Genomic DNA, 72,089 nt, shown 5'->3' on the forward strand with positions numbered 1-72,089 from the left:
TGATCGTGATTGTGACCGTGAGCGTGATTGTGACCGTGACCGTGAGCGTGATCGTGATCGTGAGCGTGACCGTGATCGTGATTGTGACCGTGACCGTGAGCGTGATCGTGACCGTGACCGTGATCGTGATCATGACCGTGACCGTGAGCGTGATTGTGACCGTGAGTGTGATTGTGACCGTGACCGTGAGCGTGAGCGTGATCGTGATCGTGACCGTGACCGTGACCGTGACCGTGAGCGTGATTGTGACCGTGACCGTGATCATGATCGTGACCGTGAGCGTGACCATGATCGTGACCGTGAGCGTGACCATGATCGTGACCGTGAGCGTGAGCGTGACCATGATCGTGATCGTGAGCGTGAGCGTGATCGTGACCATGATCGTGAGCGTGACCATGATCGTGATCGTGATCGTGACCGTGAGCGTGAGCGTGACCATGATCGTGATCGTGAGCGTGACCATGATCGTGACCGTGAGCGTGATCGTGATCGTGATCGTGAGCGTGACCGTGAGCGTGACCGTGACCGTGACCGTGAGCGTGAGCGTGACCATGAGCGTGAGCGTGAGTGTGATTGTGACCGTGAGCGTGATCGTGAGCGTGATCGTGATTGTGACCGTGAGCGTGATTGTGACCGTGAGCGTGATCGTGAGCGTGATCGTGATTGTGAGCGTGACCGTGAGCGTGAGCGTGATTGTGACCGTGAGCGTGATCGTGAGCGTGATCGTGATCGTGAGAGTGAGCGTGATCGTGATCGTGAGCGTGAGCGTGACCGTGAGCGTGAGCGTGACCATGATCGTGATCGTGAGCGTGAGCGTGAGCGTGATCGTGATCGTGATTGTGACCGTGAGCGTGATTGTGACCGTGACCGTGAGCATGACCATGATCGTGATCGTGATCGTGACCGTGAGCGTGACCATGATCGTGACCGTGAGCGTGACCATGATCGTGACCGTGAGCGTGAGCGTGACCATGATCGTGATCGTGAGCGTGAGCGTGATCGTGACCATGATCGTGAGCGTGACCATGATCGTGATCGTGATCGTGACCGTGAGCGTGAGCGTGACCATGATCGTGATCGTGAGCGTGACCATGATCGTGACCGTGATCGTGATCGTGAGCGTGACCATGATCGTGACCGTGAGCGTGATCGTGATCGTGATCGTGAGCGTGACCGTGAGCGTGACCGTGACCGTGACCGTGAGCGTGAGCGTGACCATGAGCGTGAGCGTGAGTGTGATTGTGACCGTGAGCGTGATCGTGAGCGTGATCGTGATTGTGACCGTGAGCGTGAGCGTGATTGTGACCGTGAGCGTGATCGTGAGCGTGATCGTGATTGTGAGCGTGACCGTGAGCGTGAGCGTGATTGTGACCGTGAGCGTGATCGTGAGCGTGATCGTGATCGTGAGAGTGAGCGTGATCGTGATCGTGAGCGTGAGCGTGACCGTGAGCGTGAGCGTGACCATGATCGTGATCGTGAGCGTGAGCGTGAGCGTGATCGTGATCGTGATTGTGACCGTGAGCGTGATTGTGACCGTGACCGTGAGCATGACCATGATCGTGATCGTGATCGTGACCGTGAGCGTGACCATGATCGTGACCGTGAGCGTGACCATGATCGTGACCGTGAGCGTGAGCGTGACCATGATCGTGATCGTGAGCGTGAGCGTGATCGTGACCATGATCGTGAGCGTGACCATGATCGTGATCGTGATCGTGACCGTGAGCGTGACCATGATCGTGATCGTGAGCGTGACCATGATCGTGACCGTGAGCGTGATCGTGATCGTGATCGTGAGCGTGACCGTGAGCGTGACCGTGACCGTGAGCGTGAGCGTGACCATGAGCGTGAGCGTGAGTGTGATTGTGACCGTGAGCGTGATCGTGAGCGTGATCGTGATTGTGACCGTGAGCGTGAGCGTGATTGTGACCGTGAGCGTGATCGTGAGCGTGAGCGTGATCGTGATTGTGAGCGTGACCGTGAGCGTGAGCGTGATTGTGACCGTGAGCGTGATCGTGAGCGTGATCGTGATCGTGATCGTGAGAGTGAGCGTGATCGTGATCGTGAGCGTGAGCGTGAGCGTGACCGTGAGCGTGAGCGTGACCATGATCGTGATCGTGAGCGTGAGCGTGACCGTGAGCGTGAGCGTGATTGTGACCGTGACCGTGAGCGTGACCATGATCGTGATCGTGATCGTGACCGTGACCGTGACCATGATCGTGACCGTGAGCGTGACCATGATCGTGAGCGTGAGTGTGATTGTGACCGAGAGCGTGATCGTGAGCGTGATCGTGATTGTGACCGTGAGCGTGATTGTGACCGAGAGCGTGATCGTGAGCGTGATCGTGATTGTGACCGTGAGCGTGATTGTGACCGTGAGCGTGATCGTGAGCGTGATCGTGACCGTGACCGTGAGTGTGATTGTGACCTTGAGCGTGATCGTGAGCGTGATCGTGATTGTGACCGTGAGCGTGATTGTGACCGTGAGCGTGATCGTGAGCGTGATCGTGATCGTGATCGTGAGCGTGATTGTGACCGTGAGCGTGAGCGTGATCGTGACCGTGAGTGTGATTGTGACCTTGAGCGTGAGCGTGATTGTGACCGTGAGCGTGATTGTGACCGTGAGCGTGAGCGTGATCGTGACCGTGACCGTGAGCGTGATTGTGACCTTGAGCGTGAGCGTGATTGTGACCGTGAGCGTGATTGTGACCGTGAGCGTGAGCGTGACCATGATCGTGATCGTGAGCGTGATCGTGAGCGTGAGCGTGACCGTGAGCGTGATCGTGAGCGTGACCATGATCGTGATCGTGATCGTGACCGTGACCATGATCGTGATCGTGAGCGTGAGCGTGATTGTGACCGTGAGCGTGATCGTGGTCGTGACCGTGACCGTGAGCATGATTGTGACCGTGATCGTGATCGTGATTGTGACCGTGAGCGTGAGCGTGACCATGATCGTGACCGTGAGCGTGAGTGTGACCATGACCGTGAGCGTGAGCGTGATTGTGACCATGATCGTGATCGTGAGCGTGAGCGTGATTGTGACCGTGAGCGTGATCGTGATCGTGATCGTGATTGTGACCGTGACCGTGAGCGTGATTGTGACCGTGAGCGTGAGCGTGATTGTGACCGTGAGCGTGAGCGTGATCGTGAGCTTGAGCGTGATTGTGACCGTGAGCGTGACCATGATCGTGACCGTGAGCGTGACCATGATCGTGACCGTGAGCATGAGCGTGACCATGATCGTGATCGTGATCGTGACCGTGACCATGATCGTGATCGTGAGCGTGACCGTGACCATGATCGTGATCGTGATCGTGACCGTGAGCGTGACCATGATCGTGACCGTGAGCGTGAGCGTGAGCGTGACCATGATCGTGATCGTGACCGTGAGCGTGATCGTGATCGTGACCGTGAGCGTGAGCGTGACCATGATCGTGATCGTGATCGTGACCGTGAGCATGAGCGTGATCGTGACCATGATCGTGACCGTGAGCGTGAGCGTGATCGTGATCGTGACCATGATCGTGATCGTGAGTGTGAGCGTGATCGTGACCATGATCGTGATCGTGACCGTGAGCGTGAGCGTGATCGTGACCATGATCGTGATCGTGACCGTGAGCGTGATCGTGATCGTGACCGTGAGCGTGAGCGTGACCATGATCGTGATCGTGATCGTGACCGTGAGCATGAGCGTGATCGTGACCATGATCGTGACCGTGATCGTGATCGTGACCGTGAGCATGAGCGTGATCGTGACCATGATCGTGACCGTGAGCGTGAGCGTGATCGTGATCGTGACCATGATCGTGATCGTGAGTGTGAGCGTGATCGTGACCATGATCGTGATCGTGACCGTGAGCGTGAGCGTGAGCGTGACCATGATCGTGATCGTGACCGTGAGCGTGATCGTGATCGTGACCGTGAGCGTGAGCGTGACCATGATCGTGATCGTGATCGTGACCGTGAGCATGAGCGTGATCGTGACCATGATCGTGACCGTGATCGTGATTGTGACCGTGACCGTGAGCGTGATTGTGACCGTGAGCGTGAGCGTGATTGTGACCGTGAGCGTGAGCGTGATCGTGAGCTTGAGCGTGATTGTGACCGTGAGCGTGACCATGATCGTGACCGTGAGCGTGACCATGATCGTGACCGTGAGCATGAGCGTGACCATGATCGTGATCGTGATCGTGACCGTGACCATGATCGTGATCGTGAGCGTGACCGTGACCATGATCGTGATCGTGATCGTGACCGTGAGCGTGACCATGATCGTGACCGTGAGCGTGAGCGTGAGCGTGACCATGATCGTGATCGTGACCGTGAGCGTGATCGTGATCGTGACCGTGAGCGTGAGCGTGACCATGATCGTGATCGTGATCGTGACCGTGAGCATGAGCGTGATCGTGACCATGATCGTGACCGTGAGCGTGAGCGTGATCGTGATCGTGACCATGATCGTGATCGTGAGTGTGAGCGTGATCGTGACCATGATCGTGATCGTGACCGTGAGCGTGAGCGTGATCGTGACCATGATCGTGATCGTGAGTGTGAGCGTGATCGTGACCATGATCGTGATCGTGACCGTGAGCGTGAGCGTGATCGTGACCATGATCGTGATCGTGAGTGTGAGCGTGACCGTGACCATGATCGTGATCGTGACCGTGAGCGTGAGCGTGATCGTGACCATGATCGTGATCGTGAGTGTGAGCGTGACCGTGAGTGTGAGCGTGAGCGAACGCTACTGTTGCAATTAAGTGAAAAGCATTTAAATTGCTAACTTGTCCAGTGTATCTCTTAATTGTAAGAGTTGTAGTCTGATAAAATATCAAACTCTTATTTTTATGCTACTGTATTATATTGTCAAATTTATACTAAACATATTACCAGACTGTAAACTTGTTTTAGTAATTAAAAATACAGTCACACCAGTCATTTTTATGCTTCACAGTCATTTACCGCAATTCAGTATATGCAGTGTACAGTATATTCAGTATATAAGGTTACTTGCTGAAAATCAGTTTATAAAGTGTGACCGTATATTGCATTTAAGTCATTTGTTGGAATTCAGTTTATGTGATCACATCAGTTATTTTGAAGGAAATTGACTGGCTACTCTGCTGCCAGTCATTTGGCCGTTAAATTTGTTTTTTTTTGTTTGTTTTTTTACATTGTATGTATGTCATGGAGCTGAAGAGGTTAAATCAATTTAGCTTTGAGTTCAAATGCACAGAACAATAAATGTTATTTATAGAGTAGCACAAGTTAGTAAAAATGACATATAGTCACAGATTCATACATTTATTTATTTATTTTATCTGCCATTATTGGCTAGGTCATTATTGAAAATGAGAATTTGTTCTCAATTGACTCATCTGGCTAAATAAAGGTAATACAGCAAGCAAAAGCACTCACAAGATAACATTCCAAAGCATCTCCTCTCTCTCTCTCTCTCTCTCTCTCTCTCTCTCTCTCTCTCTCTCTCTCTCTCTCTCTCATTATATTGACAATATTTCTTTTAATTTCAGTGGAGGGAGCCAGCTGAAAAATAATCCCATTGAAAATGGAGGCAGCAGTTCCAATAGTAACTGCGATCATCGCTGGAGCCTCGCTGGCAGGCACTACCATTGAGCAAATGTCCACAAATATAAACACTGAACGGAATGTTGCTATTCAAATTTCCAACTACAGCAAAAAATATATCTTAAAAAATCCAAGGTGAGTACAAGAATGAGAAATGATTATTTCCACCAGGGGTGTCTGGTCTCTTTGGTTTATGCTCCTCTCGCAGACAAAGGCTGCACATTTATGGATGCGCCAGCAAAGTGGTCGTAGCTGTTGTTCATACTTTAATTGCACCGCATTGCAAAGATGGACGTCAGTCCCCTCAATCGCCAGAGATTCCAAAGGGGCTAATTTCACACATTAATACCGGTGTCGTAGGGAAAAAGTAGATTGGGGAAAAAGTGGATCACGCAAGCGCAGTAAGGTAAAAGGAAGGCGCGGCAGCTGTTTGATTAAAGGGGAAGTTAACTACAATCAGCATTTTCTATCTGCTCATTTTATTTGCCAGATCGTATGGTACTGTGTTCACACACTACTTTCTTTATTTTATTTATTTGAACAGGAATTGTGTCATGTACCTAGGTTGGGAAATAAAATGTGTTTATTTATTTATTTTTTTAAACATAAGACATTTGCATAACAAGTCAGGTTTTGTAAATGTGATTGGTTTTGCCTTACAACTATAAAGCATAACACAAAAGAGAGATCATACAATGTGTATGTGTATGTATGTATATATACAGTGCCTATAGAAAGTCTACACCCCCTTTCAAAATGATCACCTTTTGTTGCCTTATAGCCTGAAAAAAATATTCTATAAATTTGTAGACAATTAATTAAAGGTAAATTCAGCAGTTCCTGTAGATTTCCTCTGCTGGGAAGTACATTTCAAAGCAAAGACTCAACCATGAGCACCAAGGCGCTTTCAAAAGAACTCTGGGACAAAGTTGTTGAAAGGCACAGATCAAGGGATGGGTATAAAAAAAATATCAAAAGGCCTTGAATATCCCTTGGAGCACGGTCAAGACAATTATTAAGAAGTGGAAGGTGTATGGCACCATGAAGACCCTGCCTAGATCAGGCCATCCCGCCAAACTGGATGACCGAACAAGAAGGAGACTGATCAGAGAGGCTACCAAGAGGCCAATGGCAACTTTGCAAGAGCTACAGGCTTTTATGGCCAAGACTGGGCAAAGTGTGCATGTGACAACAATATACCAAGCACTCCACAAAACTGACCAGTATGGTAGGTGGCAAGAAGGAAGCCATTACTCAAGAAAACTCACCTTGAATCCTGTTTGAAGTATGAAAAAAACACTCAGGAGATTCTGTAGCCATTTGGCAAACAGTTATGTGGTCTGAGGAAACTAAAATTGAACTTTTTGGCCTAAACACAAAGCGTTATGTTTGGCGCAAACCCAACACAGTGCGTCACACAAAGAACACCATCACTACTGTGAAGCATGGTGGTGGCAGCATCATGTTATGGGGATAATTTCTCATCGACAGGGACTGAGGCACTTCTCAGGATAGAAGGGAAAATGAATGGAGCAAAGTACAGAGTAGTCCTTGAGGAAAACCTGCTGCCCTCTGCAAGAAAGCTGAAACTGGGACGGAAGTTCACCTTTCAGCATTACAACGACCCAAAGCACACAGCCAAAGCTACACTGGAGTGGCTAAGGAACAAAAAGGTAAATGTCCTTGATTGGCCCAGTCAGAGCCCCGACCTAAATCCAATCAAAAATTTGTGGCATGAATTGAAGATTGCTCTCCATCAACGCTCCCCATGGAACTTGACAGAGCTTGAACACTATTATTAAGAAGAATGGTCAAATATTGCCAAATTTTGGTGTGCAAAGTTGGTAGAGACCTATCCCAACAGACTCACAGCTGTAATTGCTGCCAAAGGTGCTTCTGTCAACTTTTAACTCAGGGGGGTGGAGACTTATCCAATTATGATCTTTCAGTTTTGTATTTAATATATATTTATATATCTTTTTTCTCAATAAAAGCTTTTTCCCCTTAACAGTGTGGAGTATGGTGTGTAGATAAGTGAAAAAAATCCTCATTTAAATGCATGAAACTCTGAGGCACTGACACAACAACATGTGAAAAAAGTTCAAGGGGGTGTAGACTTTCTATAGGCACTGTGTATATATATATATATATATATATATATATATATATATATATATATATACAGACGTGCTCAAATTTGTTGGTACCCTTACAGCTCATTGAAATAATGCTTCATTCCTCCTGAAAAATGATGAAATTAAAAGCTATTTTATCATGTATACTTGCATGCCTTTGGTATGTCATAGAATAAAGCAAAGAAGCTGTGAAAAGAGATGAATTATTGCTTATTCTACAAAGATATTCTAAAATTTCCTGGACACATTTGTTGGTACCCCTTAGAAAAGATAATAAATAATTGGATTATAGTGATATTTCAAACTAATTAGTTTCTTTAATTAGTATCACACATGTCTCCAATCTTGTAATCAGTCATTCGGCCTATTTAAATGGAGAAAAGTAGTCACTGTGCTGTTTGGTATCATTGTGTGCACCACACTGAACATGGACCAGAGAAAGCAAAGGAGAGAGTTGTCTGAGGAGATCAGAAAGAAAATAATAGACAAGCATGGTAAAGGTAAAGGCTACAAGACCATCTCCAAGCAGCTTGATGTTCCTGTGACAACAGTTGCAAATATTATTAAGAAGTTTAAGGTCCATGGAACTGTAGCCAACCTCCCTGGGCACGGCCGCAAGAGGAAAATCGACCCCAGATTGAACAGAAGGATAGTGCGAATGGTAGAAAAAGAACCAAGGATAACTGCCAAAGAGATACAAGCTGAACTCCAAGGTGAAGGTACGTCAGTTTCTGATCGCACCATCTGTCGCTTTTTGAGCGAAAGTGGGCTCCATGGAAGAAGACCCAGGAGGACTCCACTTTTGAAAGAAAAACATAAAAAAGCCAGACTGGAATTTGCTAAAATGCATATTGATAAGCCACAATCCTTTTGGGAGAATGTCCTTTGGACAGATGAGTCAAAACTGGAGCTTTTTGGCAAGTCACATCAGCTCTATGTTCACAGACGAAAAAATGACGCTTTCAAAGAAAAGAACACCATACCTACAGTGAAACATGGAGGAGGCTCGGTTATGTTTTGGGGCTGCTTTGCTGCGCCTGGCACAGGGTGCCTTGAATCTGTGCAGGGCACAATGAAATCTCAAGACTATCAAGGCATTCTGGAGCGAAACGTACTGCCCAGTGTCAGAAAGCTCTGTCTCAGTCGCAGGTCATGGGTCCTCCAACAGGATAATGACCCAAAACACACAGCTAAAAGCACCCAAGAATGGATAAGAACAAAACATTGGACTATTCTGAAGTGGCCTTCTATGAGTCCTGATCTGAATCCTATCGAACATCTATGGAAAGAGCTGAAACTTGCAGTCTGGAGAAGGCACCCATCAAACCTGAGACAGCTGGAGCAGTTTGCTCAGGAAGAGTGGGCCAAACTACCTGTTAACAGGTGCAGAAGTCTCATTGAGAGCTACAGAAAACATTTGATTGCAGTGACTGCCTCTAAAGGTTGTGCAACAAAATATTAGGTTAGCGGTCCCATCATTTTTGTCCATGCCATTTTCATTTGTTTTATTATTTACAATTTTATGTTGAATAAAAAATCAAAAGCAAAGTCTGATTTCTATTAAATATGGAATAAACAATGGTGGATGCCAATTACTTTTGTCAGTTTCAAGTTATTTCAGAGAAAATTGTGCATTCTTCGTTTTTTGTGGAGGGGTACCAACAAATTTGAGCACGTCTGTGTGTGTATATATATATATCGGGAGGGCGGAGAAGAACACACGCTGTCCTCCGAAGCGTGTGCCGTCAAGCCGACCACTTTTTTTCACACTGCAGACTCACCATGCAGCCACCCAAGAGCTACAGTGTCGGAGGACAACGCGGCTCTCGGGCAGCTACAGGCAAGCCCTCAGGTGCCCGGCCAGACTACAGGGGTCGCTGGTGCGCGGTGAGCCGAGGACACCCTGACCGACCTAACCCTCCCTCCCCCCGGGTGACGCTCGGTCAATTGTGCACCGCCCCTTGGGAGCTCCCGTCCTTGATCGGCAAAGGAATAGCCTGGATTCGAACTCGCGACTTGCAGGCTATAGAGCGCATCCTGCACTCACGTGGCGCGCCTTTACTGGATGCGCCACTCGGGAGCCCCACTATATATAATGATTTTAAACAGGTAAATGCTTGTAGTTCAACAAATACTATATGATCATCTCACTATAAATGTCTATCTTGGTTGGTTTAAAATCGTGCTGATATACATACTGTGTATAATGCTGTATGATCTCTCTTTCTCACTAATGTGTACATTATATCTGTCTTGTTTGGTTTTGAACTACAGGAACTCTTGTTTTTATTGAATTAATGTATTGTTTCTTCCCAAACTTGTAATTAAAATACATACTCCATGCTATCAATTGTGTAAAACGAACGCAGGCCCCTGTTTGTTTTCTGAACTAATTATACAAAGTACTGTCTGTAAAAATTAACGAAAGAACAAAGCACTTAATAATAATAATAATAATAATAATAATAATAATAATACAAGTGCATCATGTGACTGCTGTGCATCGTGGCCTAAGTTAGTTACCACAGCATGCATGGAGCTCAATTTTGTCCATGACTGAAATCGTGTTTTGATTTTTTGACAGTCGCTCTCATACCTATCCTTATAGTAGGCTACTGCCTACATGTTAAATATCTAACAAAAACTTCTCGAGTTGCAATAAAGTTTGTTAAACAGACAAATTACATTTACAAAATTAATTTGAAATGATGTGTTTATTGTTAATGTATATTATAGCATTCCCTTATCTATCGTTATACTGTCAAAGACATCCGATCTACTTATTTATATATTTATACAAAATCCATTTCAAAAGTATTTATTTTGTGTTGCTATATGCGATCTACTTATTCCCTAGATGTACAGCGATCTATGCGCAAACCTTACAAACCATGGAACCTCACCAGAAATTTGTGTATGTGACAACGAAAATGATTTTCGTTATTTCAGAATGACTGGTGAGAGGTCTGACCACCTACGGAAAAGAGTGGAACCTTTGCTACAACACAGCAATACACACACGATGCCAGTGACACCTGCAGAACAACTGGCAGTCACGCTGCGTATATTTGCAATTTCTAAAAAAATCTGCTCCATCGCACTTCACTGGCTTGCCACACATATTGCATTTTCTTTCTTCGTATTTAGAGATGTGCTATGCTCCTCTTATCCTAACCACAGAGCTTAATTAGACTCCTATGAGTATTATATCGTGGAATTGTCTGTCAGATACGGAGGGACTATGTACTTTGAATATCATAAAACGTTCTCAGCAAAAGCAGCAGCCACATTGACAATCATCTAATCAATTGGGCTCCAGATCCCGATTTATTTAACCAAATTTTCAGCGGCCTCAGAGCTAACGCATGTGGGGTCTGCGCTTCCACGGGTCTTCCCTCTGCCCTAAGACTGCTATAGCATCTACTTCTAAAGCAGCACCTGGTATTACCGCTAATTCTTCAAGCAGAGCTTCCTTTCCCAATCCAATACATTCATCAGCTCTACCCGATCAATCCACAAGACAAGACAAATACGGGCGCAGAATTAGATTCGCAGGAGGAAGACAAATTTGTAACAACTTCAACACCGGTTTCTGTTCAAATAGGCAATGTCATTTCATTCATATGTGTGGCAATTGTGGAAATGCTCACGCCAACTGAGTCTGCCCTTTAAATTGCAAGTGACTTTCTCCGATGCTCATAGTCTCCACTCCCATTAACATTCCAGCTTTATATTAAAAAAACATCATCCTGATATCAATTTCACGAATTACTTAACTGATGTTTATCAACCAGTCTCAATCTTCATTCTGCTAATCAAGATTCAGAGACAGTTCAATTTCTCATTAAATAAAATGTAAAACGGATTTATTGTTGCACTTTTTAGCTCCTCCTTTTCCAGTCTATAGAATTAATCTTATTGGCATAGCAACTGGGGGGGGGGGGGGGGGAGACAACCCACAATTAGAAAACGTGCTCTGCTTTCATTGCTGGGTCACTTCAATTTTGCAATTCGCATTATTCCCTAATGGAGGACATTTATATCTCGTCTACTTGCTCTGGCATCAACAGGGAGGCTTTTACCCACTCCCTGCTGTCTCACACCATCAATTTTCTAATGTAAATACACAACCTACTGGGCATATGTAATAATGCAGATGATGCTCTCGTTTACTGATATCCAAATTTCACAGATTGATTCCTACAGCACTTGCTCCTTCTACCAGATCTACTTGCTCTACAGGTTGGGCTTGTTATGTAATCTTCTGCTCTCAAAATAGGATCAATCCTACTTCTTTCAACCAGAATTGGATCATGGCTTTTATAGTTCATGCAAAGGATTCTCTGCACCTGGCACCAGCTACAATTAAAACCTGTCTGTCAGGAATTCAACAATAATTTCGCTTGATGTCAATTTTTTCTCCAACTTTACTATCAATCCCAGCCATTCGTCTCCTCCTGCGAGGAATTTCCAAGAACTCGCCGGCTGCTTCTACCATTCGCTTGCCTATCTCTGTTATCATTCTTGGCAGCATGATTTCAATTCTTCGACAAGGCTGTTTTCTCCAGTTGATGACCTAACAATGGAAGCATTACGTCTTTCTGCATTTTTTGTTTTTTGAAATGTTCTGAATATCAGTCCCTTCTATTATCAGCGACCTTACTCATATTCTCGATTCTCATTTTATTCTCTTTCTATGCATTTAAAAAACTGATCAGCTTCGGCAAGGACAATGTATTCAACTTTCATAAATTGCTCTCCTCTATGCCCATATTCTTCTATGCTGAAATACATTACAGAACGTAAACCTAAATCTCCTTCCGATCCCCTATTCATCAATGCAAGTGGGTCTGTTGTTTCAAGGCATTGGTTTTCTTCTCAGATCTCCGCTTTGGTTTCCAGAGCAGGTCTTTCACCTCAATTCTACACTCCGCATTCATTCAGTATTGGGGCAGCCACTTCAGCAGCAGGTGCAAAGATTAACCAGCATCTAATCAAAAATATGGGATGCTAGACCTCATCAGCAGTCAAAGCTTACATTTGTTCTTCACCAGCCGAAATAACATCTGCCCATCAGTCAATTGCTAATATGTCCGGAGTGGGGACGACCTTTCTGCCTGGGCCACCGAAGGTTTCCTCCTTTAAAATAAAAAAAAATAAAGGTTTTTTTTCCTTCCCACTGTGCAGAGGGTCTTCACATAGTCAGTAGGGTTCAGTTACTAACCCCTGTGTCAAGTTAAGGGTTTTTCTTTTGTGTTACATGTTTTCTCTCTCTTTTTCTTTTCTATATGCATTGGTGGTTCTTTTTAACTTCCCATAAATGTCTTCACCCCGCTCTATGTGGATTAACATTTTCTAACTTTGTTTTCTTTCCGGTTCGCGAAACTTTTCGTATGTCGAGTCACCTCAAAGTCGATGGCCCCCCCTCCTGTATGTCGGGTCACCTCAAAAACGATGGCCCCCCCTCATGTATGTCGGGTCACCTCAAAGACGATGGCCCCCCCTCATGTATGTCGGGTCACCTCAAAGACGATGGCCCCCCCTCATGTATGTCGGGTCACCTCAAAGACGATGGCCCCCCCTCATGTATGTCGGGTCACATCAAAGACGATGGCCCCCCCTCCTGTATGTCGGGTCACCTCAAAGACGATGGCCCCCCCTCATGTATGTCGGGTCACCTCAAAGACGATGGCCCCCCCTCCTGTATGTCGGGTCACCTCAAAGATGATGGCCCCCCCTCCTGTATGTCGGGTCACCTCAAAGATGATGGCCCCCCTCCTGTATGTCGGGTCACCTCAAAGACGATGGCCCCCCCTCCTGTATGTCGGGTCACCTCAAAGACGATGGCCCCCCCTCCTGTATGTCGGGTCACCTCAAAAACGATGGCCCCCCCTCATGTATGTCGGGTCACCTCAAAGACGATGCCCCCCCCTCCTGTATGTCGGGTCACCTCAAAGACGATGCCCCCCCCTCCTGTATGTCGGGTCACCTCAAAGATGATGGCCCCCCTCCTGTATGTCGGGTCACCTCAAAGATGATGGCCCCCCCTCCTGTATGTCGGGTCACCTCAAAGACGATGGCCCCCCCTCCTGTATGTCGGGTCACCTCAAAGACGATGGCCCCCCTCATGTATGTCGGGTCACCTCAAAGACGATGGCCCCCCCTCCTGTATGTCGGGTCACCTCAAAGACGATGGCCCCCCCTCATGTATGTCGGGTCACCTCAAAGACGATGGCCCCCCCTCATGTATGTCGGGTCACCTCAAAGACGATGGCCCCCCCTCCTGTATGTCGGGTCACCTCAAAAACGATGGCCCCCCCTCATGTATATCGGGTCACCTCAAAGATGATGGCCCCCCTCCTGTATGTCGGGTCACCTCAAAGATGATGGCCCCCCCTCCTGTATGTCGGGTCACCTCAAAGACGATGGCCCCCCTCATGTATGTCGGGTCACCTCAAAGACGATGGCCCCCCCTCCTGTATGTCGGGTCACCTCAAAGACGATGGCCCCCCCTCATGTATGTCGGGTCACCTCAAAGACGATGGCCCCCCATCATGTATGTCGGGTCACCTCAAAGACGATGGCCCCCCTCCTGTATGTCGGGTCACCTCAAAGATGATGGCCCCCCCTCCTGTATGTCGGGTCACCTCAAAGATGATGGCCCCCCTCCTGTATGTCGGGTCACCTCAAAGATGATGGCCCCCCCTCCTGTATGTCGGGTCACCTCAAAGACGATGGCCCCCCTCCTGTATGTTGGGCCATTGAAGAGTCAGAACCTCTTTTATGTGTTAATATTACTAACCAATGTTTTCTTTCTGGTTTGCAAGCCTCTTCGTTTGTCGGGTCATCTCAGAGAGGGTGACCCCTCTTTGTTTGTATATACAACATGGTTTATACAACATGGTATAGTTTCAAACTTATGAATTTAAATCAGACAAACATTATTGGAAGCAACATTTTCAACACTTGATTTTGATTGATGCATGTCAGCCATCTTGGATTGACAAAAACTGAACATAAATTACAAACATAAATATTCTATAGTCAAGTTTCACATCATTATATACTTAAAAACATGCCTGTGGAATACTGCTGAAATTTGATTGGCTTGTGGCTGCCATGTTGTTTTATGCAACAATATGCCAAAAGCAACAATGATACAACGTTGTTACTAATTTCATGATTACAAAGTTTCACAACAATCGGTCAAACTGTGTCCGAGAACGAGGCATTGGTACTTTTTAAAAAACACACATAGCCACCAAATCATGTGATCACCCTCATTTTTATTAGGAATTACGAGTTTTCATGGTCATAAGCAACCTCTGGTGAGATAATTCGAAAGGAGTCGTTGTCAGCAATAACTGCATTCTAAATTTCACCACAAGAGGGCCCCTTATGATAGCAAATGCTGTATTGCTTATTCAATGCAGTGATTAGCCAATAACTAAAAGGATTGCTTAGATATGAAGTTAAATGTCTTGAACAAAAAACCTCAATTTAATTAATAGCTGTCTAAGCATACCTCCTGCATGGCAACTTAAAGAGCCGGTCACATGAGCTTTTGGATTTATTATGTACATGTCACCCCAATACAAAAATTTCACCCTCCTGGGACATTCAGAGCCTGATGGCATGATATACATGGTGTTTCACTTTGCTATAGAGTTGAAAGGGAGAGGTGTTGGGCTCTTATTGACCCAGTAACCCTGCAAGGCTTGGGGCAACAGAGGTCTCTTTAGATGCACTAGGGTCTTATCTATCCAGAGCCTATGTTTGACCCTCAAAGCACGTGCAGCAAGAAAACCACGTGTAGTGCATGCCTGCATAGGTGCTACATCTGAACCTAAAAAGACAAGTTCTTGAAACTCAGTATTTGTACATTGTTTGTCTGATACCAGAACACTTGAGTTTCTAGGTGCTTGTGTTACAAAAATATAAATATACAGTATATATTTGAGAAAATGTGAATGCATTTTTGGGTGCCTGTTGCTTTAAATGTGCTTGTCGTTCACAGAAGCTAAACCAGACTGTCAACTTACAAAAACTGGTATATTTTAAAAAGTACAAAAGCTAAAATTCTGAAATTTTCTGATGTTGTTCCCAACAACCCCATGGATGCAAAGTGTTAATTTCAGAATTACGACAAAAAAAGACGTGAATACCGCGGGTGCAGCAAGGTAAATTCAACAGATTAAGAAATACAAATCTAGAACAATATGATTAACGTCTTTACCTTCTACATACACCGGGATTAGATATAATATTTTCATAAAGGATTTTACATTTTCTTTTCCTCGTACACTTCCCTGCCATTCTGTACTAAACCAAAGAAAAATCGATCCACTTCACAGGCACGGTAATGATGACGCACTCGGTCCTGTCTACCAAGGGAATAAAACCATCACTCACTGGAAGATCCTCCTCTTTTTCCCTCTCAGGACGGTAAGGTACGACCTCGATGTCTAGATGAGTGTGGATAAGGAAAGACCTTCTCGAGTTGAAATGAGTCTTGTTGTATTTCCCTTGCATTCGTGCTTAAAGCTGCCTTTCCGCTTTCCTGGAATCAACGACTTAAAAGACCGAGTTCTTTCTGTCTTTCAGCGGCCTCCTCGCTTGCGTGGTAGGCCGCTCTTTTTGTCTGTCTGTTGTACGTGAGCGACTGTCTGTACAGTCATCCATCTATTCTTCCTGGGAGTACACGTGTCCTCTTCGGGGCTAGGCTTTGCCATATCCCCGCTGTTGAGTACTGCTTACACTCGCCCCCCCCCCCCACAGTGTATGCTACGCGCTGACCAGGTGTGTGGGGTTGGCCACGCGGTTAGGGTAGGCACCTTGCGTAGCGGTCCCAGGTTCTGTGGTACTGCGGAGTCGTGAGATAGTTCTCCTGAGAGTGCACGTGTTCTCCTAGGGGGTAGGCTTTGCCATATCCTTGCTGTTTAGTTACCCTTCCAGTCGCATTCTCCTCCACGGAGCTAGGCCTTGCCGCATCCCCATTGTCGTGTAGTTCTGCCGGCTACAGGCTGCCACTGCGGTGAGTCAGGCCTTGTACAGAAGGTGTACTCTCTCCCCTTCCTCTATCTCGGTGCTCAGGTTCTTAAAGTGTCACACCTAGTGTACATGTGCTAGTACCTCTACCACTTAGTGCAATTACACATGGTACGACACGGTACGCAGTATACGTAATGTACGGTACTCAGTGCGCAAGGCGCTTTGGATGCAAGGCGCACGTAGTGCACGAGCAACACGTTGCGCTTGTTGTGTAGCCACTGCTCTCCTATCGTATACCTTACGTAAAGCACGGTACATGGCGCACAAGTTGCCCACGGTACTCGGCGCACGATACGCAGAGTTATCACTGCTGTAACACTAGTGACTTACACTACGGTAATGCTTCCAGTGTTTAACTCAGTGTTTTAGTGCTAATGCACAAAGTTAGGCCCATGTCGGGGTCCCATCTCTGTACGGCCTGCGCGTAGTGCTTGTAGGCAGGTGTTTAGTACGTCAGTGCGCATTGCGCCTCGGGTGCTCGGTGCATGAGATGCCTCATTGCCCTCTACCTGTAGATGGTGCTCCTCTCCACTGTAGGCTACGCGCTGCCCCGGTCGTGTGTCTGCACGTAGTCCAGGCTAGACACCCCTGTCCAGTTACTATGCTGTGTTTACTCTTTTTCTGTGTAACAGCCTACATCGCATTGTGATTGCAGTCTGCTTAAAACCTTACAGCTCTCGCTGTTTTGTGTTTTCCTCTGCTATTGCAGTTTAAAAGAAAAAGAGACGTGTGATCCTCCACTGGACCCTGGCTCTGCCGTGCCCCGCTGTGGAGTTGACTCTACTGGACTGCCTCAGCCCACCCTCTCGGTGCGCTTAAAAATTTCAGTTCACCCGCATTACCGTGGTGTCTGCTGTATTACCCTCAGAGCTTGCTGTTGTGTGCGTGTATGTGTGGTTTTATTTCACTGCCTTAAAAAAACAGCAGTGCAATTCCTCCATGAGACCCAGCTCTGCAGGGTCCTGCTGTTGAGTTGAATCAGCAGGCTTATTTTAGCCCGCCTACTCTGCGTGCTTGGTCATCTGCCTGGTATGGTGAATGTGTTTCTCCCATAGTTGAATGGCTGTGTGTATAAGCCTGTATTTTTCCTATTACTGCCTTGCAGTTTAAAAAAGAAAAAGAGCAGTACACTTTTATTCCTGGCTAACATCCTTGAGCCTGTGCTCCACTCTGGCATACGCTATACACTGCCATGCTGTGTGACTGCACGCGGTCCAGGACCAGGTTATCGCTGCTCTGCCCAGTACTGCTTTCCTGATTGCCTACCGCAGCCACTCGAGCCTGTGTATCCACCCCGGTATATGCTAGTGTGGCAAAGTGCCCGCCCCTGTGTGTATTTTGTGTGTTATGTGTTGTATGTTGCGTGTGTTAATGTTGGTGTATAGATTGGTACACGGGATATAAACGGGTCTGTGTTTCACGTGTGTTTAAAGTGTATAATTATATTTAGGCACGAGGATGGCACATCACTTCACGTGCAGATAAAATGTGTATAATGTGTGGCACGGGGTTGCACGTAATGAATTCACGTGCTGGGATTCAAGTGAATAATTAATTAGTAATTGAATCCCAGCACAAACAGTATAAATAGATGCACGTTTAGTCACTCGTGGTTGGGTGTTCGGAAGAGGAGAACGGGTGAGAGAGAGAGGAGAGTTAAATCAGTAAAAACGTGAAATATAAGTGTTTGTTCTCACCGTGTTTGTTTGTCTGTCCGTGCACCGTTTGTTTAGTGTCAGTCGTTTTGTCTGTCTGTTTATTTTGGCGTCAAGTGCCGTGTCCTGTTTTGTATTCCGTTGTTCAAACCTTTTATTTGTTAATAAACGCTGAGTGCAGCCATTGCACTCAGCTCATCATCACCACCGTCTCTGTCTGTGTTTGAACTCCTTTCTGGTCTGACGCAACCCACTCTGGCCGTCTTTGTGACACGTGGTGTCATCGTGGGATAGCCGCGCCTCCAAGCGTCAGACCAGGAGGGGTTTTGTTTAAAAAAAAAATATATATATATATAATGGCAGAAGACGCCACAAAATGGCGGGACTGGTTCCTGGAGAATGCTGGGCTGGAGGCCCAGTCTCTGCCCATAGTCGTCCGGGCCCTGTGGATGATGGACAGTGAGAGATGGGAGGCCTATCAGCAGGAACACACCCCAAACACCTTGGAGGAAGGTGTGGAGTTTCTCCTCAGCTACCTGGAGGCAACGATAAACGGAACAGCAGCCCAGGTAGCAGGACCACCAGCAGAGGAGTACCTGCTGTCCCCATCTCCACCAGCAGAGGGTGAATGCCTGCTGGTTTTGCCTCCACAGCCCAAGCGGGAGGCAGAGACAGATAAAGAGGTGAAGGACAGGGAGGAGGAGTGCCGCCTAAGGGCCAGGCATCCACGGCGATGTAACAAGCCATCGCCGGGGTGCCTCCTCTGCGACCAGGATCACCTGTTCGCCCACTGTCCCTTCCGCAATTATGGGGAGGAGCCTGAGCGTCCACAGCCCAAGCGGGAGGAGCCTGAGCGTCCACAGCCCAAGCGGGAGGAGCCTGAGCGTCCACAGCCCAAGCGGGAGGAGCCTGAGCGTCCACAGCCCGAGCGGGAGGAGCCTGAGCGTCCACAGCCCAAATGGGAGGAGCCTGAGCGTCCACAGCCCAAATGGGAGGAGCCTGAGCGTCCACAGCCCAAACGGGAGGAGCCTGAGCGTCCACAGCCCAAACGGGAGGAGCCTGAGCGTCCACAGCCCAAGCGGAAGGAGCCTGAACGTCCTACGCCTGAGTGGAAGGAGCCCGAACGTCCTACGCCTGAGTGGGAGGAGCCCGAACGTCCTACGCCTGAGTGGGAGGAGCCCGAACGTCCTACGCCTGAGTGGGAGGAGCCCGAACGTCCTACGCCTGAGTGGGAGGAGCCCGAACGTCCTACGCCTGAGTGGGGGGAGCCCGAACGTCCACAGCCCAAAAGGGAGGAGTCGGTGCGTCCACAGCCCAAAAGGGAGGAGTCGGTGCGTCCACAGCCCAAAAGGGAGGAGTCGGTGCGTCCACAGCCCAAAAGGGAGGAGTCGGTGCGTCCACAGCCCAAAAAGAGGGAAGTCGGGGCTTCCACAGCCGTAGGACCCAAGCTGCCAGCAGAGGGAGAATGCCTGCTGGTCCCACCTCCACCAGCAGAGGGTGAATACCTGCTGGTGCCGTCCCAAGAGCCAGAAGGGGAGGAGTTACAGGCTCAACCCCCTGAAAATTTTTGGGGGGGAGAAGGGCAGGATGCTGGTGTCCCCCAGCAGCCTCTAGCTATGCTGCTGAAGGCAGCACGGCGCGCACATGCCCAGCCGCCACAGCAGAGGGAGCCAGCACCGCCACAGCCTCCCTCTGAGTGGCCAGCATCAGCCCCATCGCCTCTACCTCCGCCACCTCCACCAGCAGAGGGTGAATGCCTGCTGGTTCCACCTCCACCGCAGTGGGAGGACTGCTTGCCCCTCCCACCTCCACCAGCAGAGGGTGAATACCTGCTGGTTCCACCTCCACCGCAGTGGGAGGACTGCTGGCCCCTCCCACCTCCACCAGCAGAGGGTGAATACCTGCTGGCTCCACCACCGCCAGGAGCAGATGAGCTGGAGCTGCCTCTGCCTCCACCACCGCCAGGAGCAGAGGAGCTGGAGCTGCCTCTGCCTCCACCACCGCCAGGAGCAGAGGAGCTGGAGCTACCTCTGCCTCCACCACCGCCAGGAGCAGAGGAGCTGGAGCTGCCTCTGCCTCCGCCACCGCCCGGAGCAGAGGAGCAGGAGCTGCCTCTGCTGCCCGTACCTCCGCAGGGAGTACGGTGGCCGGAGCCCCAGAAAGGGGAGCTGCCGGCCACGAAGAAGGGGGAGGAGGTCTGGAGACCACTTTCCCCAGCAGCAGTTTCGCTGCAGGAGTTCTTGTGGCCGGAGCCCCACAGGAGGGAGCTGCCGGCTACGAAGAAGGGGGAGGTCGGGGGACCACCTGCCCCCGCAGCTTTTTCGCTGCAGGACGGGACCAGCATGCTGTCAGCCGTGCCACTACCGGCAGGGGAGCTGACAGCATTTCCAGCCATGGGCCCACTGAAGCCTCCCTTCCCAGCCCGAGACTTTGGCCTGGACTGCTGGGTATTTAAGGGGGGAGGTGGCCGTTGAGGCCATGTGTGCTTTGCACAGGGGGGGGTATATGTGGCAAAGTGCCCGCCCCTGTGTGTATTTTGTGTGTTATGTGTTGTATGTTGCGTGTGTTAATGTTGGTGTATAGATTGGTACACGGGATATAAACGGGTCTGTGTTTCACGTGTGTTTAAAGTGTATAATTATATTTAGGCACGAGGATGGCACATCACTTCACGTGCAGATAAAATGTGTATAATGTGTGGCACGGGGTTGCACGTAATGAATTCACGTGCTGGGATTCAAGTGAATAATTAATTAGTAATTGAATCCCAGCACAAACAGTATAAATAGATGCACGTTTAGTCACTCGTGGTTGGGTGTTCGGAAGAGGAGAACGGGTGAGAGAGAGAGGAGAGTTAAATCAGTAAAAACGTGAAATATAAGTGTTTGTTCTCACCGTGTTTGTTTGTCTGTCCGTGCACCGTTTGTTTAGTGTCAGTCGTTTTGTCTGTCTGTTTATTTTGGCGTCAAGTGCCGTGTCCTGTTTTGTATTCCGTTGTTCAAACCTTTTATTTGTTAATAAACGCTGAGTGCAGCCATTGCACTCAGCTCATCATCACCACCGTCTCTGTCTGTGTTTGAACTCCTTTCTGGTCTGACGCAACCCACTCTGGCCGTCTTTGTGACAGCTAGGTATATGCTCACTCAGTGTCCTCGGTGCATCTGCAACCTTGATGCCTGAGTGCATCAATACGCAGCGTTGGGAGCCCCTGGCCAGACAGCAGGCTCAAGCCCTTGCTGTGGCCCCAGCTCAGCCGATAATGCCCGGAGCTGACCCCGCCTGTACCGGTGGTCGCCCCAGATGTTACAGAACCGGATTTCAGCTTTGCTGAGGAGGACCATTATGCAATTAAGTTGCGGCCTCATGAAAAAGTGGCTCCATCCTTCAAAAGCAGCCCCTACCTCCCCTGATCATTACTTTGGACCAGCGGTTGAGGAATTGCTGCAGTGCTCCCACCGAAAACGCAGCGCCTCGGCAGGTAGAGAACAAGACACTGGCGTCCGCTGTACTCGGCAGGCGGTCCAGCCCGGCGAATGGTTTATCACACTGGACCGAAAGAACGCAGATTCCACGTTCCTATGGGTCCAGCACACAGGAAGTATCTCCGCTCCGCCTTACAGGAGAGCATCCTGAGTTTTCCGTGCTGTGATTCGACCTCTCCTTAGTCCCCCCGCACATTTTCGAAGTGGCTGGATGCCATCCTCGCTCCCTTGCGGCTGCAAGTGATCAGGGTGATAAATTACCTGGATGACTGGTTGATTTGAATAGTCGCAGGAAGGAGCAGTGGCACACATAGCTATTTGTCATGAAGCATCTGTTTGATGCTGGGTCTCACCCTCATCGATGCCAGAGCTAATTAATAGCAAGCCTACCTGTCGGACGACAGAGTAGCTGCCATTTGCAACTGTTGGATTGGAGTGATACACAACCGTCAATTGGTGATGACAGACGCACCCAACTCTGGTTGGGGGGGCGGTCTGGGCAGGTAGCGGAGTTCACGGACCCTGGTCAGATCGCTGGACATCCCTGCACATGAATGGGTGGAGCTGAAAGTAGCCCACGAGTGTCCTAAAGCGTTTTTGTTTGCTTTCCCGCCTATACCGCTGCTCCCGACTTTTCTCGAAAAGTCAGTTTAGAGAAAGCGTCAGTTCTCCTAGTGGTCCCCAAGTAGCCCAGGAGAGGTTGGTTTTCGACCCTGTGCCAGCTGTTGCATGACCAGCCCTGTGAGATCCACTTTGTTGGCACCCGGAACCAGGTAGGTTCCGGCTATGAGTCTGGCCCCTGAAAGGGAGTGCTGACTAGCCTTAGGGCTGTTGGTCGCAGTTGTGGAAATGATGCAGAGCGCTAGGGCAGACTCCACTAGGTCCTTGTATACCCATAAGTGGAAGTATTTTCAAGCTTGGTTTCTGACTACGAACCATGACCTCATTACTTACCCTATGCCAGTCATCCTGCAGTTTCTGTAAGAACTGCTGGATGCTGAAAGGTCACCTTCCGCCTTGAAGGTGTATTTAGCGGCTATCTCTGCTTGCCATGCCCCCGTAGATTCTATGTCTCTGGATGCGCATTTTTTAGCTACCCATTTCCTTAAAGGCGCACAGCGATTACGCCCTCCTAGGAGGACTGTTCTCCCCGAATGGAGCCTTAATATTGTACTGGAGGCTATCACGAAGTCCCTGTTTGAGCTCTTACACTCCATAGAGCTGAAGTACCTGTCAACGAAGACAGCCTTCCTCTTGGCTATCACATCGGCAGATCAGTGAGCTGCAGGCGCTGTCTGTACACAGCTGCTGCATGTGTATTTGGGAGGATGGCAACAGGGTGTCGCTGCGCACCAACCCCGCTTTCCTCCCCAAGGTGATTACAGCCTTCCAGATTAAACCATCTGTGGAATGGGAGTCCTTTCATCCGCCTCCGTTTGCTTCAACGGCGGAAGAGATATTGAATTTCCTCTACCCAGTGCGGGCATTGAGATGCTACATGCTTAGGACAAGAGCTCTGTGTCAATCTGACCAGATCTTTGTCTGTCACGGGACACGGACCATAGGACAGCCCCTCTCTAAGCAGCGTCTGTCACACTGGATTGTGGACACAGTCTCGACTGCGTATGATGGTGCTGGCTTGCCCCCTCTGGGTAGGGTAGCCGCACACTCAACTAGAGGGTTGGCTACATCTTGGGCCCTTTTCAAGGGTGCCTTAATGTCTGACATTTGTACTGCTGCATTTTCACCACAGGAGAGCCACATGCAGCTCGCGAGACACCAGTTGGCCACCCCTGCTCTAAATGATTAAGCGGTTATAATAATGAATGGATGGATGGACTTATTATAGTGCATGATATAATGTTCTAGTTTAAGCCCATTTATCTTTCGCCATCAACCAGTTTCAATGGTGAATGTTAGTTTTCATAGGGTTGCATCACAATAACCATTTAAACATAATGTTATTTGGATGCAAACCATATTCAGTCTGGCTTTAGGCAGAGTCATACTACTGTGACTTTGAAAGTAATGGATGAAACAAGGCTGGTATTGTTCTAAATTCTAAATTGCCTTCTGGTTGAGTGTGTGTGTTTGTGTGCGTGAATGTGTGTGTGTGAGTGCTCTGCCACAATGCTATTCTTACTTTTGCAATATAAAATAGTCTATTGAACTCATTTGTATATTAAAAATATGTTTAGGTTAATATAAGTTACTCATTTTTGTTTTCATGAATGTAGCCAAAGAGTTGCCCTTCACTGGATCAAATGTTTTCAACACAAACAATTTTGAATGTAACTATGTTCACTGTTTAGTGATTGTGTTTCATTCTAGGAAACACATTGTCCAGGTCAAGTGTTCCATCTAGTGGTGAAAATTAGTAATTTGCGGACTTTCAGTAAAAAAAAGAATATTTGGCACTTTTATGGACATTACAACTTTCAGAGAGGTCAGAGAAGATGGGTAAAGACATTTTTTTCATAGAGCACACATGACTTTCTATATGTGTTCAATAGAAACTATAGCTCTATCTGCAATCCCTGAGGAGCTACGAGCCAGTTTTTGAATTTTGACACTTAGGAAAGATCAGAGGACACGGGTGATAGCATTTTTTATAGCTCACCTATGACATACTATACATGTTCAATATGAACCGTGGCCTTAACGGCACTCCTTAAGGTATTATTAGCAGTAATTGTCACGTTTGACCTCTAGGAGAGGTCAGAGGTCACGGGCGATGACATTTTTTCATAGACTACACATGACTTTCTATTCGTGTTCAATAATAACTGTGGCCCTATCGGCATTCCCTAAGGAGTTAAAATTTCAACGTAAATTCCAATATGGCCGCCGCACCATGTGAGCAATCTGTTTCAATCTTCAGCGGTTATTACTTTCCAATGGTCTGTGCAATTGTGTTGACATTGAAGAGCACAAGTGCAATGGTGTTCTTGTTATGGGTTGCGAAAGTTTTTTTTACAATTATCAATATGGCCGCCAAACCATGTGACCAAAACGTGTCATTTTCATATTACCAGTACGTCACACGAGTCTCTATGGTCTTATAAAGTTTCATGACTGTAGTGTATTGCACCTTGGATTTATGCACGAATGTATGAAAATAGAGCCGTCGTGAAATGGTTATTTGAGAACCGCGGCCATGTTTTTTAACAAAAAATCTTGCATTGAACAAGCGTAAGAAAGGACCTTGCCGTGAGCATGCGTGCCAATTTAGGTGTCGATTGACCTTGCGGTTTAAGACAAGAAGGTGTTTGAATATTTGGGGCCAATATAGCGTAGCGGGCAAAGTAATTGTTCAATCGACCTTGATTGAAAATATGTTTTTTGTAGGCCATTGCTGCACTATCTGCTGCCATTGTCACAGTTCCACCTTAGTCGTTTTTAATGGCAAGGGTTTTTAAAAATTCCCAAAGTTTCCACGAGATCCAATATGGTGGTCGAACCATGGGACTTTGATTCGGGGACGCCAGTCTGGTTATCTGCATGTAGCCAGCTACCTACATACTCGATTTTATGAGCCTACGATGAGGTTTGGGAAGAAAGCAAAATAACAATAATAATAATAATAATAATAATCCTAACAAAAACAATAGGCTTTCCCAGCCAATGGCTTGGAAGCCTAATATGAAGAAGTAGAATCCAAACAGAAACAATAGGCTTCATGCTATTCTGGCCAGGAAGCCTAATTAAGAAGGTACATTTACATATTAAATACATTTAAGGGGAATTTACACAAGATTGGTTTAAACAGCTAACTATTTGCTGATCTGTAGCACTTATGTTACTATTCTCCTATTTTTTTCAATCAGAGTCTTCACTTCCAGTGGATACCCTCACAATCCTCCTCAGCCTACAATCAGAAAAGAGACACGGGAAGGCTGTTCATTCACCAAAAACCCTGATAAACTATTTGGTTGTGTCGGTGTCTTGACATATGATGTGTCTGAAAATAATAAAAGCAAGGCTCTTAGCCGTTTTGCCATAATGTTTTCTGTACCTTACGATTACACCAAGTATGAAAATTGGTTCTCTATTGGGCTCTTTGATAGTGAGCGTTCATGTGATGAATCTCTGTTCAATCTGATGTATTATGAAAAAGGGAGCTTTGTCAGAGACAATGCATCATCCACAGAGATGAAGTATGAAGGGGAACTTTCAATTGTTAAGGGAACAATGTCTCCTCGAGCCAAGTCAATAATGAAAGTAGAAATATGGGACAAGTGATCCAGTTCTTCACATAATCACTGCATGTAGTCAACTGTGCCAAACACATGCCTAAGTTTGAACTGAGTTTGAATTCTTTCCACAGCATAATGCTTCATTGATTTCACTTTCTGTCACTGAGTACCTTAAAATAACTTAAATAATTGAATACACTGCTTGAAGTCATTAGGGATAGACATGTTTGTTCCTTTCATTTTGTGGCTTTATGACTAAAAGGTTTATGATTAAAAATAAACATAACATGCTCATTTAAAAGTTGAACTTTGTGATTTTTTTTTAACTGGAATTTTGTGGAACTTTCAATTTATTTAAGAACATAACATTACAAATCATTTGTCCCATGTTGCTTGTTTGGTTGCTACAGTGGGTACCATGGATAAAGCACTCCACACCCAGTGTAATGATTGAGTCACAAACATTGAGTCAAGTCGAGTCTTTGACATACCAAGCTTGAGTGCAGTTGAGTCACCTATCTGGATTAAGTTGATTAAAGTAATTAGTTCTGGCAGTTAAAGACATATTTATTTTCAGGAGATTAGCAAGGTACAAGTAAAAAGAAAATATCTCAAAAATGCAAAATTGAGACGCACAATAACATGGTCATCCCTTCCTTTCTAATGTTCACCATCAAAGGTCCACAGTTTCTACTGTGTTTTGTCTCTCCATTTCAGTGAATGATGATTATTTGGCCTATTTTAAGCAGATATAATCATTGAAGCAATTCCCCTATATAAATGTGCTATGGTTACCATCATGCTTTTTGCCTAAGGTACATAATAACTTATTAGACACTCCAGGGTGCCCCATTTTGGCAGGCATAGGTGTCCTGTAAAGGATTAATTAGAGGGAAACTACATACTTCCTGTCTAATGGCTTTAGAGATGATGTTCTTCTGGGAGTCAAGGGTTTCAATAAAAGTTACCACGCTGTATTGCAACCTGGTGTCCGTCTCCACGTTTATAAGATAAATGTACATGGTGTCAGAAGTTAAAAACATCGGAAAAATCGAAATTCTGATTCCGAGAACAGTCCTCTTGCTCTGTGAGTGCAACTAAAGTTGAAATGAAAATTAAACACAACAGTCTCATGTGTATGCATGAAAGTTTGCAAGACCAGTATGTGTGCATTGCTTCTGTATAGAGTAGCTGGAGACAAGAGAGCCTGCAGCAGGTGTGCTACGTGACCTCCCCAGAGTTGGCTGCCTGCCAAGAGCAAAGCCGCTGAAAAGAAAAACAAGTTGGTTGCCAGAAAAGTAACATGTTAGCTACTGAAAAAAGGAGATTTGCTTCCCTGCTAGGAAACTGACACAAAAAAAGCAATGGCATCTACAGCAGTACAAATTTAAGTATGAACCAGTGAAAAAAGCCTTTGAACAGCACTGCATGGGGAAACACAATGTTATTATTATTTAGATTTTTATATAGCGCTTTTATCCAAAACGCTTTACAATGATGAATTAATTAGATGTAAAGCAGTACAATTGGATGAAGGGGAATGGAAGAGTATGGGGTAGCAGTTATTAGTGCATTGGGATATTAGCACCAGTGCTTCATTTGTAAATCACAAGGTGCCGGAGCTCAATGTGAACAGGAGAGAGCGGATGTAAGAGGGGGAGCAGAGGTACTGGAACGCTTAAGTATATAATGCTTAACATCAATGTAACGCATTTTCAACACATTTCCAAGCCACCACTGTAGATAACATGCTAACAATGTAACATAACATTTTTTTTTTAATTAGTAATTTCAAATTTGAAATTGTTCAGTAGTCCAAACGGTCGGCAGCACCGGAGTTTCGTTACCCAGATTCATTTCTTCACTTGATAAATCATATGGTGCATCCTGCTCCTCATTTTCCATAGCCTGTTAGCCAGACTATCGTCGCAACCACATCAGTAGCACAACTCACACCTGCCTGCTGCACGGGTAGGGTTGCCACCTTTTCCACAGACCAAACCCGGACATATTTCTCAGTCAGCCTAGCTCTATCAAAACTGCAGTATACTGTAATACAGTTTAACACAATACCACCAGATCTCGGTACAAATCAATAATCATGCAGTATACACAGTATTGTGCTCTTAATATTTCAAGCAATTGGACTTGCAAGCCAGAAAAATAGTAGCTATATCATGGTAGGCTAGAGGCTAATCTTACCTGAGACAAGTAGCTGTGGTGATGAGTAATGCTGTAGTAAATCAATGCCATTTCTGAAGCGACGATCCTGTCTATGTGTGTTTTCTGAAAAGCTTGTTTGTGACAACCATTACTAACTGCAGTACACTTTAACGACAGGCATTTGCTAGCTCTCAGTTTTAAAACTTAGCGATGGTTCATTAACATAACACAGTGCAATCATCACAGTATCATGTAGTAATTGTATGACAGTATTGTTCCGTGTGAAAACTTAAACAATAAAGCCGAAACTAAAATGCTTTAAATTTAAAACTGGTTAATAGACTAGCAAGCACTGGCAAAATCAGATCTTTTATATGGTGCAGAACTAATTTATTTTAACATATTGTTTCGGGTCTTTGTGACACCTACACGGTGGATAGTAGTGTCTACACGTATCGACAATAACAATCCAAAGAAAATTAGCATCATTGTTACAGATTTTCTAACAAGTCTTACATAAACAATTTTGGCTGCTACTTAATTAAGCCCTTGAAAATAATAATAATAATAATAATAATAATAATAATAATAATAATAATAATAACACACAAAACTGATTAACCTACAAGTACCACAGTAGCAGGAGCAGTTTATACAGCCTCAGAGTTTCTGATGGCATCACAAATTCCACATTTCCTAAATCCATTGATGGAAATGTCCAGTTTTTTTTTTTTTTTCTTTAAGCAAATTGGCTTCATCACTCATTGCCATTCTCATATTCACTTTGACATCTGACACATTCTTTCCCTTGCCCAGCACGCACTTCAGTGCTGCATACCACCAGTCTGTCAGAGGGCAGGATTGCACACTGTATGCCACACTCTGATTGGTGGAAGTATTATCGATGATCCAATCCAAACTGCCAATAAAGACTCAATAAATTCCACTCCAAAATGTCCTGTTATATACGGTATGTCAAAGAAAATATTAAAGGAAGGTTGGTGTTTTTTATACGTTTCACTTAAAGCCGGACATTAGGGCGTTTGTGTTTGTTGATTCCTGCCAACTGGACACAGATGCCAATTCCCGGACTGTCCAGTCAAACCCGGACAGGTGGCAACCCTATGCATGGCGCTTTCTTCATTTCTAGTTTGTTTTGACATGGTTCAGGTTCACCATCAGAAATTTTTCTGGTAGTTTTGCCTTTTGGCAATTTTTACACAAACAGGGTTGCAATTTCATAAATTAGGGTTGCAATCATTTCACAATCAGACAAGGTGAGGCGAGCAGTGATGACGTGATGACACTGGGAGCTCTGGGAGCACTGAATGAGGGTATGATTTTGCCTCCCTGGTGCATCAGCACACACAACGGCTGCGATGCTGGCTCCGGGGATCAACCACAGTGCGGCCTCCCCAGCGCATCAGTATGACAACCGTCTGGACTGAGCTAAGTAGGGTACATCTGTGGGGTCTTCAAGTGGGCACCTTCCATCCTCAGTGTTTCGTCAACTAGCCCACGACACCTCAAGAGGGCTCGACGGTGATTCTGGCGTCCCAGCATCACCCCCCTCCGTCCCCCACTCAACTCAGCCCAGCTTACTTACCTGTACATCAGCGTTTCTTTCTTTCTATTGTGCTTGAGATCCCCAGCCAGAATCTTTCCGTCTCAACCACAGCCAGTTGCTGCTCCTCTCTGCTGCTTCAAATAAGTTCTTCACTGTGCGACGCAACTCTTGGCCACTGAATCCGACGTCTCTGAGAAACCGGGTTGTAGAGTGTGCCACAAATCCTCGACAACCCACTTCCACTGGGTAAACCCGGACTCTCCATCCTCGCTGTTCCGCTTCAGTGGCTAGTTGAGCATACCGCAGTTTCTTCCTCTCGTAAGCCTCATCTACAGCATCCTCCCATGGCACTGTTAACTCTACCAGGTGAACAAGGCGTGCTGATCCAGACCACAAGACAATATCTGGTTGAAGGTTAGTGGTGGCAATCTCAGGTGGAAAAATAAGCCGTTGACCAACATCTGCCAGCATTTTCCAGTCTCTAGCAGCTTCCAGTTGTCCTGGGCAAGGATTGGTTTTAACACCTTTTCTTGGTGGTTGCTCTCCTGGGCGGAGGAATGTTGTATTTTGTGTGTAATGTTTTGATGGAACAGGTGGCAACTTATTGGTCATGTTACGCTTGTCTTCCAATGCTAAGGCCAAACATCGCAGCACCTGGTCATGGCACCAAGTAAACCATCCTTGGCTAGAGCCACCTTACATCCTGTCAAAATGTGCCTTAATGTTGCAGGTGATGGACACAAAGGACATGAGGGATCCTCTCCTACCCAGAGGTTTAGGTTCTGTGGTGATGGGAGAACATCATATGTTGACCTGATGAGGAATCTGCCAACAATGTAGATGCAATAGGGTTGAAGACTAAGAAGGGAAATAAGCTTCAGAAAAACTATGGCAAACCTCACAACAAGACAGGCCCTACACAGGCAGTAAAAGATTGTGGGCACTGTGGCAGTGGTAGAAAACACCAATGGAAAGACTGTCCAGCCAGGGAAGTGAATGTCGTAAATGCCATAAGAAGGGACACTTTGCAGTAGCATGCCGTTCTGCTCGTGCATTGTACACCGTTACACAACAGACAGAACCTAAATGGAATGACAATGATTTTGCATTCCTTGGTGAAGTAGCAACAGAGACTGTTGAAAGTTTTCTTGAATGGAGACACGCTGGAATTTAAGCTTGACACAGGAGCTGCTGTGATCGCGATCCCTGCGGAAAAGTTTAAACAGGGGCGAGATGTCAAGCTGATGGAACCAAACAAGGTCCTGTATGGGACAAGAAACAATATATTGGATGTTCAAGGGTGCTTTAAGAGCATGTTAGCCACAAAAGGGAACAGTGCTGCCCAAGACGTCTGTGTGGTTTCCGAACTGTCAAAACCACTGCTTGGCCTGCCGGCAATTGAAGCACTACACTTAGTGCACAGAATTCATGAAGTGATGGAGCTTCAGGAGAATTTTCTTACCACCTACCCATCAGTGTTTAACGGACTGGGAAAGCTCAGAGAGCCCTACAAAACAGAGCTTTATAAGGGTGCAGCACCTTATGCTCTGTCCACACCGAGAAGCAAAGTCTGTGATTAACTTGATCGCATGGAGAGTTTGGGTGTGATATATGAAGCGACAAAGCCCACAGCATGGTGCGCAGGTATGGTGGTGGTACACAAAGTTAATGGCAAGATCAGAATCTGTGTCGACCTCATTCACCTGAACACATGGATGAGAGGACAACACCATATCCTGCCAATCTACTCGAAGAAAGGATCCTCGAGGAGGTTCAGAAGCATTTAAATTAGAAAGGAAGGGGGGAGAAATCAACAAAAAAGCGGAAGGGAGACTACATCAAAACAAGGGCAACAACTCAGGTAAGATAGCCATTAAATGTATTTATCTAAATGCTAGAAGTCTCAGAAACAAAATGGTAGAACTTGAAGCTACTGCACTAACTAAGTAACTCCGATGTGATAGGTGTTACAGAAACTTGGTTATCCGAGAGTGATGGAGACGAATATAATATTAGTGGGTATACACTCTATAGGAAAGACAGGCAGGACAGAAGAGGCAATGACATTAGAAATGCGTGCAGCAACGGAGAAGCCATATTAATGGGGGATTTCAACTTCCCCCATATAAAATGGGAAAACTCGGTGGGGAGCACGACAGGCGAGATTGAAATGGTGGAAATGACAAACGACTGCTTCCTAACGCAATTTGTCAAGGAACCGGCTAGAGGGGAGGCATGCCTTGATTTAGTCTTTTCAAATGACAAAGACAGAATAAATAAAACAGGTCAGAGAATCACCGGCAAACTCAGACCACAACATGGTCTCATTTGAAGTGATTTTTAAAACCCCAAAAGTAATGACTAAAGCTAAGGTTTACAATTTTAGAAAAGCAAACTATGAAGGTATGAAACAGAGACTAACAGAAGTAGATTGGAGTAAAATAGAGAAAACTTCCACAGAAAAAAGGATGGCTGTTTTTTAAAAATGTAGTACTAGAGGTGAAAAAAACTATTACATCCCAAAAATAGACAAATCTAAATCTAAAACAAAATGGCCAAAATGGTTTCATAGATCAATTAAAAAAGGCACTTTACAGAGCATTTAAAAGGGACCAAAAACAAAGTATGCAGAAAGAGTACTTGGAACTGCAAACGCAAGTCAAAAAGGAAGTTAGAAAGGCCAACAGATAGAAATGAGCATTGCTAAGGGGGCTAAAACCAATTCCAAAATGTTTTTCCAATATTATAACAGCAAGAGAACATTCAAAGAGGGGGTAAAATGTCTAAGAGAAACAAATGGCAAAATCATAGATGAAGAAAAATAAACAGCAAATATATTAAATGATTACTTGTCAATATAATTACTTGTCACAAGTTTTTACAAATCCAGTTTTAAATAACTTCAGCATAACAGAGGCAGAAGTGTTAAAGGGACTAGGAGCTCTTAAAATAAACTGTTAGGATGTGCCAAGTGGCCAAAGATGGTATTGCAGGGAAGCACACGGACAACAGAAGATTCATTGCAAACTTTCTTTTTTTCCTCTTTATTTTTAAAATGATCCAAGAACTGAACAGAACAAAAGCATGTCAAAACAAAATTTCAAAGAAAAGAAAAAAAAACTTTTTACAAAATAAAATAAAAAAAACTCCTAAATGCAGGATGATGAAGCTGTTTTTAGCAGTAAAACAGTAAAGAGATATATTGCTTTGTATTACCAGGACACTCAGGCAGCACCCATCTCTAAACCCTCTTTTTTTCTTTACTCTAGCACAGCCTCCCTTTTATACTCAGGCTAAAATCATATATATATACTTTATGCAATTGCAAATGTAAAACAATTCTTATGCATTTAAATAAAACACAATATACAGTATTATTATTTTCATTGCGTTCTTAAGAAAAAGTCCCGCTTTACTCCACAATTCCTTTAAAACACGTTCACTTGTTAAAAGTTTTATTTATATAAAGGGATGGGACGTGAACCATCACATAAACAAATCCCCTCGGCCAGATGAGATCCTCCCAATAGTACTCAAAGAAATGAAAGAAGTTATTTACAAACCGCTAATCAAGATCATGCAACAGTCTCTTGACACAGGGGTTGTACCAACAGACTGGAAAATTGCAAACATAATACCAATTCACAAAAAGGGAGACAAAACCCAACCAGGTAACTACAGATCAATAAGCCTGACTTCTATTATATGGAAACTATAATAAGATCCATAATGGAAAATTACCTATATGGTAACAGTATCCTGGGAACAGATTGTGTCTAACTAACCTACTTGATTTTTTTGAGGATGCAACATCGACAATGGATAACTGCAAAGCATATGCCATGGTTTATTTAGATTTCCAGAAAGCTTCTGACAAAGTCCTGCATAAAAGATTAATTCTCAAACTGAATGCAGTAGGGATTCAAGGAAATGCATGTACATGGATTAGAGAGTGGTTAACATGTAGAAAACAGAAAGTACTGATTAGAGGAGAAACATCAAAATGTAGTGAGGTAGCCAGGGGTGTACCACAGGGATCACTATTAGGTCCACTGCTATTCCTAATCTACATTCATGATTTAGATTCTGGTATAGTAAGCAAGCTTGTTAAATTTGCAGACGACACAAAAATAGGAGGAGTGGCAAACACTGTTGCAGCAGCAAAGGTCATTCAAAATGATCTAGACAGCATTCAGAACTGGGCAGACACATGGCAAATGACATTTAATAGAGAAAAGTGTAAAGTTTTGCATGCAGGCAATAAAAATGTGCATTATAAATATCACATGGGAGATACTGAAATTGAAGATGGAATCTGTGAAAAGATCTAGGAGTATATGTGGAAGCTATAAAAAGGCCAATAAGATGCTCGGCTATATAGTGAAAAGTGTTGAATTTAACACTAGAACCGCCCTATCTGTTTTTTGAACGTTTTTTGCTATTGAAATTTAAATATCTCCATATATGTGAATATCGTGAGCATGTCCGTTCTTAAGTGTTACTAAATATTTGAAATAAATACCCATACGGCGTTTCAGCTGCAGAATCGTAAAAATAAATACGTTATAAGCACTTGCTTCTTCAACCGCCAGACTCGCCTTTTAGCCGACAATTTAGTCTGGGCTTTGTAGTACGATCAAAGTCACTTTGAAAGAACGTATTATAATCTTGTCAAGTGCTGAAACAATGGCATAACGACTGTGCCACTCTGAGTGTGCACAGGTGTAAAAAAATTTAAAAAATGTGCTTATTCTGAGCTCTCTGCACAAATCAGTGACCATCGGGACTGATGCTAAACGAAAGCGAATACGGTGTTTCTGCTATGAAAAAGATCCTTTGCTTTCAGCCTTGGTAGGACATTGAGCTGGTAAGTACTTTCTTTCTGAGAATCACTTACACGATTACACTGTTGTGCTTGTTTTAGCTTTTAAAGCTTGGGAAGCTGAGTTGATTCAGTGTTTGCTTAGCGATTAATATATGTTATATTTGTAACAGGGGGAGACCTGTGCTGACTCTTCTGATGTGTTCATAGGGACGGAAATAACCACAAGAAATAAATAAACAAATAAATAAAAGAATTAGCGGTAGCGGGGAAAAACCTTGGGCAGCCCCGGTAAAACAGTGTATAGCAGGCTGAGGGAGCCGCTAGTGTAGGACGGAGAACCGGGCAGTGCGGGTAGCGACGGTTGGGGTGAAGCTGCCGAGTGCAGCACCTTTTATTTGTAGTTTTGTTTACTGTGTTTTACTTTCCCTGTTCCTTTCGCCTTTTGATTAGTGTTTTGTTTGAAACTCTGTATCCTGTACCGCCCCCGGTATAGTTGTGGCTCTGTCGCTACCATAGTTGGTACGGCAGACCACAGACAACAGCGCCCTCTGCGGGCTGAAAAGAAATTAAGCTCCCATAATAAAACTGGGCACCTGTGCGGTGTTCCTGAACTACTTCTCTGTGTCCTGTGTGTCAGTGAATTACCCACCACCCTTCCACAATATTATATTTACATTCTCACGCTTTGCATTGGCCTCTCAGCCGCCCATCTTTTTTACATATTAATATTATTTAATATTAATACTGTTATTGTTGGTTTCGATTGTTTTTGGTCTGTTTCTCCCTTCTTAGGCCGCTCAGATTAGTGCAGCCTCAGTCTCGTGTGTCAGCTAGACCTAGGGTGAGAGCTCAGTTTTCAGCCAACCCAGTAATTTCACCCGTGGCCTTTTCTGGCCATGTGGCTGTTATTAGCTTGCTATTAGCTTGCTGCTAGCTTGCTGTTTAGTGAAATTTCGCTGTTTTTTGGCTGCAGCACCCCTGCAAAAAAATAAAAATAAAAGAGAGCTATACATAATATATATTATTGTAATTGAGTATCAGTCAGGTTGTGGACTGCACAACATTACTGCAAGCAGGAAAGTATTGCACCAGCACCTCAGACTTTGTCTGTGTATTTTAAACACCTGAACCATATTTTTTTGAAATATTGAGCACATCCCCAGCATGTAGCGACTCTGCTTGGCAGGTCTGCTGACGCTCAGGCATCTTTGTGCTTAGTGCTTTGGCACCCTTGGGTGATTAACACTTTGTCACTTGGCACTCTGGCACTCTCCATGTTCTGTGCTTTGGGGCTTTGGTGCTTGGTGTTCGTCGGCTTGGTGTTTGCGCTTAGCGCTTTGGTGCTCAACGCTTCGGTGCTCAACGCTTCGGTGCTCAACGCTTTGGTGCTCAACATTTCGGCGTCTTGGTGCTCAGCGCTCAGCTTCGGCCGCACTACGCAGAGTGTTGGTACTCGGTACATGGGGCATGCTCGGCACTTCAGCGCTCGGTACACGAATATTCGGCGCTTTGACGCCTGGTGTACGCCCTCGGCGCTTCGGCATTCGGTACACGAATATTCGGCGCTTTGACGCCTGGTGTACGCCCTCGGCGCTTCGGCATTCGGTACACGAATATTCGGCGCTTTGACGCCTGGTGTACGCCCTCGGCGCTTCGGCATTCGGTACACGAATATTCGGCGCTTTGACGCCTGGTGTACGCCCTCGGCGCTTCGGCATTCGGTACATGAATATTCGGCGCTTTGACGCCTGGTGTACGCCCTCGGCGCTTCGGCATTCGGTGTACGCATTATCGCCACTTCGGCGCTTGGCGCATGGGAGTTAATCAAACATGCCAAAGTGTATCTGGTCCTGCTGCTTGATGATCATCTCTAAATCCTGCTTTCCAGAAGCAGAAGGACACTTGAGCTGGATGCCTCTGGGCATGCCCATGGCCACCAGCCTCCCTTCACTCAGCGCTTTGTAGGAACACCTGCCAGAGGTTCCATTTGCGACTCCTAATAGATAACACGGCAGTAAACATGTTTTATTGTAAAACACTTTAAGTTTGCAGACTATGTATTTAATTATTTCAGAACATGTTCAATCTGTTGTATGAATACATTCATTTTTAATTCACTTACAGTGCAAATTGTAGTATATTAGACCCAACACAAAATGAAGGGAAAATCCATATAAATGTGTTGTTTTAGGCACGGACTTCACTATTATTAAGATGTGTGTAAACAATCATTTTTTGGTAATGCTCAGTTTCTACAGTTGTAATTGAGTCTATTATTTTTGTGTGTGAGTTAATTCAAAACTGTAAAAATGAATACAATATATAACTACTGTATTTTCTGTTAAAAATGTGTTGCACTTCTCTTCTCTCTTGTCCATTGGGATCTTTTAGTATTGGCCCTTCATTTCCTAAAAAATGAAAAAAATAAATACAGCATCGTTATTAAATTAATTTAGTTTGATGTATTATGTACTTGTAAATATGTTATAAAGGATTCTAAAAATGTGTATGATTGGCAGGCATATATTATAATCAGCTTATTAAAATTTAACAATTTTCCACCTACATTCTCACAAAGGAAAGTATGGTAATATATACATTTATTTGTCAATACTTCAAATGCCATTTGCACAGCTAAACATTAAAAAGATACTTCCTACAATTTATACCAGCAACAAAAATATTGTGTAATTCAACTTAAAGGGTGTACTTGAGAGGTTTGGGAAAATATATAAACATTACTACTTACAAATCAATATTCCTCATTTGAGTTAAAGGGTTAAAGGACGTTTTTTGTGTGTCACATGTTCCCATGTGTTGCAACAAGTGCTTAAGTAAAGTGCGTGTGTTTTGTGTTATTTATTTTTTATTTTTTTAAAATCTTTTTCACTTTTAAATTGCAGTATTCCCTGGCTGTTTCCAGGATAGCTCAACGATGTCTTCTCATGCAATTTTCAGAACTACATTTCTCATCATCCTATTGTTCACTGGTAAATCTACCTCAGTTACTATGTGAGCAGGAGGATCATGGGAAATGTAGTTGAGCAAGCACTTATGCTCTCCCATATGAAGCCATCTTGGAAACAGAATGCAATTTAAAAGTGACAGAAAAGTGATCAAGATTAAAAATAACAAAAACAAACAATAGACACACCATCCTTTAGCAGTTGTAGCAACACATGGGGACATGTGACACAAAAACATCCTTTGTTACCCTTTAAGATCCATGGCTGTTTTGGTCAATTTTACCATTCTGGAGCTTAATTTTTAATTATTTAAAAACAGGATTCTGTAGTCCAATTTCAGAATGTGTCTGGAATTATCAGCGGTTTTGAGGGAACTTGCCAATTTGAGGAAAATAAAAACAACAGTATATAGTTTTAAAAGTAAATTAAATAGATAAAATAATATTAATTTAATTTAATAAAAAAAAATCTTAATTCAAATGAGGAAACTGATTTGTAAGTAGTGTTTACATATGTTCCCAAAAATGCCAAGTATACCTTTAACCTTCAATATAATGCTTGTGAGTATGAGAACACACTCTGTTTATTATAAAACATACTTTTTCATTTCAATTAAACAAGATAAATTTCAGTTCTGAGTTTGTAGATGAGAGACAAGCCTGACCTATGCAGGTGGAAAGGAAGCAATACTGCAGCTCCATTTGCTCGTTCAGCCAGTCCAGGCACTTGTCTGTCCCAAATGATGATAATTTGTTCTGCAGTCTACAGCGAGAACTATGACCCCCTTGCTTCCTAATTCTTCTAGGATTGACACCTATTTAAGATAGAACATTTCATCAAAGTGTGAGAGTAACATTAGTTTGTTTTTTTTTAATTCTGAGTTTTCGATTGTTTGTTTGGTGCAATTACAGAACTGGCTCTTTCAGTCTTTGAGGGGTTGGCATCTTTGTTTTATGTTCTGATTAGCAACTGGTAGAAACATAAGTACAAAAAAGACAACTCGCATTTACGAGCTTGATAACTGAGGTAGAACCTGAATGAAAGCTGCAAATTTGAGGACTAGAGTTGCCCATCTCTTGTATAAAAAATAAGCTGACCACACAGATGACCTGTTTTGCAATATTCTTTAAGGCGTCCTTGTAGAGGCTCTTCTTTTGATTGGGACTGTGGTCTGCAGGTCGCCATGGAGGGGGCATTTTCCTTGCCTTTTCAGAGTACCGCTCCTGTTCCTCGGCTGTGGTGCTCCTCCAGGTCCTGTGTAAAGCCTGCAACTTCTCTTTGTTAGTGTTGCCCTCTGTAAAGAGCAAAATATTATATTTTATTATATCCAGTCACATCATCTATGTTTTGTATTTTGCTTTTTTTAAATGCCTTCGATACATTAAAAATGTGTTCTGTAAGGAAAAAAACCTGTAAGTACCTTGTTTTGATAAGTTCTCACTGTAGAGCACATCAATGCCCCTCTTAGCTCTTTTTGCAAGTTTAACTGGGGTGCTCTCTCCTCTTCACCTTCTTTTTATAATTGTCAATCCACCTCTAAAAAAATAATGCATTTTTACTTTACAGTATTATCAAGTGCATTATTGAATTAACTGCAAGGCAACTCTCAAATTGCACACGATATAAATTAAAACCTAGCCAGTACAATTCCCTCATAAAAATTAAAATGAAGCAAAAATCAAGTTTTACAGTATGGCAAATTACACTTAAATGCATCACTGACATCTATCAGTGATACATTCACTATATAATCCTGGAGTAGCTTTCACAAATGTTTCATACACAAATCAGATCACCTCACACTAATCTACAGCAATGTAGAATTATATACAGTAACTAAAATCACTGGCCTAAAATATCTTCATACTTTGCATATACAGATGTACAAACGTACATGTGTATATGCAATTTATAACTATTACCTTTACTTCTCTCTCTGGTAAACCAGTCTTGTCAAAGGCTAATCTTAACAAAGATTTTCCCAGATCAGATGAGTAATTATTCATTCCTTGCACATACAAAGTAAGCAGGTCCTGCTCATTTTGACTAGCGACACTAGTGTTTACACTGAGGCGTTTGTTGACAGTGCTGCAAAATAATAAATACATCTTTCAAAAGTGCCATAATAGTATTCATTCACATCAGATAGTTACTATATAGATTATTCCTCCTTTGTGTTTTTAAACATGTTTTGAGTAATAATAGTACGACTACTACATCTAATAATTAATTTGGCAAATACACGATTCACTATTCAACTACATAAATTATATTTTATATCATTTTAAATAAAGTACAGTTTTACAATTAACTGTAATACCAGTACTTCTCTTAAGTACATTACATACCTTCCAACTGATAAAGAATCCATCTCATCGTATGAAGTGATAAACCCGCTCCACGACCTACATGTGTGCTTCTGCAATAGTCTAGGGCGATATCATTTTTGGATACGAGACTAATGTGAATTGTGGGTACAGGAAGTTATTATTGATATAAAACTCTGGCATATAATAATACCATTCAAAGAATCAATTCCAAAAGAGAGCATCTTAAAAAAAAAGATATTTGCTGTTAATATTTGATTATATAACATGTACACCCCTTTTTTGTAAGTAATGGTTTGTTCCCTCGATTTTTTTTCACCCTCACTTTACAATGTTATGTCTGATCATTTTTCCACACACTTCTTTAATTAAAATAATAATAATTCATTTTTTTAACTATTTAACTATTTTTAAAAAGATCGTCAACTAAAAATGGTTCTGAAATGGTCTCCAGTGCATACAAATTGTTTGGCAGTTGTACATGCATTGAAGTGGTAAAGTAGTGGGAATTTGGATGCAATTGTTGCGAGGTGGGGGCTGCACCTCTTCTGCTAGAAGCCAAGGCATACGCCTTTAGCATAATTCAAATTTGGCACAGCGAAAAAACATCAAAATTGACACATATAATCTTGGAGTGGACCTACACAAGATATGTCAAAGCTGAAATCCAAAACATTGTAGTTTTAGAGTAATTGCTAATAAACACAGATATTGCTTAAGGTGGCTTCTTGCCTCACCACACCCTATCTTGGTGACAGTGAACTAAATGTAATTTGTATCATCAAGGAAATATGTGTCTTCATCATTGTCATCATTATTATTATTTATTTCTTAGCAGACGCCCTTATCCAGGGCGACTTACAATTGTTACAAGATATCACATTATACATTATTTCACATTATACAGATATCACATTATTTTACATACAATTACCCATTTATACAGTTGGGTTTTTACTGGAGCAATCTAGGTAAAGTACCTTGCTCAAGGGTACAACAGCAGTGTCCCCCACTGGGGATTGAACCCACAACCCTCCGGTCAAGAGTCCAGAGCCCTAACCACTACTCCACACTGCTGCCCTATTATCATCACTCTCATCGAAATTAGAACATGGGAAGAAGCTATAGACACCCTGGGAGATAAAAGGTACAGGAACACCAGCTGCAGAGTACCTTTCAGACATGTGTGGAGTTATATGTTCTAAATGAGCCAATTCAAGAATGACTAGACTCTTTCTTCCCCTTTCAAACAGTGTAGTGCAGTTTACTATCAGCTGTTGTTCCAGCTCTGCATGCTTTTCATGCATAGTTTGAGCCAAATGCAACATGTCCTGCTTTATCAGGAGTTGTTGTTCTGCAGCTCTTGTGTAGGTCTGCAGCTTCCAAGGCTCTTCTCCTGGTGCTGTTGGCAACCTGAGACACCAATGGCCTGACAGTGCTTACATTATAAAGCTGAAAAACAAAAAACTGATATAAATACCTCAGTAAACAAAAAAATATATTGTTCATCGACTGTCATTAAACATTTAAAACTGTAACAATCAGTTGGACAAAAGTACATTTAAATAAATAAATAAATAAATAAATAAAAAGGATAATACCCTATAGATGTATTTCAAAGGGCTGGCAATCACATGTATGTTTATATTGTGTAAACCAAACTTTCACTATAACATCTCTATTTATCAGAATTCTTTAAAAAAGAAACAATATGGAAATGTTTTTTTTAAGTTAAAAAAATCTAAAAGAACAAGACATATTTGTAAACTTTAAAAATAAATAGATGTGTACAGGTAAGTAAATTCACATCTGTCATTCAGTGTATTTTTTCAATGTACTTAAAGCTAGTCAGGAATATTATTACTTGTAACCTTTTCCTTAAAGTTCAGAAACAGATCGGAGGAGGTATCCTTTGCATCCACAAGAGAAATTGTAGCTGGGAGATCACCTTCTGTACTGCTGAAGCCCAGGCTGTTAAACACACACATTATATATATATATATATATATATATATATATATATATATATATATATATATATATATATATATATTTCTATATTAAATCTGTACGTGAACATGCACTCAAGTAAAGGAAAGTTCATCATGCACTATCATGCCATTCCGTATTTTGCTTGTGGCTTTTCAGATACAGTACATTGATTTTACTTTAGCAAAACTATGAAGAAATCACAATACATTCACATTACACATGGCACAAACTCACACATAGGATTGTTTGTAGCTCAGCACTGTAGACAGACACTATATACAGTTGAGAAATACTGTACAACGTATTCAATCTTTTTTCCCTACTCCATTAAAACCACATTTACCTGAATACTTGCTCCTCACACCAACCAAGAAGTCCCTCTCCACAGCTAAAAGCCTGATCTTATGCAGCATTTCAAGCTTTTTAGCTTCTTCTTGGTTCAAAAGAGCTGTTTGGTACTCTATGTGTCCTGGCTGCCACCTTTGAGATATTTTCAGTCTCACTTCCATGGCACAGAGTTCTTCATTTAATCTATGTATTGAAAAAATATAAGCAAACATATTGATTTGTGAATATTTTATAGTGGTTTCCCCATTACATTACTGTACCTGTTTCTAATGCAGGTTTATTATCAAGTGTTATAAAGCAGATTAAAACAGATATGTTTTATTCCAACATTCAAATACTGTAAAAATGGTGTCAAACCGCAGACGAATGGCGGCTGCTGAAGATTCGCCTATGTAAATAAAAGTGAATCTCATTACATGATAGAATTTTGTAAGCATATCTCCTATTTTCCCCTGTATTGTATTCTGCCTCCAAGTCCCCAATGCTGGAGTTATCAAACATGTAGAAATCACCAGGATTTCCCCATTTCTCATGACATGTCTCCTGACTCAAAGCACCCCATCCAATGTGGGAGATATGCTGACCACTGTGAAAGTGATTACACCACTGATTGATTTGACTTTGAGTTTGATTTTTATATAGCGCTTTTATCCAAAGTGCTTTACAGTGATTAGGAAAGCGATATAATTGGATGAAGGGAGTGGAAGAATATGGGGAAGCAGTTATTTGTGACTTCTTAGCCAGGACACTTGGGTTGGCACCCCTACTCTTTTCAAAATGTGTCATGGGATCTAATGACCACAGAGAGTCGGGAACTCGGTTTAACGTCTCATCCGAATGACAGTCAGTGTACTAAAATCATTGGGACATAATTACCCTGAAACCTGTTCACTCAGTTTTTCCTGCTCTACATCACCCAGGCTGCTTAAATCAGTCATCTGCTCTCTGAAAATTTGAAATAAAGACCACTAAACACCTATGCAACACTAAGCAGATTTGGTACTTCTAAAAAAAGAAAAGGGCACAATACTTTAAAATGACTATCAGATAATTGAGAGATTAAATAAAAATAATAATCTGTAGTATAATAATTAGGTCCAGTGTCATTTTCTTTTTAGAGCACCAGATTATTAATTTATCCATATAATTATGATTTTTATTTTCCATGTAATTATGTGAGAATTTGCACTGTACCTGAGAAAATAGTATGTTCTCAGTTTTCGGACATAAGTTTCCTTTGCGTCATGTTTATCTGAAAAAAAAAAACTAACAGCAACAGCTTTAAAAAGAAAAACAAAAAACGTGTTCAAATACACTAAATATAGGTATTTGTGAAAAAAAAACAATGTTTTCTAAAATGACACTAAGGTTTGTTTGGTTACAGTTTTATTATTATTTGTTTATTCTCTGCATAGTCAAGAATGTGAAATATTTCTCCCTGTAGCTTTCATAATCTTAAAAAGGAAACACATTTTCAAAACAATAGCAATGAATACTAGAGTGTTTGACAAAATCAACCATCGCACACACACACACACACACACACACACACACACACACACACACACACACACACTGACACACACACACACACACACACACACACACACACACACACACACACACACACACACACTGACACACACACACACACACACACACACACACACACACACACACACACACACACACACGCACACACACACACACACACACACACACACACACACACACACACACACTGACACACACACACACACTGACACACACACACACACACACACACACACACACACACACACACACACACATATATATATAAGAAAATCCAAGAACAGAAGAATAAAAAACAATTGTACCCAAAAGATGTCTGACGGTTTGCTTCTCAGCTAACATTTGTCGCTCTACTTTTTTCCAGAGATAACAAGCATCTCTCTCTTTCGGGTATCATCAACTGAAAAATACTGACATCTTATTAAAAGCTTTAAGGAAAAATACTAAATCATTTAGCTATATCAGATACTATAAGGGCCTGGCCAGACAACATAACTGATCTTGAGAAACATACTGAAAAACATTCTAATTAGTCCTGCACAGTGCGTCCACACTAGTACCAACATTCGGGACTACAGAAATCGTACCATGGTAAAATAGATAGTACCATATAGTACCGTGGTATAGTGTTGCATTATACTGTAGATACCATGATACTAAAAAAAGTACAATCGTATTATCATGGTGGTACTGCAGTATAGTAACAGAATAGTGCATTGTACATCGATAGTATAGGATACATTGTGTACCAATGTTTTCTGTCATTTATTTTAATTATGTATCCATGAGCGTTATATTACTGTATTTAACTTTAGGTTTTTAAGTTTAATTTAGTTTTCACTGCACTTGTTTTGAAAGCAATAAAAAATGGGAACATGGGTATTCCATACTTTTTATTTTTTTAAATAATCAATCTTTCTTTTCAACAATAAATGCTCAAGTCCCTTTTGCCATTGTATAGTTGTGTTTATTTGTTTTCACCCAGTGAACACCTTTTTGATTTCTTGTTATTTTGTGTAGAAACCAACAAAATAACTATTTTGTGTTTAGGCTATTTGTTTAATTGAAGTCTTTTTTGTTTAACTGAAACCTTGCTATTCTGTCACAAATGCTATTTTTTCAGGTTCAAATGGAACCCTTGTTTAGAAGAAAGGCTGATGGCAGCTCAATCTGACTGATACCTCGGCTGCCTTCAAAGTGAAGGAGGAAAACCGCAGGAGACCATGGTCCAGGGCCACTTCTCAGAGAAAGTTTTGAGCTCAGCTAGGAGTGCTGTTTTGTGTGAAGGCGGGGACCCAGACAACAAAGTGCATGTTTTGGGACAACATGAACTTCAGTTTGGTGTTTTCAGGGGGCAGGTATTTAAGTGGGTTGCAGAGAACGCCTTGGGATGGAATGGATAAGGACACAACCTCAGGCTCACGAGACTCTAAAAACCACAGTGTTAACAAGCTGTCTTTCAAGGAGTACACTGAGCTTTTTCCAGAGAGAAAGGAAGCCATCGACCAGTAAGCCACAGCCAACAGCAGTGCCTGCACCCGTGTCATCATCCCTTTTGTTCACTGATGGTTGGAAAGATGCCTCCCCACAGGCCCTTGACAAAATAATCTATAAACTGGTATCGCCCCAGAAGGTTCAACCATGTAAATTCGAATTTGAATCAATGCTTATAAAAATAATGATCTTCACATTATAACTACTTCATAGGTCTCCCTTTCAGTGCTAATTTCATTATGTATTACAATCTTTTGCAATGCATAGTTATAACTTATTGAGAGATTTAAGCTTGGGTGCTATATAATGAATGTTTTAGTATACACATCAAATACAGGCATTATTGTATTTGGAGGAAAACAGTCAGTTGATATAAATGATATGTGGTCCAGTTACCATACCAGGTAACTATTGCTGCTGTATTACTAACTCAAATGTACAACTTTAACCAGTAGGTTCCAAGTCCTTGTATAAACAGAGGAGAAATTTTTAAAATATTTAAGCCTGTGCTCTTAGTTCAAACCATAGCACTTCTGTGGTGTAACTGGTGAACACATCGGCCCTTTGGGTAGAATATCCAGGTTCAAGTTCTGGTGGGAGTAAAAACTGGTTTGAAATAAAGATGGCTTTAAACACTTCTAAATGATGTACATAGAAATAATTCACTTTTAAAATAGTGATTAGCAAATAATGACAGGATTACAAGAAACAGTGCTAATGCACTTAGAAGTAGTGTGTTGTTTTTAACACATTACTGAGTTTCATTTTGTATTGTTTTGTTGCACAGTCTGTGTTGGATAAAGCACTGTTCTGTATTTTTCATAATATTTCAACACAGTGTGTTAATGTGTTAGAATGAACCTAATAGCATAATTGTTTTAGCCCAATTCTTGAGAATTCAAGTAACTTCAAAGCAAGCAGCATGTTTTTCATTTCATGTTTTATTGTTCTATATCTTGGTAGCACAAGAGAGATTAACAGATGATATTGTTAACACAGTCGGTAGAACTTGAGACTCTTAATTGTAGGGTTGTTGGTTCGATCCCCATGTTGGGCGCTAAGCTTTCGCTACATTTTTAATGTGAGCTCTCTAAACCACCATTGCCTTGCTGATGAAAGTTTTATTCAGCATAGCTACCAAACAATTGAGCGTTGCAAGTTCTCTCCTCTTTGCCTCCCCCTACATATCGGGCGCTTCCACTACACTTTTATCAACAATACCAACAACATGGCATTGTTAGACCTCGTGGCGCAACAGTAGCGTGTCTGACTCCAGATCAGAAGGCTGCATGTTCAAATCACGTCGAGGACAATCTTTTTACGTATTAAAAAAAACATGGTGATTTATTGCAGCGTGTCTGGATTTCAGTGGTTGGGCTGACAATATTTTTAGAGAACAGCTGTGAGATGGAAAAGAAACCCTATGGGAGTGCAAGAAACCAGTTAAACCGTGGCACGTCTGCTCATTTTACACATTACCAGCTCAATAGATATGTACATTTAATTGTTTTTCCAAATGCAGCACTTTACATTGTTGTGTTTGTTTCCCATTTTATCACTGGGGTGGAGGGATGAAAATAGTTGAAGTGTTGTGTAAATTGCCATATTATCCTGCTATATGTATCCTCACCAACTATGCTACCCAGCTCCTGGTCCAGGCCCTGGTACTCTCCCGCCTAGACTACTGCAACTCCCTCCTGGCTGGCCTCCCTGCATCCGCCACCCGTCCGCTCCAGCTCATCCAGAACTCTGCTGCTCGCCTGGTGTTCTCTCTACCTCGCTTCGCCCACGCTACTCCACTACTCCGCTCGCTCCACTGGCTCCCGATCACCGCTCGCATCCAGTTCAAGACTCTTGTACTAGCCTACAGATGCCTTGATCAGACTGCACCCAGCTACCTCCAGACCCTCATCTCTCCCTACACCCCCACTCGACCTCTCCGCTCCGCCTGCACTAGAAGACTGGCTCTACCTCCGCTACGCTCCCCTGCCTCCCGAGCCCGCTCCTTCTCCACCCTTGCTCCGCAGTGGTGGAACGACCTTCCTACAGATGTCAGGACTGCCCAGTCCCTGACCACATTCCGGCGCCTCCTTAAGACTCACCTCTTCAAACAGCACCTGTAGAACTCCTCTGTTGTATCCTGGGACACTATCACCCTTCATTAAAATATGCTTTATTTTGCTCTTATCTGCCCCCTATTTTACTGCATTTAATCCTGTACCTCAGAATATTGTAATCTGCCAAGTGTTTAATCTGTAGTATTTTGTACTTAATCATATCCTGATGTAACTATCACTATTTAATCATATCCTGATGTAACTTTCACTATTATCTGCTGTATTATTGAATTGTGGTTTGTCACACTTGAGAATTATTGTATTTCTTGTTCTTATTGTATGACTTATATTGTAACACTTGAATGTATTTGTATTTGCTTGCGATTGTAAGTCGCCCTGGATAAGGGCGTCTGCTAAGAAATAAATAATAAAATAATAATAATAATCCATAGTTCTAAAATGAACATTGCCCGAACAGGGACTTGAACCCTGGACCCTCAGATTAAAAGTCTGATGCTGAGCTATCCAGGCTCGTACATGAGGCTTGTGCTTTGTAAAACCAAAATCAAGTTTGATTTTCGTTGAAAAAGCATGGCTGGTCATGTGCTAAGGGTGTTGCTGGTACGTTTGTTCAGAGATAAGAAACTGTCCAGAATCAATGGTGAATCATTGCAATAAATGGTAAAAACAATCTTGCAATGTATTTACTTAAAAATGAAAAACAATTTAAAAAGGGGAGACATGTGAAATGTTAACACGTGTAGAGGCTGCATGTCCAGAGTATGTCCCCGATACAGAAGGAAGCGACACGGGACGGCTTTAAACCGAGAAGAATGTCTGTTGAAAAAAAGGAACAACCTGTTAAAAAATGTACATACTTAACCCAACACAAAATAAAATAATAATAATGTGAGACCCTGTGTACATTGTTAACATTTTAAAAACCTTATTGCATTATTTATTTTACACAGCTGGATGTACAAGCACGTGTAAAACAGCACCGTCGGGTTCTGTCATGCCGTAGCAAGTGTCTTGCGTTTAAAACATTAAAATGTCCAATAAAAAAAGAATACAAACCGTGACTATCAGCTGCTGCTATGTTAGACTTGTTACAATGTATTTACTTAAACTGAAGAAAAAAAAAACAGTTTTAAAATAAAACGGTACAAACCTTTTCAGTGTCAGTGCTTGTCTGGATCTGACTCAACAAACAGAGAGAAATGCGAGTGTGTGCTGAGGGGGCGTTGTGGAAGTGTCACCACCTCTTCCTGTCACGGTCTTGTAGTTTTTACAGAAGTTTTACCTCGGTTAAGGGTCATGTGTGTAGTTTTAAAGAAACAGTTTTAAAGATTGTAGTTCCAAGTCAATTTTGATATAAAGAAAACAAAATGTTACCGTAAAATGGTAAATAAAACTAAAGTATAGAGTTGTTGTTGTATTTATTAATTTATTCAAATAAAATAAGGCATATGTTGACCCAGCCGTACAGAAAGATCAGTTTGGGTCTCTCTTGGCAATGCTGGAGCGGCCTGTATGCTTATGCAGAAGTAAACGAACACAAAAGAAAACAAAACTACAGACTGAAGGATTATCAATTGAACAAAACAGTCGTTAGGCACGTATTTAAACACTTTGAAAGCTGGTGTTTATGCTGAAATGCACGGATCATGAATGTGTATTATTTAAGTTTATTTAGTTTAAAGCTTAAAAACGTCAAAAAAATTGCTACAAACATTGACTATCAGCGGTCATATTTTAGACAATTTCCAAATTTTTTACAAAGTATTTACTTAAAACAAAAAAAAGGTTTTAAAATAAAATGTGACAAACTTAGGCTGTGTCTATTCTTGTGTGAGCATGGCAAACAGAGACAATTGTACAAGCGACAAGCCCCCCTCATGGGTGAAGGGCTGGGGATTACACTGGCCTGTGGTGATAGGCGATAAGTGACTGGTGTGTTTTATTTTAAGATGCTGTACAAGAGTTTGCTGTAATTCCTTTAGGTAGAATGAGAACAGTTTCAAAGAGGGGAATGGTAAACAATTTATATGTTTATTAATACAAGAATTGGCAGTGTTGGTGTTTGTGTTAAATAAATGTAAAAAACAGTCATTTATTGTATAGATAGCCCCTCTCAATAATGATATAGAACACTTCTCGTTACACAGTATGTCACTCCCGTTTAAAAAGCAAGACAGCTAAAGAAGTGCACAGCGCATTTCAAAGCCTCCAACCTGCTGTGTCCTGCGCTGATATCTAGAGGTTGTCCAGACAGTTTCACAGTTTTTCTCGGCACAGGGCACGTAGAATGTCAGTTATCTGTCATACAAAGCTGCTGGCTAAGACAGATTACGTTTAGTCCTGATGGTTGGTTGGCGGTGCACACATGCATTTAGTTGTACTGAAATATGTATTGAGAAGCACTGAAAAGAGCTGTGTTGATCGACTTAAACATCTAGGCTAACAATCTTTGTTTTGCAGGCAGTGTTTTCGGGTTGTACAAGACCGTGGATGCCGTGACTGGGAATTGTTAGAGGGGACTAAGAAAATACACAGAGATCAAGGCTTTTGTGAACTGAAAAAGAGTCTGATGACATAAGCTTTTGAAAACCATTTGAGCGTTACAATTAAAGTGCTTTCTAGTGTGGGAATCTCGCGGTGAAATCTGTCTACAGGATTTTTTTTTTGAGTACATTCACTTGACTCTTTCAGAAATACTTATGTGTCAGTGTTCTGCAATGAACTACTGGGCAGTGCTGAGAAATTTGGCTCTAGTAATTCAGTTATGTTTACTGAAATTAAAAAAACCATAAATGCATTTTAGTCATCAGAAAACATTGTTTACAAAACATTTTCATAATATTGACAACAGGTAGAGGCCTACTTGGGCACACACTGTAAAGCTATTCACTTTTGTTGCCCTTTCACTTCACAGATCTGTTCCTGGAAATGAAAGCCAAAGATTGAAAGCCATGAAATTAAGAACAAAAGTTTGCTCTCTCTCTCTCTCTCTCTCTCTCTCTCTCTCTCTCTCTCTCTCTCTCTCTCTCTCTCTCTCTCTCAGTGAGTGTGTGTTTGTTATATTCTTTAATTTTACAATTATTTTAGTCAAGATGAAAACATGTACAAAGTGTTGAAATGAAGAAAAAAATAAATACATGTTTGCTTTTCATTTTACAGTATATCATTTGGATGAAGCTCAAGAGTTTGTTACAACTATTTTAGTTAATATGCTAGCGGATACAACATTGTGAAATGAAAAAAGCCAAAACAAAATAAATTTGTTATTTGAGTTTGTTATGAGAATGTCCAGTTTGTGACGGTCAGCTATTAAAATGTGGGGTTTTAAGATGCCAAAGTGGCCAACCGACCTCGTGGTGTTCACATTATCGACCTTTTAGAAACGCTTTCGTGTCAATGTTCTGCAACCAACGACTGTGTAGTATTGAAACATGTGGTGCTAGTAATTCAGTTATGCTAACTGAAATATTTAAAAAACAATAAACATGCTAATTTAAATAAAAAATCAGATTTAGTCATCAGGCAACATAGCTTACAAAACATTTAAAATATTTACAAACAGGTACTTAGCCACATACTGTAAAACTGTTCACTTGTATTGCGCTTACATGTTACAGGATTGTTATTTATTTGCAACACAAACATAGTTCTGGGTGTGTGAGCACATATTTTACATTTTATATGGGTACATTTTGTCTAAAAACACTCATCTATTCAATATATATATATATATATATATATATATATATATATATATATATATATAATAAATACTTAACGCAGATGTTAAGCATTTTCTTTGAAAAGAATAAGTTGTGAAGGTATCCTAAATTCACTTTAAAGATTTTTTCTTGGTTTACAAAATGACTTTGTCACAAGATACCGGCACAAAATGTTTTCTATTTTCATTCTATTTTGTATTTTATTACAGCAAAACCTGGAACAAGTGTGACAACCGGTTAGTGTTTCTTTTGTCAAAAATGTAAGCAAGTTTATCTTTGACAGATATTTACAAATCCCTACATTTATAATAAAGAATGAACAGTTAAGGGTTTGGAATGAACTTTTCTTCGTGTTGCACAGGATATTTGTGTTAATAATCTCAAGAGTGCAATGTACGGCAGAGGCATCGACATACATGTTAACATATGGATGCTACAGTGTTTGACAGCTAACCATTTTATGTAGGCATAGCGGATGAAGTGAACAAACTAATATCTCGACAAACGCAGGATATTGTTTACAGCTGGGAAACCCCTAGACACGACTGAAACTGGAACCATGACATATTTTTTGTTTAAGAAACAGTTTCCTTTGGGAAAGTAAAATTAATTTAGAATAAAGCTATAAAACACACAGCAAAAGTTATATACGTCCAACATTTCTTCCTGTCAAATATTACAATTAGTTTACACACAGGGACAGGGTGGGACAAACAATCAGGACATTAGGACAAGCCCCAATACAGTCTAAATAACGACCACGGGAAATTTAAATAAGTTCTTTGTTTAAAACGGTCTACATAACCACGACCACGAGGCATGTTTGCTCCGAAATAATCTTCCAAAATAGCTCTATTAGCGTAAGAAACAGTGAAAGGCTGCGATGCTCGTCTGACCGTCTCATCAGTAATTTAACTAGGCTGCTACTACAAATCCAAATACATGCCCTAGGTCAAATATGTTAATGTGTTTGATGTGGATGTGCATGCTTTGTTAAAGTCAGTGTATACTACGGCTGAATTAACTCTCTAGTTGTATCTAAATGTTGTGTAGTGTAGGCTATAGTGACTCTGGTATTTTTATTTGATTTTCCAAGTAGATTTTGCTGAAATGCTTAATATTAAATAATCTATGTAACAAACACTGTTTATGAACTTTATAGGAGTGTATTATAACTTGTAGATCTGGTATCAAACCGCATTTAAGTACAATATCGACCAATACTGATAAAATGATATGTAACTGTTGAATAAATGATAACGTGTTAAACATTTACATTGCAGACTATTTTGAATTATTTCTAATAACCTTGTCAAATAGAAAGTGAATACGTGTGTTTCTGAAGAGGTTTTTAAATAGTGTTTGATTCTGCCTATATAAAGACTTGTGGGTACAAGTTTAAAGATTTACTGTTAGGCATTCAACCCCAAATCAACAGTTTTAAATGCAAAGTCTGTAGAGTTTCTTTTAAACAAACCCCCAGAGACAATTTTCCAAATCTTTATAAACAGTTAAAAGTGTTAAAATCAGCAGGTCTCGACTTAATTTGGTGGTAGCTGTGGTTATAACTGTGTTTAAAGTCTGACAAAACATATATATATATATATATATATATATATATATATATATATATATATATATATATATATACCTGAATGTGTTTCTTCCTGTAAAGTAGCACCACATTTTTGATTTTATAGTTCAGTTAAATAAATCAACGCTAGCTTCAACATAACTGTTTGTCATAAAATGTACAGTTTGCATTTGTTTTAAAACATTAAAGTTCTGATCTGTTTGCAGTTTCTTAGGAGCACGGCCCTGGCTAAATATGTTTAGGCAAGTACACCTTCCCAAGCCTTTTCACTCTTCTCAAAGAGAAGGCCATGCATACTTAAACAGTACACCTAGACAATCAGATCATTATGTCTTTTATTAAACAGTACACCTAGACAATCAGATCATTATGTCTTTTATTAAACAGTACACCTAGACAATCAGATCATTATGTCTTTTATTGCAACTGTGGCACCATACATGCCGCTGGTAGCTAAAAGTGCTCCTCCTATCATTGTTAGAGCCAACAAGAGATAAAAGGTTTCAATTTGCCAGTGAATATTTGTGTTCTGTTTAATGCATGTGTTTTCTACTTATATATAATAAGCATTAGATACACTTTGATCATGTAAATTAAGCACCGCATACGATGTAGGTGACATTGGTACCTAGTTTCTCTATTGTATTTCAGTCATGTTATAATTCCCCTGGTAAAAAATGAAACGGTGGTGCTACCTCCCAGCTGAGGGAGATATTTATTTTCCTTCCTTTCAGTGCATTCAAACTTTGGCTTTTTTATTTTCAGGAACTTTGAGGTGACCACATTACACACCAGATAGGGTGGGTTTAAGATAGATAGCCACGAGAGACGACAAGTTAAAGAAGAACCCCTCACCCCCTTGTTTTTACACACTCACTAAACTAGGCCCTGCGTGGAGCTAAGGGCGTCGCTCGAAGATAAGAAACTAGGGGGCCCCAGTACTGGATAGCAGCATGGCTGGTCATGTGCTAAGGGTGTTGCTGGTATGTTTGTTCAAAGATAAGAAACAGTCCAGAATCAATGGCGAATCATTACAATAAATGGTAAAAACAATCTTGCAATGTATTTACTTAAAAATGAAAAACAATTTAAAAAGGGGAGAAATGAGAAATGTCAATTGTTACTGTAAAATGGTAAATAAAACTAAAGTATAGAGTTGTTGTTGTATTTTTTAATTTATTCAAATATAATAAGGCATATGTTGACCCAGCCGTACAGAAAGATCAGTTTGGGTCTCTGTCACAAAGACGGCCGGAGTGGGTGGCGTCAGACCAGAAGCAGGGAGTAAACAGACAGAGACTTGGGGTTTTGGTGGAGCTGAGCGAATGGTTTCGCTCAGCATTTAATAAAACAGCACAGAAAATAAAAGGTTTGAACAGACAAAAACACGGGACACGGCACTACACGCCAAAATAAAAAGACAAACAAAACGTACTAAACACTTAACAAACGGTGCACGGAGAGACAAACAAACACGGTGAGTACAAACACTTCTAGATATTATTTTTACTACTTTTACTACTTTTACTACTTTTACGTTCTCCTTCTCTCTCACCCGTTCTCCACTCTCGAACACCCAACCCTGAGTGCAAGAAATGTGCGTCTATATATACTATTGTGCTGGGATTCAATTACTAATTAATTATTCACTTGAATCCCAGCACGTGAATTAATTCTGTGCAACCCCGTGCTCACATATTACATTTAATCAGCACGTGAAGTGATTTGTGCTCTCCTCGTGCCTAAATACAAATCTACACTTTTTAAATACACGTGAAACACAGACCCGTTTATATCCCGTGTACCAATCTATACACCAACATTTACACACGCACGTAACATACAACACATAAATGCACACAGGGGCGGGGCGCATTGCCACATATACCCCCCCTTGTGCGCAGCACACATGGCCTCAACGGCCACCTCCCCCCTTAAAAATCCAGCAGTCCAGGACAAAGTCTCGGGCTGGGAAGGGAGGCTTCAGTGGGCCCATGCCTGGCCATGCTGTCAGCACCCCTGCCGGTAGTGGCACGACTGACAGCCTGTTGGTCCACTTCTGCAGCGAAACTGCTGCTGGGGAAAGTGGTCTCCTGACCTCTCCCGCTGTCTTTGTAGCCGGTAGCTCCCTTTGGTGGGGCTCCGACCACAGTACTGCCGGCAGCGAAGAAGCTGCAGTGGGAGCAGGTCTCCGGACCTCCCCCACGATCTCCGGCAGCGAAACTGCTGCAGTGGGAGCAGGTCTCCGGACCTCCCTCGCGATCTCCGGCAGCGAAACTGCTGCAGTGGGAGCAGGTCTCTGGACCTCCCCCACGATCTCCGGCAGCGAAACTGCTGCAGTGGGAGCAGGTCTCCGGACCTCCCCCACGATCTCCGGCAGCGAAACTGCTGCAGTGGGAGCAGGTCTCCTGACCTCCCCCACGATCTCCGGCAGCGAAACTGCTGCTGGGGTTGGTGGTCTCCAGACCTCCTCCCCCTTCTTCGTGGCCGACAGCTCCCCTTTCTGGGGCTCCGGCCACCGTACTCCCCGTGGTGGAGGTATGGGAAGCAGAGACAGCTCCTGCTGTTCTGCTTCTGGCAGTGGCAGAGGCAGAGGCAGCTCCTCTGCTCCTGGAAGTGGCAGAGGCAGCTCCTGCTCCTCTGCTCCTGGAAGTGGCAGAGGCAGCTCCTGCTCCTTTGCTCCTGCCGGTGTAGGTGGCGGAGGCAGAGGCAGCTCCGGCTGCTCTGCTCCTGCCGATGTAGGTAGCGGAGGCAGAGGCAGCTCCTGCTCCTCTGCTCCTGGAAGTGGCAGAGGCAGCTCCTGCTGCTCTGCTCCTTCCGGTGGAGGTGGCGGAGGCAGAGGCAGCTCCGGCTGTTCTGCTCCTGCCGGTGAAGGTGGGAGCAGCGTGTAGTCTCCTGCCGATGGAGGTGGGAGCAGCGTGTAGTCTCCCCCTTTTTCAGGGGACTGGTGCTGCTCTGCCTCTCTTGCAGCGGACTGGTGCGGCTCTGCCTCTGAAGGGGAAACCAGCAGGCATTCTTCCTCTGCTGGTTGTGCTGGGGAAACCAGCAGGCATTCTTCCTCTGCTGGTTGGGCTGGGGAAACCAGCAGGCATTCTTCCTCTGCTGGTTGTGCTGGGGAAACCAGCAGGCATTCTACCTCTGCTGGTTGTGCTGGGGAAACCAGCAGGCATTCTACCTCTGCTGGTTGTGATGGGGAAACCAGCAGGCATTCTTGCTCTGCTGGTGAAGGTGGGAACAGCTGCCTCTCAGGCTTCGGATCCCCGCGGTCCCCCCGTCTGGGCGCTGGACGCTCGCGGTCCCCCCGTCTGGGCGCTGGACGCTCGCGGTCCCCCCGTCTGGGCGCTGGTTCCTCCTCTTCATACTGGGTGGGGCATATGGCTAACGTGTGCCCATAAGCCCCACAGCCAGGGCATAACTCTGCTGCGAGGTTCTTTAAAAAAACCTCCCAGCCATCATCCCCGACCTCCTCCCTTTTGGGCTGTGGACGCCCCGACTCCTCCCTTTTGGGCTGTGGACACTCGGGTTCCCCCCACTCAGGCGTAGGACGTTCGGGTTCCTCCCACTCAGGCATAGGACGTTCGGGTTCCTCCCACTCGGGCGTAGGACGCTCAGGCTCCTCCCACTCGGGCTGTGGACGCTCAGGCTCCTCCCACTCGGGCTGTGGACGCTCAGGCTCCTCCCACTCGGGCTGTGGACGCTCAGGCCCCTCCCACTCGGGCTGTGGACGCTCAGGCTCCTCCCACTCGGGCTGTGGACGCTCAGGCTCCTCCCGCTCAGGTACTGGAGAGGGCAGCGACTGCTCCTCTCCCTCTTGCTCACTGGACGGCATCCCTCCCATGTCTGCAGCTAGGTAACCCAGCACCACCATGGTGAGGTCACGAACGGATGCCGGGTTGTGCTGTTGCTCCCAGTCCTCCCATCGTTTCCCATCTCGCATCTGCAGTGCGTGAATAACCATGGGGAGGTCACTGGCGAAGTTCCCCTCGGGGTGCACCAGCCAGTCCCATATTTCCCGGGACGGTGGGGAACCCGGTGGCAGTGGGGGTAGAGGGGTGGCTACTGCCCCGTTGTGGCTGTCCTCCTCCCAGCCCGGCATGCAGGATGAGGGCTGCAGCTGTTGTTGCTGCTGCTGCTTCTGCTGCTTCCTGCAGCTCTTTCTTCCCATCCTCGCTTTACTATTTTTTTTTTTTTTTTTTTTCACAGAACCCCCTCTCCTGGTCTGACGCTTGGAGGCGCTATAGATCCCACGCAGGACACCACGCGTCACAAAGACGGCCGGAGTGGGTGGCGTCAGACCAGAAGCAGGGAGTAAACAGACAGAGACTTGGGGTTTTGGTGGAGCTGAGCGAATGGTTTCGCTCAGCATTTAATAAAACAGCACAGAAAATAAAAGGTTTGAACAGACAAAAACACGGGACACGGCACTACACGCCAAAATAAAAAGACAAACAAAACGTACTAAACACTTAACAAACGGTGCACGGAGAGACAAACAAACACGGTGAGTACAAACACTTCTAGATATTATTTTTATTATTTTTACTACTTTTACTACTTTTACTACTTTTACGTTCTCCTTCTCTCTCACCCGTTCTCCACTCTCGAACACCCAACCCTGAGTGCAAGAAATGTGCGTCTATATATACTATTGTGCTGGGATTCAATTACTAATTAATTATTCACTTGAATCCCAGCACGTGAATTAATTCTGTGCAACCCCGTGCTCACATATTACATTTAACCAGCACGTGAAGTGATTTGTGCTCTCCTCGTGCCTAAATACAAATCTACACTTTTTAAATACACGTGAAACACAGACCCGTTTATATCCCGTGTACCAATCTATACACCAACATTTACACACGCACGTAACATACAACACATAAATGCACACAGGGGCGGGGCGCATTGCCACAGTCTCTCTTGGCAATGCTGGAGCGGCCTGTATGCTTATGCAGAAGTAAACGAACACAAAAGTTTTCAAAACTACAGACTGAAGGATTATCAATTGAACAAAATAGTCGTTAGGCACGTATTTAAACACTTTGAAAGCTGGTGTTTATGCTAAAATGCACGGATCATGAATGTGTATTGTTTAACTTTATTTAGTTTAAAGCTTAAAAACGCAAAAAAAATTGCTACAAACATTGACTATCAGCGGTCATATTTTAGACAATTTCCAAATTTGTTACAAAGTATTTACTTAAAACAAAAAAGGTTTTAAAATAAAATGTGACAAACTTAGGCTGTGTCTATTCTTGTGTGAGCATGGCAAACAGAGACAATTGTACAAGCGACAAGCCCCCCTCATGGGTGAAGGGCTGGGGATTACACTGGCTTGTGGTGACAGGCGATAAGTGACTGGTGTGTTTTATTTTAAGATGCTGTACAAGAGTTTGCTGTAATTCCTTTAGGTAGAATGAGAACTGTTTCAAAGAGGGGAATGGTAAACAATTTATAAGTTTATTAAAACAAGAATTGGCAGTGTTGGTGTTTGTGTTAAATAAATGTAAAAACAGTCATTTATTTTGAGATAGCCCCTCTCAATAATGATATAGAACACTTCTCGTTACACAGTATGTCACTCCCGTTTAAAAAGCAAGACAGCTAAAGAAGTGCACAGCGCATTTCAAAGCCTCCAACCTGCTGTGTCCTGCGCTGATATCTAGAGGTTGTCCAGACAGTTTCACAAGAGAATCGGCAATGCAATTGAGATAAACAATTGTTAGGGAGTTCTCGGCACAGGGCACGTAGAATGTCAGTTATCTGTCATACAAAGCTGCTGGCTAAGACAGATTACGTTTAGTCCTGATGGTTGGTTGGCGGTGCACACATGCATTTAGTTGTACTGAAATATGTATTGAGAAGCACTGAAAAGAGCTGTGTTGATCGACTTAAACATCTAGGCTAACAATCTTTGTTTTGCAGGCAGTGTTTTCAGGTTGTACAAGACCGTGGATGCCGTGACTGGGAATTGTTAGAGGGGACTAAGAAAATACACAGAGATCAAGGCTTTTGTGAACTGAAAAAGAGTCTGATGACATAAGCTTTTGAAAACCATTTGAGCGTTACAATTAAAATGCTTTCTAGTGTGGGAATCTCGCGGTGAAATCTGTCTACAGGATTTTTTTTTGAGTACATTCACTTGACTCTTTCAGAAATACTTATGTGTCAGTGTTCTGCAATGAACTACTGGGCAGTGCTGAGAAATGTGGCTCTAGTAATTCAGTTATGTTTACTGAAATTAAAAAAAAAACATAAATGCATTTTAGTCATCAGAAAACATTGTTTACAAAACATTTTCAAAATATTGACAACAGGTATAGGCCTACTTGGGCACACACTGTAAAGCTATTCACTTTTGTTGCCCTTTCACTTCACAGATCTGTTCCTGGAAATGAAAGCCAAAGATTGAAAGCCATGAAATTAAGAACAAAAGTTTGCTCTCTCTCTCTCTCTCTCTCTCTCTCTCTCTCTCTCTCTCTCTCTCTCTCTCTCTCTCTCTCAGTGAGTGTGTGTTTGTTATATTCTTTAATTTTACAATTATTTTAGTCAAGATGAAAACATGTACAAAGTGTTGAAATGAAGAAAAAAATAAATACATGTTTGCTGTTCATGTTACAGTATATCATTTGGATGAAGCTCAAGAGTTTGTTACAACTATTTTAGTTAATATGCTAGCGGATACAACATTGTGAAATGAAAAAAGCCAAAACAAAATAAATTTGTTATTTGAGTTTGTTATGAGAATGTCCAGTTTGTGACGGTCAGCTATTAAAATGTGGGGTTTTAAGATGCCAAAGTGGCCAACCGACCTCGTGGTGTTCACATTATCGACCTTTTAGAAACGCTTTCGTGTCAATGTTCTGCAACCAACGACTGTGTAGTATTGAAACATGTGGTGCTAGTAATTCAGTTATGCTAACTGAAATATTTAAAAAACAATAAACATGCTAATTTAAAAAAAAAATCAGATTTAGTCATCAGGCAACATAGCTTACAAAACATTTAAAATATTTACAAACAGGTACTTAGCCACATACTGTAAAACTGTTCACTTGTATTGCGCTTACACGTTACAGGATTGTTATTTATTTGCAACACAAACATAGTTCTGGGTGTGTGAGCACATATTTTACATTTTATATGGGTACATTTTGTCTAAAAACACTCATCTATTCAATATATATATATATATATATATATATATATATATATATATATATATATATATATATATATATATATAATAAATACTTAACGCAGATGTTAAGCATTTTCTTTGAAAAGAATAAGTTGTGAAGGTATCCTAAATTCACTTTAAAGATTTTTTCTTGGTTTACAAAATGACTTTGTCACAAGATACCGGCACAAAATGTTTTCTATTTTCATTCTATTTTGTATTTTATTACAGCAAAACCTGGAACAAGTGTGACAACCGGTTAGTGTTTCTTTTGTCAAAAATGTAAGCAAGTTTATCTTTGACAGATATTTACAAATCCCTACATTTATAATAAAGAATGAACAGTTAAGGGTTTGGAATGAACTTTTCTTCGTGTTGCACAGGATATTTGTGTTAATAATCTCAAGAGTGCAATGTACGGCAGAGGCATCGACATACATGTTAACATATGGATGCTACAGTGTTTGACAGCTAACCATTTTATGTAGGCATAGCGGATGAAGTGAACAAACTAATATCTCGACAAACGCAGGATATTGTTTACAGCTGGGAAACCCCTAGACACGACTGAAACTGGAACCATGACATATTTTTTGTTTAAGAAACAGTTTCCTTTGGGAAAGTAAAATTAATTTAGAATAAAGCTATAAAACACACAGCAAAAGTTATATACGTCCAACATTTCTTCCTGTCAAATATTACAATTAGTTTACACACAGGGACAGGGTGGGACAAACAATCAGGACATTAGGACAAGCCCCAATACAGTCTAAATAACGACCACGGGAAATTTAAATAAGTTCTTTGTTTAAAACGGTCTACATAACCACGACCACGAGGCATGTTTGCTCCGAAATAATCTTCCAAAATAGCTCTATTAGCGTAAGAAACAGTGAAAGGCTGCGATGCTCGTCTGACCGTCTCATCAGTAATTTAACTAGGCTGCTACTACAAATCCAAATACATGCCCTAGGTCAAATATGTTAATGTGTTTGATGTGGATGTGCATGCTTTGTTAAAGTCAGTGTATACTACGGCTGAATTAACTCTCTAGTTGTATCTAAATGTTGTGTAGTGTAGGCTATAGTGACTCTGGTATTTTTATTTGATTTTCCAAGTAGATTTTGCTGAAATGCTTAATATTAAATAATCTATGTAACAAACACTGTTTATGAACTTTATAGGAGTGTATTATAACTTGTAGATCTGGTATCAAACCGCATTTAAGTACAATATCGACCAATACTGATAAAATGATATGTAACTGTTGAATAAATGATAACGTGTTAAACATTTACATTGCAGACTATTTTGAATTATTTCTAATAACCTTGTCAAATAGAAAGTGAATACGTGTGTTTCTGAAGAGGTTTTTAAATAGTGTTTGATTCTGCCTATATAAAGACTTGTGGGTACAAGTTTAAAGATTTACTGTTAGGCATTCAACCCCAAATCAACAGTTTTAAATGCAAAGTCTGTAGAGTTTCTTTTAAACAAACCCCCAGAGACAATTTTCCAGATCTTTATAAACAGTTAAAATCAGCAGGTCTCGACTTAATTTGGTGGTAGCTGTGGTTATAACTGTGTTTAAAGTCTGACAAAACATATATATATATATATATATATATATATATATATATATATATATATATATATATATATATATATATACCTGAATGTGTTTCTTCCTGTAAAGTAGCACCACATTTTTGATTTTATAGTTCAGTTAAATAAATCAACGCTAGCTTCAACATAACTGTTTGTCATAAAATGTACAGTTTGCATTTGTTTTAAAACATTAAAGTTCTGATCTGTTTGCAGTTTTTTAGGAGCACAGCCCTGGCTAAATATGTTTAGGCAAGTACACCTTCCCAAGCCTTTTCACTCTTCTCAAAGAGAAGGCCATGCATACTTAAACAGTACACCTATACAATCAGATCATTATGTCTTTTATTGCAACTGTGGCACCATACATGCCGCTGGTAGCTAAAAGTGCTCCTCCTATCATTGTTAGAGCCAACAAGAGATAAAAGGTTTCAATTTGCCAGTGAATATTTGTGTTCTGTTTAATGCATGTGTTTTCTACTTATATATAATGAGCATTAGATACACTTTGATCATGTAAATTAAGCACCGCATACGATGTAGGTGACATTGGTACCTAGTTTCTCTATTGTATTTCAGTCATGTTATAATTCCCCTGGTAAAAAATGAAACGGTGGTGCTACCTCCCAGCTGAGGGAGATATTTATTTTCCTTCCTTTCAGTGCATTCAAACTTTGGCTTTTTTATTTTCAGGAACTTTGAGGTGACCACATTACACACCAGATAGGGTGGGTTTAAGATAGATAGCCACGAGAGACGACAAGTTAAAGAAGAACCCCTCACCCCCTTGTTTTTACACACTCACTAAACTAGGCCCTGCGTGGAGCTAAGGGTGTCGCTCGAAGATAAGAAACTAGGGGGCCCCAGTACTGGATAGCAGCATGGCTGGTCATGTGCTAAGGGTGTTGCTGGTATGTTTGTTCAAAGATAAGAAACAGTCCAGAATCAATGGCGAATCATTACAATAAATGGTAAAAACAATCTTGCAATGTATTTACTTAAAAATGAAAAACAATTTAAAAAGGGGAGAAATGAGAAATGTCAATTGTTACTGTAAAATGGTAAATAAAACTAAAGTATAGAGTTGTTGTTGTATTTTTTAATTTATTCAAATATAATAAGGCATATGTTGACCCAGCCGTACAGAAAGATCAGTTTGGGTCTCTGTCACAAAGACGGCCGGAGTGGGTGGCGTCAGACCAGAAGCAGGGAGTAAACAGACAGAGACTTGGGGTTTTGGTGGAGCTGAGCGAATGGTTTCGCTCAGCATTTAATAAAACAGCACAGAAAATAAAAGGTTTGAACAGACAAAAACACGGGACACGGCACTACACGCCAAAATAAAAAGACAAACAAAACGTACTAAACACTTAACAAACGGTGCACGGAGAGACAAACAAACACGGTGAGTACAAACACTTCTAGATATTATTTTTACTACTTTTACTACTTTTACGTTCTCCTTCTCTCTCACCCGTTCTCCACTCTCGAACACCCAACCCTGAGTGCAAGAAATGTGCGTCTATATATACTATTGTGCTGGGATTCAATTACTAATTAATTATTCACTTGAATCCCAGCACGTGAATTAATTCTGTGCAACCCCGTGCTCACATATTACATTTAACCAGCACGTGAAGTGATTTGTGCTCTCCTCGTGCCTAAATACAAATCTACACTTTTTAAATACACGTGAAACACAGACCCGTTTATATCCCGTGTACCAATCTATACACCAACATTTACACACGCACGTAACATACAACACATAAATGCACACAGGGGCGGGGCGCATTGCCACATATACCCCCCCTTGTGCGCAGCACACATGGCCTCAACGGCCACCTCCCCCCTTAAAAATCCAGCAGTCCAGGACAAAGTCTCGGGCTGGGAAGGGAGGCTTCAGTGGGCCCATGCCTGGCCATGCTGTCAGCACCCCTGCCGGTAGTGGCACGACTGACAGCCTGTTGGTCCACTTCTGCAGCGAAACTGCTGCTGGGGAAAGTGGTCTCCTGACCTCTCCCGCTGTCTTTGTAGCCGGTAGCTCCCTTTGGTGGGGCTCCGACCACAGTACTGCCGGGAGCAAAGAAGCTGCAGTGGGAGCAGGTCTCCGGACCTCCCCCACGATCTCCGGCAGCAAAACTGCTGCAGTGGGAGCAGGTCTCCGGACCTCCCCCACGATCTCCGGCAGCGAAACTGCTGCAGTGGGAGCAGGTCTCCGGACCTCCCCCACGATCTCCGGCAGCGAAACTGCTGCAGTGGGAGCAGGTCTCCGGACCTCCCCCACGATCTCCGGCAGCGAAACTGCTGCAGTGGGAGCAGGTCTCCTGACCTCCCCCACGATCTCCGGCAGCGAAACTGCTGCAGTGGGAGCAGGTCTCCAGACCTCCCCCACGATCTCTGGCAGCGAAACTGCTGCTGGGGTTGGTGGTCTCCAGACCTCCTCCTCCTTCTTCGTGGCCGACAGCTCCCCTTTCTGGGGCTCCGGCCACCGTACTCCCCGTGGTGGAGGTATGGGAAGCAGAGACAGCTCCTGCTGTTCTGCTTCTGGCAGTGGCAGAGGCAGAGGCAGCTCCTCTGCTCCTGGAAGTGGCAGAGGCAGCTCCTGCTCCTCTGCTCCTGGAAGTGGCAGAGGCAGCTCCTGCTCCTTTGCTCCTGCCGGTGTAGGTGGCGGAGGCAGAGGCAGCTCCGGCTGCTCTGCTCCTGCCGATGTAGGTAGCGGAGGCAGAGGCAGCTCCTGCTCCTCTGCTCCTGGAAGTGGCAGAGGCAGCTCCTGCTGCTCTGTTCCTTCCGGTGGAGGTGGCGGAGGCAGAGGCAGCTCCGGCTGTTCTGCTCCTGCCGGTGAAGGTGGGAGCAGCGTGTAGTCTCCTGCCGATGGAGGTGGGAGCAGCGTGTAGTCTCCCCCTTTTTCAGGGGACTGGTGCTGCTCTGCCTCTCTTGCAGCGGACTGGTGCGGCTCTGCCTCTGAAGGGGAAACCAGCAGGCATTCTTCCTCTGCTGGTTGGGCTGGGGAAACCAGCAGGCATTCTTCCTCTGCTGGTTGTGCTGGGGAAACCAGCAGGCATTCTACCTCTGCTGGTTGTGCTGGGGAAACCAGCAGGCATTCTACCTCTGCTGGTTGTGATGGGGAAACCAGCAGGCATTCTTGCTCTGCTGGTGAAGGTGGGAACAGCTGCCTCTCAGGCTTCGGATTCCCGCGGTCCCCCCGTCTGGGCGCTGGACGCTCGCGGTCCCCCCGTCTGGGCGCTGGACGCTCGCGGTCCCCCCGTCTGGGCGCTGGTTCCTCCTCTTCATACTGGGTGGGGCATATGGCTAACGTGTGCCCATAAGCCCCACAGCCAGGGCATAACTCTGCTGCGAGGTTCTTTAAAAAAACCTCCCAGCCATCATCCCCGACCTCCTCCCTTTTGGGCTGTGGACGCCCCGACTCCTCCCTTTTGGGCTGTGGACACTCGGGTTCCCCCCACTCAGGCGTAGGACGTTCGGGTTCCTCCCACTCAGGCATAGGACGTTCGGGTTCCTCCCACTCGGGCGTAGGACGCTCAGGCTCCTCCCACTCGGGCTGTGGACGCTCAGGCTCCTCCCACTCGGGCTGTGGACGCTCAGGCTCCTCCCACTCGGGCTGTGGACGCTCAGGCCCCTCCCACTCGGGCTGTGGACGCTCAGGCTCCTCCCACTCGGGCTGTGGACGCTCAGGCTCCTCCCGCTCAGGTACTGGAGAGGGCAGCGACTGCTCCTCTCCCTCTTGCTCACTGGACGGCATCCCTCCCATGTCTGCAGCTAGGTAACCCAGCACCACCATGGTGAGGTCACGAACGGATGCCGGGTTGTGCTGTTGCTCCCAGTCCTCCCATCGTTTCCCATCTCGCATCTGCAGTGCGTGAATAACCATGGGGAGGTCACTGGCGAAGTTCCCCTCGGGGTGCACCAGCCAGTCCCATATTTCCCGGGACGGTGGGGAACCCGGTGGCAGTGGGGGTAGAGGGGTGGCTACTGCCCCGTTGTGGCTGTCCTCCTCCCAGCCCGGCATGCAGGATGAGGGCTGCAGCTGTTGTTGCTGCTGCTGCTTCTGCTGCTTCCTGCAGCTCTTTCTTCCCATCCTCGCTTTACTATTTTTTTTTTTTTTTTTTTTCACAGAACCCCCTCTCCTGGTCTGACGCTTGGAGGCGCTATAGATCCCACGCAGGACACCACGCGTCACAAAGACGGCCGGAGTGGGTGGCGTCAGACCAGAAGCAGGGAGTAAACAGACAGAGACTTGGGGTTTTGGTGGAGCTGAGCGAATGGTTTCGCTCAGCATTTAATAAAACAGCACAGAAAATAAAAGGTTTGAACAGACAAAAACACGGGACACGGCACTACACGCCAAAATAAAAAGACAAACAAAACGTACTAAACACTTAACAAACGGTGCACGGAGAGACAAACAAACACGGTGAGTACAAACACTTCTAGATATTATTTTTATTATTTTTACTACTTTTACTACTTTTACTACTTTTACGTTCTCCTTCTCTCTCACCCGTTCTCCACTCTCGAACACCCAACCCTGAGTGCAAGAAATGTGCGTCTATATATACTATTGTGCTGGGATTCAATTACTAATTAATTATTCACTTGAATCCCAGCACGTGAATTAATTCTGTGCAACCCCGTGCTCACATATTACATTTAACCAGCACGTGAAGTGATTTGTGCTCTCCTCGTGCCTAAATACAAATCTACACTTTTTACACACACGTGAAACACAGACCCGTTTATATCCCGTGTACCAATCTATACACCAACATTTACACACGCACGTAACATACAACACATAAATGCACACAGGGGCGGGGCGCATTGCCACAGTCTCTCTTGGCAATGCTGGAGCGGCCTGTATGCTTATGCAGAAGTAAACGAACACAAAAGTTTTCAAAACTACAGACTGAAGGATTATCAATTGAACAAAATAGTCGTTAGGCACGTATTTAAACACTTTGAAAGCTGGTGTTTATGCTAAAATGCACGGATCATGAATGTGTATTATTTAACTTTATTTAGTTTAAAGCTTAAAAACGCAAAAAAAATTGCTACAAACATTGACTATCAGCGGTCATATTTTAGACAATTTCCAAATTTGTTACAAAGTATTTACTTAAAACAAAAAAGGTTTTAAAATAAAATGTGACAAACTTAGGCTGTGTCTATTCTTGTGTGAGCATGGCAAACAGAGACAATTGTACAAGCGACAAGCCCCCCTCATGGGTGAAGGGCTGGGGATAACACTGGCCTGTGGTGATATGCGATAAGTGACTGGTGTGTTTTATTTTAAGATGCTGTACAAGAGTTTGCTGTAATTCCTTTAGGTAGAATGAGAACTGTTTCAAAGAGGGGAATGGTAAACAATTTATAAGTTTATTAAAACAAGAATTGGCAGTGTTGGTGTTTGTGTTAAATAAATGTAAAAACAGTCATTTATTTTGAGATAGCCCCTCTCAATAATGATATAGAACACTTCTCGTTACACAGTATGTCACTCCCGTTTAAAAAGCAAGACAGCTAAAGAAGTGCACAGCGCATTTCAAAGCCTCCAACCTGCTGTGTCCTGCGCTGATATCTAGAGGTTGTCCAGACAGTTTCACAAGAGAATCGGCAATGCAATTGCGATAAACAATTGTTAGGGAGTTCTCGGCACAGGGCACGTAGAATGTCAGTTATCTGTCATACAAAGCTGCTGGCTAAGACAGATTACGTTTAGTCCTGATGGTTGGTTGGCGGTGCACACATGCATTTAGTTGTACTGAAATATGTATTGAGAAGCACTGAAAAGAGCTGTGTTGATCGACTTAAACATCTAGGCTAACAATCTTTGTTTTGCAGGCAGTGTTTTCGGGTTGTACAAGACCGTGGATGCCGTGACTGGGAATTGTTAGAGGGGACTAAGAAAATACACAGAGATCAAGGCTTTTGTGAACTGAAAAAGAGTCTGATGACATAAGCTTTTGAAAACCATTTGAGCGTTACAATTAAAGTGCTTTCTAGTGTGGGAATCTCGCGGTGAAATCTGTCTACAGGATTTTTTTTTGAGTACATTCACTTGACTCTTTCAGAAATACTTATGTGTCAGTGTTCTGCAATGAACTACTGGGCAGTGCTGAGAAATGTGGCTCTAGTAATTCAGTTATGTTTACTGAAATTAAAAAAACCATAAATGCATTTTAGTCATCAGAAAACATTGTTTACAATGTATATTATATTATTATATATATATAATAAATACTTAACGCAGATGTTAAGCATTTTCTTTGAAAAGAATAAGTTGTGAAGGTATCCTAAATTCACTTTAAAGATTTTTTCTTGGTTTACAAAATGACTTTGTCACAAGATACCGGCACAAAATGTTTTCTATTTTCATTCTATTTTGTATTTTATTGCAGCAAAACCTGGAACAAGTGTGACAACCGGTTAGTGTTTCTTTTGTCAAAAATGTAAGCAAGTTTATCTTTGACAGATATTTACAAATCCCTACATTTATAATAAAGAATGAACAGTTAAGGGTTTGGAATGAACTTTTCTTCGTGTTGCACAGGATATTTGTGTTAATAATCTCAAGAGTGCAATGTACGGCAGAGGCATCGACATACATGTTAACATATGGATGCTACAGTGTTTGACAGCTAACCATTTTATGTAGGCATAGCGGATGAAGTGAACAAACTAATATCTCGACAAACGCAGGATATTGTTTACAGCTGGGAAACCCCTAGACACGACTGAAACTGGAACCATGACATATTTTTTGTTTAAGAAACAGTTTCCTTTGGGAAAGTAAAATTAATTTAGAATAAAGCTATAAAACACACAGCAAAAGTTATATACGTCCAACATTTCTTCCTGTCAAATATTACAATTAGTTTACACACAGGGACAGGGTGGGACAAACAATCAGGACATTAGGACAAGCCCCAATACAGTCTAAATAACGACCACGGGAAATTTAAATAAGTTCTTTGTTTAAAACGGTCTACATAACCACGACCACGAGGCATGTTTGCTCCGAAATAATCTTCCAAAATAGCTCTATTAGCGTAAGAAACAGTGAAAGGCTGCGATGCTCGTCTGACCGTCTCATCAGTAATTTAACTAGGCTGCTACTACAAATCCAAATACATGCCCTAGGTCAAATATGTTAATGTGTTTGATGTGGATGTGCATGCTTTGTTAAAGTCAGTGTATACTACGGCTGAATTAACTCTCTAGTTGTATCTAAATGTTGTGTAGTGTAGGCTATAGTGACTCTGGTATTTTTATTTGATTTTCCAAGTAGATTTTGCTGAAATGCTTAATATTAAATAATCTATGTAACAAACACTGTTTATGAACTTTATAGGAGTGTATTATAACTTGTAGATCTGGTATCAAACCGCATTTAAGTACAATATCGACCAATACTGATAAAATGATATGTAACTGTTGAATAAATGATAACGTGTTAAACATTTACATTGCAGACTATTTTGAATTATTTCTAATAACCTTGTCAAATAGAAAGTGAATACGTGTGTTTCTGAAGAGGTTTTTAAATAGTGTTTGATTCTGCCTATATAAAGACTTGTGGGTACAAGTTTAAAGATTTACTGTTAGGCATTCAACCCCAAATCAACAGTTTTAAATGCAAAGTCTGTAGAGTTTCTTTTAAACCAACCCCCAGAGACAATTTTCCAGATCTTTATAAAGAGTTAAAAGTGTTAAAATCAGCAGGTCTCGACTTAATTTGGTGGTAGCTGTGGTTATAACTGTGTTTAAAGTCTGACAAAACATATATATATATATATATATATATATATATATATATATATATATATATATATATATATATACCTGAATGTGTTTCTTCCTGTAAAGTAGCACCACATTTTTGATTTTATAGTTCAGTTAAATAAATCAACGCTAGCTTCAACATAACTGTTTGTCATAAAATGTACAGTTTGCATTTGTTTTAAAACATTAAAGTTCTGATCTGTTTGCAGTTTTTTAGGAGCACAGCCCTGGCTAAATATGTTTAGGCAAGTACACCTTCCCAAGCCTTTTCACTCTTCTCAAAGAGAAGGCCATGCATACTTAAACAGTACACCTATACAATCAGATCATTATGTCTTTTATTAAACAGTACACCTATACAATCAGATCATTATGTCTTTTATTAAACAGTACACCTATACAATCAGATCATTATGTCTTTTATTAAACAGTACACCTAGACAATCAGATCATTATGTCTTTTATTAAACAGTACACCTATACAATCAGATCATTATGTCTTTTATTAAACAGTACACCTATACAATCAGATCATTATGTCTTTTATTGCAACTGTGGCACCATACATGCCGCTGGTAGCTAAAAGTGCTCCTCCTATCATTGTTAGAGCCAACAAGAGATAAAAGGTTTCAATTTGCCAGTGAATATTTGTGTTCTGTTTACTGCATGTGTTTTCTACTTATATATAATAAGCATTAGATACACTTTGATCATGTAAATTAAGCACCGCATACGATGTAGGTGACATTGGTACCTAGTTTCTCTATTGTATTTCAGTCATGTTATAATTCCCCTGGTAAAAAATGAAACGGTGGTGCTACCTCCCAGCTGAGGGAGATATTTATTTTCCTTCCTTTCAGTTCCTTTCATCTGGATGGTAGGTCTTCCTTCTCTCGAACTCCAGGAACGTCTGGAAAGGCCGGAACCGCCTGAAAAAGAAAAAAACTGGAACCGCCTGAAAAAGAAAAACTGCTCTCAACAGTCAACAAAATCTTTAAAGACCCTCGGCCTGGATTGGGCAAGCCAAAACCAGACTGAGCATTAGTCTTCCAAAAAGTTGCCGAGCTGAAGAAAAGCCAGTCAAAAATAAAAAAAAGTCTGTTCCTCTTCCCTCGAACAAACCTCTCACAGACCCTCGGAGGGAGCGGGCAATGCCACTACCCTCTAAGCCTTAGTCCTTAGAAAGATTTATTCGAACTGAAGAGAAGCCAGAGCGTGGCTTTGCTGGTGGCCGAACCCATCAGGTCAGCCCAAAGGCCTTCTCTACCCGGTGGCAAGGCAAAATGGGGAACTCTTCCAAAATCGCAACTGCTGTTCAGTCCCGGCAAAGGGACGCTTTGCTGCTGCTTCTGCCTTGAAAGTGAGGGCTCCTTGCCCCACTAAACAGCTCCATTTCTGCTTTACCTCCTCCTCCCACGAGTGCAAGGCCTTCTGGGTACACTGGCCTGCTGCGTGTGTAGAGCAGGCTCTCCCTCATCATCTAGTTAGGCCTGCCTTCCATTCTTACAAAAAAAAACAGCGGGAAAAATACAAACAAGAAAGTGGGAGGAGAGGCGTACGACACACAAACATACCGTTTAGCACTATCTGTCTCTGTCTGTCTTTACTTTTGACCTTTCTGAAAGTTGTGCACCAATCCCGGAGGTACTGCAATACCGGGTCGAAGCGTGGAGTGGACGGAGCAAGCCCTGGTTCCATCTCCCGCTTCCAAAAATATACATATACCCATCACAACCCTCCATTAGAGTATCATTTCTTATAACACCCACATACCCAATAAAATATACAATCATATTTTACACCCATCTCCTTTTTATTTACAACCCAGGTGTTAAATCTGGTAGAACAAAACAACACAGAATCAATATGGGTCAGAATAATGGACAAAAATTCAAAGGGCATAATAATAGGAGCATGCTATAGACCGCCAGATTCAGACGGCGAGCAAAATAATCTGTTATACAATGACATTCGAAATGTGTGCAGCAAAGGAGAAGCCATACTAATAGGGGATTGCAACTTCCCCCACATAAAATGGGAAAACCCGGTTGGGAGCACGACGGATGAAATTGAAATGGTGGAAATGACAAATGACTGCTTCCTAACACAATTTGTCAAGGCACCGACTAGAGGGGAGGCATGCCTTGATTTAGTCTTTTCAAATGACGAAGACAGAATAACTAAAACAGGTCTGAAAACCACGGGCAAACTCAGACCACAACATGGTCTCATTTGAAGTGCTTTTTAAAACCCCAAAAGTAATGACTAAAGCTAAGGTTTACAATTTTAGGAAGGCAAACTATGAAGGAATGAAACAGAGACTAACAGAAGTAGATTGGAGTAAAATACAGAAAACATCCACAGAAAAAGGATGGCTTTTTTAAAAAAATGTAGTACTAGAGGCGCAAAACAATTACATCCCAAAAGTAGACAAATCTAAATCTAAAAGAAAATTTTCAAAATGGTTTAATAGATCAATTAAAAAAAATATTCAGAGAAAAGAGGCACTTTACAGAATGTTTAAAAGGGACCAAGAACAAAGTACACAGAAAGAGTACTTGGAACTGCAAACACAAGTCAAAAAGGAAGTTAGGCCAAGAGAGAGATAAAAATGAGCATTGCTAAGGGGGCTAAAACCAATTTTAAAAAATCCATTATTCTACAGCAAGAGAACATTCAAAAGAGGAGTTAAAATGTTTAAGAGATACAAATGGCAAAATCATAGATGAATAGAAAAAAATAGCAAATGTATTAAATGATTAC

General features: G+C 42.8%; 1 protein-coding gene, 1 long non-coding RNA gene and 1 pseudogene across 2 annotated transcripts; 1 reads left to right on the top strand and 2 right to left on the bottom strand.

Annotated features, from left to right (window-relative positions):
* The first annotated feature begins 5,560 nt into the window (after positions 1–5,560).
* LOC117414369 (DELTA-sagatoxin-Srs1a-like) lies at positions 5,561–26,393 on the top strand. Its single transcript, XM_059009892.1, has 2 exons — positions 5,561–5,721; positions 25,737–26,393. Exons 1-2 carry the CDS (start codon positions 5,567–5,569, stop codon positions 26,149–26,151), a joined length of 570 nt encoding a protein of 189 aa, XP_058865875.1. The 5' UTR covers positions 5,561–5,566; the 3' UTR covers positions 26,152–26,393.
* A 10,033-nt stretch (positions 26,394–36,426) lies between these two features.
* Positions 36,427–43,256, bottom strand: LOC131707325 (uncharacterized). The gene is made up of 8 exons (XR_009311113.1): positions 43,170–43,256; positions 42,289–42,476; positions 39,975–41,405; positions 39,549–39,714; positions 39,047–39,162; positions 38,736–38,920; positions 38,291–38,440; positions 36,427–37,068 (listed from the first exon to the last, which is right to left on the bottom strand). It is a non-coding gene; the product is annotated as an uncharacterized LOC131707325 (long non-coding RNA).
* Positions 43,257–70,948: 27,692 nt separating this feature from the next.
* LOC117414385 (U2 spliceosomal RNA) lies at positions 70,949–71,217 on the bottom strand (annotated as a pseudogene).
* Between the last annotated feature and the right edge of the window lie 872 nt (positions 71,218–72,089).

This window comes from Acipenser ruthenus, chromosome 39, assembly GCF_902713425.1.
Source record: "Acipenser ruthenus chromosome 39, fAciRut3.2 maternal haplotype, whole genome shotgun sequence".
Lineage (NCBI taxonomy): Eukaryota > Metazoa > Chordata > Actinopteri > Acipenseriformes > Acipenseridae > Acipenser > Acipenser ruthenus.

Bases quoted from the DNA above. Each gene is read 5' to 3' on its own strand.
- LOC117414369 (XM_059009892.1), top strand. From the start codon at position 5,567: ATGGAGGCAGCAGTTCCAATAGTAACTGCGATCATCGCTGGAGCCTCG. The intron at 5,722-25,736 runs GTGAGTACAAGA...TTTTTCAATCAG, and splicing joins TATATCTTAAAAAATCCAAG to AGTCTTCACTTCCAGTGGAT.